Below are 65,307 nucleotides of genomic sequence, written 5' to 3' on the forward strand. Positions count from 1 at the left end.
GGGTTGAGTTAATGGACAAGAGTACATCAGCTATTTCCCCCATTAAATAAAATGTGTGTCTTGTCCATTAACCCTGACCATTATTTCCCTGTATATTATGTTAATGTAGCTCATTTTGTAATTTGTTAACTAGATCAGGTCACGTCAGCAATTGTTGATGCACTGATTGGTGGAAATGTCCATCAGTTACCTGAGTCACAACTCAAGCTAAACTCTACAAGCAGTAGTTTAGAATCCATACATAGAAAAAGGTTCTCCCTATAATGGGAGAAGGTGATTTTTATGAATACAAAGTGTGTTAATTTCAGTTTTGTATGTTTAACTTTTATTAAATAAAGTGTTTAAAATCTGCTGGATACATTTGGTGTAGTGGAGTTATTCATGGGTGGAGGATAAGGGTAAATCATTGGGACAGGGGTGAGTACAGCAGGATATGCTGGACAGACTGTAATATTCAAAAGTGGCTCTGAAGTACAACACACTCACTGCAAGATGAAGTAGGTGTTGCATAATTCCTCATCTTCACTGGTAGCAGGGGGCTTAAATTTTCTTTTGCATAGAAAACATCTCAAGAATAAAATAATCTGTTTTTTAGAAAGGGAATTTGTAGTACAGCTTGCAGCTACAGCGACACATCCCAGCAGTGATGTTAACTAGATGACAGTCGTGCCACACTGACAGTTCAGTGCTGGGGAAGGTCACCTGTCATCTTTCACAGGTGGCTGTGATACAGTGTCCCTTTCACTCATCCAAAAGGAGCATCTTGAAGTCACAACTGACACATGCTAAAGCAGGCAGAACTGGAGTTTTCAGGAAGCCTATTCTGAACCCCACCTGTTCTTTTAATAGAAAAGAAAAACATGCACTATAGCTGCTTATCTTTAATGTAATAAATACAATCAATAGACCATCCCAGAGCTGTTTATTTGTTCACTAGTCCTGGAGAGCAATAGAGTGAGTCATCAGAACACAAAGGGTGTGTGAGCCTCCCCTGCAGGGGACAGTGCAGCCCAAGGACTTTACCTGAGAGGACTGCAATTCAATAGTGGAGATGTTATGACACAAAACCCAGAGCAGACTTGTGTGCTTCTCCCTGAGGTTCTGCTCACCTGCAGCAGCTGTGGCAGGGTCTTGGGAAACAACTCTCTTGCAACAGTTACGTGAAGAGTGAGGTTATGGAAAACATTCCTGAGCCAGGCCCAAGAGAAGGATTGCTGACTGGCAGCTGGTGCTGTTCTCTGTGTTGCAATTTGTCCAATCTTTATCTGGGCTCTAAAAACCTTCACTTAGATGGTAAAATAAGGAGGGACATTTGCATTGGGATAATGGTGCCACTTACCCAAACCAGCTCTAGTCTTGAACTGAAGGCTCTGCTACCCCAAAGCATTGTTCACTATTGTAATGCAATTCCCTTTCTAACTGAACTCACCCAGCAATGACTCCTTGGTCTGTAGAGATGTGCAAAGCCTTCCCACAGTGGGTCTGACTGGAAAAGTCTTGCTCTCACCTAGACTGAAAGGTGCTGTTACTTCCCAAAGAGATATTATCCATGAAGAATATGAGTGATGCTGCATTTTACACCTTACCAGTCTGACTGACCTGCTGAAACTGGTATTTCCTGGGGTGATGGATACTATTTTGTAAAGTTATCCACCACTCTGGGATAGGAAAGAGGTTTTGTATTTTCCCATCAAGCCTTCCAGGAGGAGATCCAAAACAATTGTTTTGAGAAATATTTTTGAAAGGGGATTAAATGAAAAGAATTTCCTAATCTTAGCTGAATGGAGCATTAGCAAGAGCACTGGTAGCCCAAGTCATGGCCTAGGCCTGTGTACATTTTGACTAGCAACCACAATATTGAAACCACCATAAAATTTTAATTTCCGTCATGGCTTCCTTCTGCTTTGCTGCAACATTAATGCTGCAAAATTAATCCTTGCTGAAGCTGTATCCTTGCTGTATTAAAATAAAGCTTCATCTCATATCTGCAGCACAGCAGTCTGCAAGCCAAGATGTTGGATGACTTGCTAAAGGCCAAACTACCCAGCTCAGCCCACCAATTCTCCAGGCCTCACTGAGGTACTACAAACCAAGCAGCTGATTTTTTCCAATGTGATAAAAATAAATTGCTACCCACAGCTTTTACAGCATGGTTAACGTTGAAGATCTTCCCCAAAAGAAATGACATTTTACACCTTTGACCTGCATCAGCCAGGCCAGCAGCACTGTGTGACTCAACTGTTCAGCTGTACGAGCCCACAGGTCGAAGGACACATCCACCCTTCTCAGAGGCTGCTCAGCAATCCCCAATCCTTGACATTTTTGAAGGGATCTCAACAGATACATGTTGTGAGACAATTTTAGTTGTAGCAGCACCTCAAACAGAACCCCTCCATCGAAGGTGTTGAGTACAACAGCCACAGTATCAACACCCACAGAGTCCCTGCTCCTGCCTCTGCCTCACAACTAAATGGATCAGTCCTCTTTGCAGGAGAAAATGAGCAGAGAAGCAGAGGCCAGTGCTGGTGTATTATTCCCAGTTAAACAACCTGCCATTCAGTAAAAGGAAAACATTTTCTTTGCAGACACCACTCTCCTGTATTCATCCTCCCAAAGGTCACTCAGATTTGTTGGCACATTTCAAGAAGATGACAGCACATCAGTGTTTTCTAGGTATTTTGCACAGACTGGGGAACAGAGGGGCAGAAGGACACACTCCTCTTCCCTGAGGGTCCCACAGGACAATTCAGAGATTGCATTGCTGATGCAGAGGATTTTCAGTCACTATCAAGTCACGGAATTTCTCACTCCCTGGACAATGTGTCCATGGGAGAAAGCTCCAGGAAAAAACATAGGACTTCATTCTGCTTTTACATGATTTTTCATTATTATCACCTATCTAACCTCAGAACAAAGTCCTGTTTTTTACCATTCTCTTCCAGGAAGTGACCCTGATTTCTCTCTCCACTGATTCATGTTTGGTGTCAGAAAAAATGCCACAGGAAAAGCTTTTGATCCAGGTGGGGAGGAAACAGAGCGACTATGTCCAGTTAGAGCACCCAATGGATTCCACTTCCACTGAAGCCAAATATTTCATCCATTCCAACAGGGCAACACAACAAACAGGGAACAGCAATTACAAGAGAACAAAGCAGAAATGCAGGAGACTGGAGCTCACAAGCAGATGGTAGCAAACAAGCAAACAAACAGACAAAAGGAAAACACAATCACAAACCCCAGAAAATGATAAGTCTGTCTAGTTAACCTCCTTTCTATTGACCTACAGATTTCTTGAGACAGACAGATGTGAGACCACCTTCGTCACTGACATGCTGCTAATGGAACGGACATTAAAATGACCTTCAAGTGACAACTCAGCACAGGATAACCGTGACAAATGCAGCCAGATAGTCATCTCCACCTTGTCTGCAGACACGAGATGACATTCCATAATACACTTGTGTCAAAAGAAGGAAAATGCTGGATGGTCTTTTTAATGGGTTTGTCTGTAGCAAAGAGACCCACCAGGGATCTGATTTACAGAGGGAGGATTTGACAGAATGAGCTTATGAGGGAGCTGTGCATGAGTGTGCATGTGTGCCTGCTGCATGGGAAGGCTGCCTCAGGAAAGCACATCCAATTCTGCTTTTACAGAAAAGTCACCACATTCTCGTAAAATTACACCAACTTCTCTAAAAATTGGTCACTTTGAACACTGCAGCGTAAGAGACCAGACCAGCAAAGGGAGATTTGAGGAGGATGGCAGCTGTGTGAGGTGAGAAAAAGCAGAGTCCACAAAGCAGAAATAAAGCAGAGCAGGACAACTTTGAAAGGCCAGATAAAGGCTTCCATTATGAAAACTCTAGCTGAAATCGTCTAGGATCTGCTGCAAAGAACCCACCAGCACCAGAGTAACCAACCCCAAGTCTCTGGAGTTATGAGAACGGCTCTTACTTTTGTTTTCTTCCTGCACCTCCCCCTGGCTGGACCATTGCTGCTGGCTGAGCAGTCAGGCAGGTGGCTGGTGATGGAAATTCATCCCCTGTGACATTTTTCCCATTTACTTGCACTTGAGATCAGGACCCCTTTGAGACCACACCACTAGAAAAGGTCGGAGATACCAAGCTACCCCAGAGCATACAAACAAACATTTCAAATGCATTTATTCCAACCATAGACATGTCTCTGTTTTATACCAACTAGGAGAACGTGGCCATTCTCCATCCCCTGAACTTCAGTGCTTCTCACCTGTGGTATTGCTTTCCCAAGTGGGCATTTAGCACAAACAGGAATAACAGGAAAGAGAAGATACTGGGACAGCTACAGAAAAGGGCTCATAAATAAATAAATCCCACTGGTGTCCAACTGCTCAGCACCAGCACTGCCTGTGGTCCACACTTCCAAGGAGAATAATAATGAATAAATAAATAAGGCCATGCTAGAAATGAAGTTTCCTACTTTTCAGCACTCTACAGACTGTTCCAAGCCTCATGTCATCCAGAGATCATACAGACCCCAAACATAAATCCAAGCAGCATTTCTTCTTTCAAAGCCCTTGGGCTCCATTTGTAACCTAGAGCTTAATTCACTCTGTGGCAGATTCTTGCTCCTCCCAGAAAGAAGAACAGATGGACTGAGACACTGGATTACATGCACACAAGTGAAAATACATTTAACAACTGCAATCAGATGCAAACTTAGTAAGCAAATTAATTAAAAAAAAAAAAACTAGACTGAAGAGAAATCATTCATTGCAGCCATGGAAAGATTATTTCTCTACTCAAGCACGTGTGTTGTGTCTCTTACAGGGAATGACACATTTTGGAGAGTGGGGGAAAACATCAGAGTATTTAAACACAGGCAACTTATCACAGTGCAAAAGTCTACATGAGACTCACTCAGGATGTCACCATGGGCCCAAAGGGCACAAGAAGAACAGCAGTTGGCTGAAGTGACAGGAATGACCAGGATGGAAGAACACAACTCATTTCAGATACAGAAATGTTTAATGGCGTTAAAGTGCTACTTTAATGGGGACCATATGCTAACATTTAAACACAATTCCACTGCACTGCTAAATATGGTTGTCTTTAATTTTTCACTTTATTTTACCTTTTTTTACCCAACCCTATCTAAAACAATAAAATAAAATCTAAAGGACTGAAATTAACAACCCATTCAAATCAGCAATAAGTTATGAATTTTATAAAGCATTTTTTTCCTCTTTTTTTTTCTTAGTAATGAGGGATAATTAAATTACTTAAGGATATACAAAGTTTCAAACAATGCCATAGGTGAAGACTCTATTAAGGTTTTTAAAACTTGGAAAACAAAATAATCCTGGCCATTAAAAAGACAAAAATAAAAAAAGCAAAGCCCTCAAAGTGCAGGTTAGAATGCTTGTCTTGGAGAAAATTAGAAAACATTTGCTATAACAGCTCTTAACAGCACCTGCACAGAGAAGATGGCAAGGCCCTTGGGAACAGGACGTGCAGTCAAAACGTTACATTAACATGAGAGACGTGCTGAGCTTAACTAGGTTAACTACTGGACTGGAACTTCAAAAGTCAGCAAAGGGAATGATTCTAAAAAGAAAACTGAAGAAACCCCCAACAAACCTGGTCTCTTCCAGCTTAGCACAGCCTTCATTCATTGTGTGCATGGCAAAAAAAGGATCTTTGCATTTCATTGGGTCAAGTGCTTCATCAAAACAGAGATCTTTTCATGGCATAAATTCATATAAAAGACATCTAAGGTTTCATATGGACAAGCTCTAAAAAGATGCATCAGACTTGGGGTGTTTTCCCTCCCAACACATTTACAAATGTTTTATCAAAAAATCGCTTCAAATAAAAAGGTCATAGTGGCTCAGTATCTGGGCATGACTGTCTGCTGTGTCAGCTCTCAGTGCTGGTTTCGTTCTGCCCTCAGCTGGCCGTGTGCCTGCAAGGGGCACACATCTACCAGGGACCTGCTGGCGCTGGCACAGCCCCGGGCGCGACAGCCCACCCTGTGCTGGTAGGTTACAGGTGTGTACCTCTCGCTTCAGCCACGCTTCAGAGGTACTCACTCTTTAAATGATGTCCAACAGAAAGCTGAGTTGAATGGTGTTCTCTCCCCTGAACATCGCTGCCCTTCTCCCTCTGGGCACAGAATGAGACCTTAATCATTATTGTCACTGTTATTCCTAGGCTATGTAAGCCTTCTTAGATTTCCTAGTACATTATGACAGCATTAGATTGTGATAAACTGTAGGATACAGTCCTTTTAGGACCACAAAAGCTCTTCAGAAGGGCCTAAATTAGCTTGTTCAACCTGAATGCAGTGTAAGAAATTTTGACATTTCTCAGATTTCATGACAGAAATACAGGGATGAGTCTCTAGTATCCTCTTTCAAACAATTTCAAATAAATTCAAAACAAAGTGTTTCATCATTAAGGTCTAGATCCAGGTCCCACAGAAACAAACAGATTTCAGTGACTGCAAAGGGACTAGTGTTTGGCCTAACTTTTTGCCAGCAGAAATTGGGATTGGTAACATGACCAAATGAACAAATGTGGGTTTCTGGGGAGGCTTCCTTTTCCCAAAAAGCTTTATATACAGGTCTCTCCAGGCCTAGCTGTCAACATGTCAATTCTGAAAGAGGATACTGGCATCTAGGACCCAGTTTGATCACCCCAGTGAAATCATTCACCCTGCACTGTTGTCTCACTTGGTTCTAGGAAGCAAACGAAAGCTTGACACTGGCGCTGGAGTAACCCTCATCACTCCCAATACTCTGCAAGCTGCTGTGATCATCAATGTCACTGATGCTGGTTGTGCTGATATTGTCCACTTCTCCATGGGAGAACTCTGTGCTTTCAACGTCCACTTCAATCTCTTCTAGAAAGGGAAATGAGAGAAAAGCACACGGGTTAGCACTACACACCCAACTGCCCCCTTCATCCCACAGAGCTCCTGGGACTGCCCCAACACACGGAATGAAGTGGCCATCTGGCAGGAAGACTTTAAGTGTTCCCTCTGGAATGGAGTGGGTTGTGGTCATGATTTATAAAAGGACTAATACCAGCTTGGAGTTCTTTGTAGGGATTTGGCAAAGGGGTTTCACTCCTCCACATGCCAGCCACACCGTCAGCATGGCTGAGCCACCCCACACACTGAGCTTGTCCTACTCCCTCTTTCTTTGGATCTTTAATATCCCAGTGTTAGAAAAAAAGAAGAAACAGATAAATTTGAGTGCAAGAAAGAAAATGGAGCATGAAGTCAAACATGCTAGTTGCTTGACACTATATTGCCAAAGCCAGGACCACACACAATTACAATGCATTGCCATGGGAATCTGGGTTAGTCTCACACATGCTCAGTGGATTTTGGAACAGACATCTTGTTTTTAAGAAAGACTTAAAAAGCAAAGGTCTAATTAACCAGGTATCTTGATTCCCATATTGTTCAGGAATTTTCCAAAGAATTTTTATTTTAAACTACAGACTTACTCCCAAACTATGAAGCATCTTTTCATCTGTCAGTAAATACCAAATCATCTATTGTGCTTAATGTTCTCTCCACTACAGGGATATTTTTAAAAAGGAAGTTATCTTACGTCAGTTAGCCATTCAGGTATCTCTAGCCAGTTTTGACTGAGGAGATGACTCTATGGGAAGTTTGGTAGGGGAGGATGGGGGTAGGTGTGTGAAACATAGGTTCCAGTCTCATTAATAATATCTTCTTACATTTTCCTCTTTGTGTTGCCAAGAAATTCAGCAGATCAAAAATCACAATGAGCATCATAACTTTACCATCACTTTCAATGCCACAGAAATCAGATCAAATTGACAGCAACAACAATTCTCCCATGCAGAAATACTAAACTATCCATATGTATGTGTGTGTATGTGCCTGTGTGTGAGCAGAATCAGCAACCTAAACGTCAAAGGCCAGGAGAAGGGGAAGCTGAGAGATAAATGGATGAATCCCATTCCCTCACTTCAGAGTCCTGACCATTCCATGCTGGTTCAGCAAACCCACCTCGCTCCGAGTCCGAGTGATCCGAGGAAATGGTAGATCCAATGCTGTCCATTCGTATTCGCTCTATCTCCTGAGGACCCTGTAGTTGTTCCAGTCTTCTCTTGAGGAATCTTTGTTCTCGTTCCAGGTTCTCAAGCTGGTGTTGGCTTCTCCTCTCAGCCTCTTCAAGTTTCTGACATGATCAAATATAACTCAATAATTAGTTTTATCCTTTTCTCCTTCCCTCTCACCTCCATTGCCCTGCCACTTGCCTTGCTTACACCTTCCCAGTCCCAGAAGGATTCAAGCTGCAAGTGCCCTGAACCAAGCTGCCTCGCAGTCTCCAAGCACAATGCCTTCTTCCCACGTCTTTCCAGCTCTCAGGTCCTGATAAATCATACCCATTAGTATAAAGAGTCTCTGAGGACAGAGCCTCTCCAGGGGAAACGCTGTGAATTGCAGCAGTTTGTGGGTCATTCCACCCGGGCTCTGACACCTGCATTACCTCCTCTGCCCACGCAGGGGCCTCACACCCCCGAGCCAAGCCACTCCAGGGCTTGTTACAAGCTGCTCCAACATAAAAACGTGCCCTGGGAGCTCTGTGCTCCTTACTGCCTGGTTTAGAAGGATTTCTCAGAAACAGTTTTCTATTCAGTGAGTGATTTACATAACCTACTACAGATTTCTTTGATCACAGCTGGGAAATCTACCAGGGCACTGTTCTTTGTTTCCTACAACAAGTACATTGCATAAGGAGGAGTCATTTCAGGCTAACTCTCTCCCTTTGGCAGCACTTTTCCTCTCTCATCACCAATCTGCCCTCTCTATATCCTGACCTGCAACGAAGTATTTCAGACTCTCCCAGATACTGACAATGCTGCATTTTCTTTTAAGTCTCACTTTGCCAAAAGTGGAGCTAGAAGAGCACTGGGCTAGCTGGAAGGCTCACACAAGGAGCTCCAGCGAGCCAAACCTGTCTCACACTCTTGTGGCTTGTGCTAATGCTTCGGCAGAGGAAACTTAGAAAAGAGCTGCATTTCCCATCAAAATGCAGTCACTCAACAGCAGGTATGTCTTTCTTTAAAGAGATGCAGCTGTCAACAAATAATCACAATACAGAACAAGATCCTTGCTCTTCAAATCTATAATTTTTGTAGTTATGGAGTTTATGATGGACTCTTACAACAATGTGGCTTGTGGCAATGACAAATGGCTAACCAATGGGGCAAGGCTTGCTTGCTCTTTTTATTCATTTATTTATTAACAGTGTCACGTTTCCTTCAACAGAGTTAACTCTGGGCAGCAAGGATAAGTAACTGCACTGCACTTCCCAAGAGGCCAGGCTGAAGGGAGCAGGGGAAGGCAGCTCTTACCTTGATATGTGCTTTGGCTTTGTTGAGCAGCCCAAGCGTGGTGTGCCGGGTGCAGTCTGGTCCGAGCGGTATCAGAACTTTTAAGCGTTCTAGACACAGGCGGAGGTGAGCTCGGCTGCAAGGGGAGAACAGGAGGATTACAGCTATGCTTTCTGCAAGGAAATGTCATTTCTTTCACTTCTGCCCCCCACGAGGCAGTTTTCAGGTTTCCCTGTTTCCATGCATCACAAGGTTCCCCCAGGTACCAGCACAGACTGCTGCTAAACTATTTACACTTCAAACATCAGCTGCTCACCAATACTTGCATTATTGCTAACCTTTGACAGACACTGTTTATTTTCTTGCCATCTGAACTGATAATCTGACTCATCTGGATGAACTTTGTGCAGGGGCAAAGGCACATAGGAAAATGGTACAAGTATCATGGATTTCCACTCTCTCTGAGCTATTTGTTGTCTGTTTTGCTGAGAAGAACTTTCATGAAAGCAGTTTTGAATGACTCCTACCCCCTGCATGCTTGTTCATTGCTAGCTCAGGGACATTTGCTATGAACTGACCTGGACACCTTTTTATATGAAATTAAGATCATCAATGAAAAAAATGGCCAATTCAGAACACTGAAACAATCCCTGGTGGCAATTAAAGGACTGAGAGGGATAATAGCTCCTAAGAACTGCACTCTTACTCCTTCCTGGGCCCAGGTCTGAAATGCTGCTAGGGGTGCAAGGTCTGTGGGAATGAGAGAACCCAAGACCTTCCCCCAGGCAGACTTCTGACCTTGGCTCACATCTACAAAGACAGGCTCCAGCACAACAGCACTGCTGGTGATATGATCCATTTTCTGCAGAATGGCAACATGTTCTGGGATAAATAGTTCAGGAAGCAGTGGCAACACACATCGTCCTCAGGCTGCAGAGGAAAACTGTTCCCACTGTCTCTCCTCGGGATCACGTATGCAGGGATGAACAGCAGATTTATGGAAAACTATCGAGTGTGGGTTGCCTTTTTCCCCTCCCTCTCTCTTTCCCAGACATTAATGATTTATGTTCAAAGTTGTCATCCCAATCAATAACACAATGACATCAGCTCTACCATTCACATGCAAGAAACACCAGTGCAAAAGGCTCTTGAAAGCCTATCCCAGCCCCTGCTCATGCACAAAGAAACTGAATCTAGGCTGATCCATCTCATTGAAGAGGAAGAAAAAAAAAAAGAAAAAAAAAGAGCATGGACAGTTCATTTCCATTTGTTTTTCAAATGCACTATTGCACCCAGTTTGAAAGGGGTGGGGGAGAGGAGTCTGTAATCAGGCAATTATGTCAGTGACAAGCAAGGATGATTAAGGGTGGAAGGGTCAGGGGTTTTGCTGATGAACTGTCAGCACAGGGGAGTGTTCACTGGTCATGCTGTAGCTGTGAGATCCTCACAGTTTCTACCATAAATCTCTTTACTAAGGGTTCATCATTCTGTCTCAATAACAGTCACAGGGCTGCAGATGACCAGCAAGAGCCTTGAAGAAAACGTGTTTTCCATTAAACATTAACAAATACAGGGGTGGGGAAAGGGAAATCATAATCCAAAAATCAAACTGAAAGAACAGTAATCACATCAATCTCATCTCTTACTTCTCAGCTTGCTCTAGGGCAAACCCCATTATCATTAAACCCATATGGTAGACATGGTTTTGTATTTCTTGTTTTTTGCCTGGAAGTCAGTTTTCAACACAGAGCTTGGTCAGGAGTGTGCACCCACTACAGGTGTTTGCCCTGTGTCCCATGATGACTGAAAGGGTAAGCAATGATAAAGTATTGCTGGTTCACACTGGCACTACAGTTCATGTCATCCCTTGGGAGACTGGACACTGACTTCTTGCACAGAAATGAAGAGTAGCAGGATCTTGTGGGGTTTGAACATTCTGGGGTTTGAAACCTATTTCTAGATATGCCACAGAACTCCTGAATGGCCACACAGTCAAGTCACTGAGTCAGCTGTCAGAGCACGGGCATCAAGCTGCAGCACAGAGCAGCATGTGTCTCCTCACAGAACAAGTACAAGCTCCAGCCACACACTTCACCTATGGATCAGCCCAAGTTAAAAGCACAGCCTGAGCAGAGCTCAGATCTGAGGGCTCTACCTAACAACAATCTGCTACACAGCATCTGCTGCAGGTAGGTACCATAGACTGGGAGGCAGCTCCCAGCCCATGGTGAAAATCAAATTATTTGTGTAACAGGGAAAAAAAATTTGGGGAATCAACATCTAACCAGTCCAGTCCTGAATGCAGAGAGAAATGGACAACACATCTCTAGCCTGAACTTTGGGTTGATTCTCAGCACTGTGTTTTACCAGGAACGGGGAAGGTGCTGCACCAGGAACTGCAATTCCTGGAACCAGAGATCAGCTTCAGACAGGAGCAAGCACTGGCTGGGTTGCTGAGACAGCAATCAAAAGGGTGGCACTCATCTGCCACGTCAAAAGCTGGGTTATGTGCAGGCTGAACAAGATGAACCCTGCTAAACACCAGAAAGCTACAGGCAAAGGGCAAGCCATGTAATAAAACCCCAGACACTTGAAAACCTTCCTGCTGTGCCCCAGGACAACAGTGGAGTGAAGGTTACTGCTCGTCCCAGGCTCATGCAGAACACTTTCGGAGAAGCCACTCCTGACCATGGCTCTGCTGGCTGCTGGCCAAAGGCTGTGGCCTGCAGCAGGGGTGATGGCCTGGGCTAGCACACCAGGCATCAGGAGGGGCCACCTGCCTGGGACATGAGTGTGGTATGAACTGATAAGCTCACAATGGCACATAGCATGGCTCAGGCTGCAAACACACTGCAGGGGAAGCTGGTGTTGGCTGAGCTAAGGCAGGTTTGGAAGAGGTTTGATCAAAGCCATCATTTCTGTGCTGTTGATGGTTTTCCCCCTGTTTTTGCACTCCAAACTGAGCCACACTGGGATAGGAAGGAGTAACCAAGCCTGTAAACTGTCCTGGCATGTGAGCACATTGCTTTCCTTCAGAGAGATCAAACTGAATAACTTCCCCAGCTGTTCCCCCTCTGCAGCGTTCAATACCTTCCTTACCTTTTTATTTTTAAAATCTCAGTCACAGTCCTTGACCTCTCTTAACTTCCAACAGCCCCAGCGGACCATGATGAGTTATTAAACCACAGAGCACACACTACAGGTCTGACACATTGATGGGTGCATCAGAAATAAAACTCTAGAGCCCTGGGAGGAGATGGAGTCACTGCTCACTGGACTGGATGTGGCACAGAGGGCTATGGTCTACCTGACAAAGTGGTGATTGGTCAAAGGTTGAACTCAGTGGTCTTGAAAGTCTTTTCCAACCTAAATGATTTTGTGATTCTTTGAAAGCCATCACAGAAGACTTAGCTAAAAGGCCATTTCAGAGAGAAAGCAATCACAAAGCCATTAATCTTTCTTACCAAGCCCTGGAGCTGCCTCTGGGCAGCTGTAATTCTCCAGGTCAGGCCATGATGTGAGTGTCTTTTCCCTTTGTTTACCTGGACTCTGTTGCAACGTGGCTTTGACAATGCTGCAGGCTCTTGTTTTCAATGAAAATACCAGCATTGTGCAGCCTCCAGACAGAGCCAGACGGCTTTCCATGTAAACCACTGGATTATGCCAATATTTGACGCATCTGCCAATATCTAGAAAAACAAGTCTAAAAGCCCATATTGTTATATAACAGAGAAACAAGGCAGGCTTGGTGCAAAGGGCTGCTGCCTCTTGCTCTCTTGGTCCTGAGGAAGACAGAGGATGACAAAAGGAGAATTCCAGTTTCAGCAGAGACCAAAGCTTTTGCATGCTAGCTGCAGGGGAGATGGGAGAAGCTGGAGCCCTTCCTCCTGCTAAACTGGGAGAAAATCAGGCTCTTGTAGCAGCATCCTGAGCACATGGTAGGTACTTGATGTGTTGAAGGAGAAATCTGTGAAGGATTTGAAAGAAGGGGGCTCTCCACTTTCCCAAGGGATCAGCCTGGTCCCCTCTTCTGCTCAGCCTGATGAAAGGGAAAACTGTTTGAGATTCCCACGTTGGGGGGCATCGGGATGGTGAAAAAAGGAGCAAAACACTTCAGAGGTTTCAGAAACTCAGAGCCAAACACAAGCCCTGTCCTAAAGAGCTGAGGATCACCCTTTATCTTGTTTCACCTGGGCACTCTGGCTGGACAGAGCCCCTCTGTTGCTTGTGCTTCCTCCCCTGTGTGGGGTCAGGAAGACACTAGAAGCAAGCTCCTCTGGGAGGAGGAGGGTAAGCAGGGCAAGGATGCCCTCTGTTTTCTGCCAGGAGCTGCAATGGGCCAGGAGACTGAAGCAAGGAAGGATGAGAAAGCCCAGCAGCCCCATAGCCCTGCCCAGCAGATCCACAAGCTGGCAAGTAGATGGCTGCATGTGGAGGAAGGGAGTGCTGGCCCTTGAAATGGCAGCCCCAGTGCTGCTCTCTGGGCACCTGCTCTTCTCCCTGCTTTCCCTTTGTGCCTGTGCAAGAGCTTCTGACTGTATTTGGATTATCTGGCTGTATCTGGATTATCTATTTCTACCCCCCAGCTCCCCTCCAAGCTCCTCTGTCCTGAGCCTGTATCAGAGGGGAGCCTGGCTCCTGCTCTGTGCATTCCCCCCCCCTTGCACTTGGCTCTGCCTGGCTGCAGAGGGCTGTAATTTCACAGCCTGCTCTCCTCTCCAGCTCCCAATGACATCACCCACTCTGATTATATAAAGCACAGGGAGGAAGCCTTTATTTATGCGTGCTTTTTGCTCACAGCTTCAGCTGTCTCAGTGTACAACACACATGCAAATCCCACTGCAGGAACTGGGCTTTCTATTGCCTGAATCAAAACTGCACTGCAGAAAAAGGTGTGGGTGCATAAAAAAGTCTCTGTTTCATTTCCCCATGCCTCTGAATATATTTTTGAGGAGTTTGGGTAGGAATCAACCTAGCACAACACTATGCACCATAGCAAGCTGGGCACAAAGCCACCAGCTTCCTCCCTGCCTGGGAAGTCCCTGGAGAGCTGAGGGACCTGTGCTGGCAGCTCCAAGCCTTGTGTCTGCTGGTAACTAAGTGGTTACACAGGGGCTGGAAAATCACCCTCCCTAACAATACCTGATGGGGTCCCTACAAGGGTCAGCCACTGGCAGCTTCCCTGGCTGGGCTCTGGTGGGCTCAAGCAGGTGACCCCACCACCTGCTCCATCCTCCTCTGGCCGATGCTGCAGACACGAGCCACCCCCGAATGCTAACACTGCCAGAGACAGCAGCCTCTTGGCCAGAAGTGGTTTGGGATCTGTGCAAAGTTCTTGCCAACTTCCACCATGGGCAGGAACGATGGGAACTGAGAAAAGAAACTTTCTCTGCTGAGGAGTCAGGCAAACTCATGCACACTCAGCTCTGGAGCAGCAGGTTTACCAGGCTCAGCACTATCTCCCATCAGACACTGCTGAGAGACTTTGCTGAATCAAGGCCTCAACATCTGCAAAACACACACACACACAGACACACAGACACACAGACACAAACTCTCTCCCCATCTTTAAAAGATCAAGCATCCCTCCCAGCAGGAAATGACCAACTCGCCTCCAGCAGCAGTTCAAAATGCTGAATTCTTAATTTTGTATGTTGAAGGAAGGGAGCATCTGAGGGAAAAGAAAAGCATTTCCCAGATATTTTTGTACTTATGCCTCCAGGTCTATAGGGCTTGAATTCAACAGTGGATTTAAGCATGTGCTCAACATTAGGAATATGCTCAAGTTCCACTGAGGCTAAGTCAGACACTTGATCTCTGTGAGATGTTAAGACAGTAGAACCAAACCAAAAGAACCAGAAAAAGGAGGATCCTAACATGGAAAAGGACATTATCATATGTCTCCTCTTCCCTCTAAGCCTTTTCAAAGTCGAATCTAATTTAACCCTGAAATTAGAAACCACCAACTTTGTTTGGATTTCAGAGCCTAACAGATTGACTAAAAAATTCAGGCGGGATCACTGGTTAAAGAAAGCAATTCCTGGAGAAACACATGTGACCCCACATCAATAATTCACTGTACGAGAATGATTTTGAGATAAAAGTAATGAGAAGCACATGTAAAAACCACAGGGCAGGGAAAATACGGTTTCCTTCTAAGAGCAATTCACAGGTCAAAGGCTGCTTATCTCCAAGAGCCATCATACGACTTGATGTTTTTTCCTTACTCTTGTCCCTGACCCCCAGCCCAGCCCTCTCAGTGAGGTATCCACTCCCTGCTTTACTGAGCACTTGTTTCCAGCGAGGAAAGAGGCTTTTCCAAGCCCCTGGAGGAGGCAGGAGCCCCTGCTGTCGCTGCTGCAGCATGTTATGCAACTGCTGCCAGCCCTCTGGCCAGGCAAGAACGCTGCAATAAACACACTCACAGCCGCTCACCCTGCTTCCACAGGGCACACACATGTTTCTGAGGGAAATCTGACTCACAGATACACAGCTAAAAGTTAATATTCTCCACCTGAGCTGTGAAATCACTCACAACAAGCCGTGCTTTTGGATTTTAAATTAGGTCTCTCCTCATGATTGTTTTCATGCGTTTGCTCCCAGCTGGAAGAGGATGTTTGCTTGTCTGACCCTGTTTCCAGTCAGTTTCTACCGATGGCACGTGGGAGTATTTGTATTCCAAATGCTAATAAAATGTGCCATGAAAATTAATTGAAAAAATTTAAATTTTTAGATATAAAGATTTACCATTCAAAATAAAGAAAGAAATGAAAATTTAAGACCGACAATAAAAAGACCTGACAACATACTATACATAGGAATTTAAAGGAACAAGAAAGCTCTACAAGCAACATTTTCAGCCTCATCCTTAACCATGCCAGGTCTGTCTGCAAAAGTTAGAGATGAACATGCACTCAACTATATTCTCAAATCAGGGGCAAGGAAAAACAAACTCAAATGATGAGATCTATGACCTAACAACAGTAAGAACAATAACAGAAGTAATAAAAAAACCCCAACCCCAACCCCAAGGCAGTGCAGTTTTTCAAAGTCACACAAATCAGTGCACCTCTGCCTGGTGACAAGCCATGTACCAGGCAGATAAGGGGTGGCACAGTGCATAAGAAGAGTCATGAGTCAAGCCCATAAGTGGAAACAAAATACAAACAACAATGTATTGATGTACTCCACAACTGCAGCGTTCTGTCCAAAGGCCACCTCAGTGACAAAACCCAAACCAAGTACCCTGGGAAAGGGAACATCCTACCAAGCAACTGAAATACTCAGGAAAAAAAATGGCCAGTTTTGGGGCACACAAACCCTTCTTCCCATCTGCAACAGAAGCTGCAAGCCTCAAGGTAAGCATAAAGCAGAGGGTTTTACCTGGAAACCCACTGCCCACACTCTCCACTGCACACTTGAAAGCCTCCATGCTACAAACCCTGTCTGTCCCTGAGCCCTGTGTGGCCTTGCACTGCAGTGTGAGCATATGGCCAAGTGCACCTTACACACAATTACCCCCAACTCTTCTAGATGGGAAGACTCATCACTGATGTCAACTTTGGAAGAGCTTCAGGTTCTTGGCAAACAGAAGCTGCAAGACCAACAAACATTTTGCCAAGTGATGTGTTACCACCACTGGTCCATTCCAACACTCCAGCTACTGCAGTATGGATAATGACATGCTCTCTCCACCTCTCACTGCATCACACAGCTGTCAGAATCTCTGCATTTCCTGGGAGCCTTCTAGGGATGAAACTGAATATTGTTGAGAGGGCTCTCGTAATTATATTATGATTTTGAAGGCAAATTAATTACTTCAAGGCTTTGAAAAAAGGATGGAGGGAGGGGACATCAGGCAGCCTCCAATCATTTGGTGAAATATGGGAGATCTGGCTGAAAGATTTGGATTCCCTGAAGTACAGGTGTCTCCTGGGCTGCAGTATGGAGTGCTAACTGACATCTTTAGCAGTATCTCCCAGTGGCTGATCAGTCTGCTCATATTGTGCAGATGCTAAGTGCAAATCACACTGTTCATTGGGTGCAGGGGTTGGCCCACATATGCTTTGAGTTAGGTGGACGTGTGAGAGAGCATCCACCTCTCAGGATTCAAAGCTACAGCACTGCAGATACAGCTGTGAACAAGACACTTCTGAAAACTTTGGAGTCCCACCTTCATCTCAGAGAGCACTTCAGGGAGCAGGACTGCTCTCATCTCACACTGAGTCTCTATTGCCTTCCTTTTCACTCTGTTCTCTGACAGCACTGGTTGCTCTGCTCTGCTATCACCAGCTGCCATCCTGCAGCCTGCCCAGGCTTTGTTTCTGTCCTCTTCTCTGACCCTCTCCTCGACTGGAAATTCTTTGGAACAAGTATACAGTTGCCAAATACAGACATTGAAACAGATTCCCTTGACTGCACTCAAAATTCCTAAATCAAATAGATCCCAAATAATTATACTAAAGAACACTATGATTCTGAAGCTGAAGTGATATATCCAGGACTATTTTTATTCACAGCATAACTTCTGGGCCTTTGAGGCCTATTCATTGCCCATCTTGAGGTTTTCTTCTTTGAATTATAGGGCTAGAAGACAGAAGCTTAATTTAAATGAATAAAACAATTTCTAAAAAAAGATACTACCTATAATCTCATAACTTCCAAAACTAGAAAAGGTAATGTCAAAAAACTTTTGAATACTGATCCTCATGGTAATAAAAATCATGGCATTTTTGGAAGGTGCCTCCTCCAGAATGAACTCACAGTCGCTCGGTAACATGACTGCTCATCCTTCCATAACCCCTTTGATCTTCTGAGGCACTGATGAGACAGGACTGCTTCAACTCAGTGGAAAAAGATCAAATGCAATAACCTGGGCTTCACAATGAGAAGGTGACGAGAGCAGCATAGGTGGCCATCTGCCCAGCACAGGAATGGAATCAATCAATGCCTGGCATTTTCTCTCACCCCTTCATTTTCATACAGATCTAACATTGACATCAGTGCCCATCCACCACTTTCTCTTCCCTACTTCCAGCTCCTCTATGCCATTCCTTGCAAGAACTTTGGACAGTTATTAAGAGACGTCAAAGAGCAACAGATGCTTTGGAGTAGATTTCCCCCTGAATTTATATATTGAGGATCTCCTTTTATCGATCTTGGACATCAGCCAGAAAGTATTTTAATCCCTGGTGAATATAATTAACTATATTTAACTGTAACACAAAAGACAATGTTACCAGCTAAACCCCTTTTAGGTTGAGCTGTGCTCACAACAACATGCTAAACCCAACAGCCACTGCAGATCACAAATGCTCTACATCATGTTCTCCTTCTGACTTAAAATCACAGCCCAGGAGCCACTGGTGTGGCCACACGCAGGTACCCCCTGCACAAGATCATTTACCAACAACTTTTCAATGTGCTGCCAAGCATGCAGGTATTGCAATTTCCTGCCCTGGCCATAAGATATGGTTACAATCATGCATTTGACTATCAGGGAACATGCAAAGTAAGCCATAAACATCAACACGCAACCCAGGCTGGTTAATTATAAAGCCCAGTCTAATAAAAACTCCATGTTTGTTAAAAGGTGGTTAAAAAAAACTTTGCTCTTTAAATAGCCATTGGTGTCCTGTGCCCTGGTTCTCACTAATACCATTGTAATTATCCTTCTAGGGATGCACAGCATGCTCAAAGCTGCCAAGTCAGTGCAGTGTCCTCCTGCATGCTGCCAACATGCCTGCAAAGCAGCTGTGCCATTCATCAGAAACCTGCCTCCTTGCAGAGGAGCCACTAACCTGCTTTACTGCAACCTACGCATTTTCAGCTTTACTGCTAGAACTAGGTCACCAGCAAAGATAGCCACGATTTTCCAAACTCTCCAGCTATTCCTGCTTATTCTGTTTGGAGGTTCCCTGGCTAAGCACCATGCCTTTGAAATGAAGAGGCATTTTGGGCTCCTGCAAGGCTTCTGCAGTCAGACACTGAGAAGCAGGGATGCTCTCACTCCATAATTCTCAATTGCCTCTAAAACTGCCAGGCAATGGGAAAGTTGTCCAGCTCAGATCTACTGCCACCAGGTCCTTCCTGCCTCACCAGAAGAAATCAAAAGATGGTGCACACCAGAAAACATGAGTTAGCAAGGGGCTGCAGAGACCCTTGAAGACCCATGCCTGCACCTGAGCCTGGCAGACCCCAGGGTAGCAGTCAGCCTCCCAGCAGGCAGCTGGAGAGTAACCAGGGACTGGTCTCCTTCCTACAGCAGAAAAGCCACCCCTGGTCCACAGGGTGTCATAGCAGTAAAAGCACACACAGTACCTCAAAGCCTCTGTTTCTTTGCAATACTGCTGAAAGAGACCTTGGACTTTGGTGCCTTCCAAATATAGTCAGGTTTCAAACTTGTACTTTCATTAACCAGCTGAAAGAAGCAAGCATTTCCTTTGTAAGACAGACATTTGTACTTTAGCAAAGGAGTAAAGGATGCTATTAACTTGTTATTTGGGAAAAAGTATTTCCTGTTCTTAAAATCATGAGTGGGAAATTTGTCAGTATCAAGAATAGATTCTGATCTGGTACTAGAAGCTATTTTTGTCACTAACATAATTTTAAAAGTACATGGATAAGTTACAGTTACTAAAAATTTTTTCATCACATACATCTATTTTCTGAAGCTTACCTCATGGAAGAAAATTCCTAATGAAAATATATTCTAAGAATGTGACCATTTGACATACTTGTTTACACAAAATCTTTTATGCCAGAAGGAAAGCATGTGCTCTTCATCTAATATCTCTTCACACTGTCAGAAATATTTAAGGAGTCATCAAATATCTACTGTATCTTTCAGGTATAGAGGGCATACATCTGGAACAAGGGAAGCAGTGCATGTAATTTCACCTTGTAAAATTATTTAAAATTTAACCTCGAACTTCCCAGGGAAAATGAATTACCAGCCAAGGTCATTCTTAGAAGTATGTCTGGAAAGAAAGCAGTAGGAAGGAGAACTTAAGAGATCCTAGCAGTACTTTTCCTACTGGATATGGATTTTTGCACAGAAAAACCAGCAATACTGTATTTCAAGAGGCTAGGAGTTAGCTAACATTAAGTGACAAATAGTTTTAACTCAAGATACTTACCCATGTTACTCAGGAGAGAGCCTGAACAGAGCACAGCTCCCAGCACACTGACAGCAGGTGAGCCATGTCCTGATCTCACACATACAGAGGTACCAGGAATGAAAGGAGGCACCAGTGAGTGTGAAAACACACCATGCCTCTGTTTAGCTAATGTGATGTGCTAATACAAACTCTTTCTAAATACAGTTCTTGCAAAGAGGAGCTGAGTTTATTGCCTAGAAAATTAAAATAATATCAACTTCAGAGGGAAAGAACACCACAAACCACCTGCCTTGCCCTTTCCCTTTAACTTGCACCTTCCTTGTATTTTCTTTCTCTCCTGTAGGAGTGTGTCAAGGCCAAGAGATGTAAGACAGCTCAAACAAACCTCAAACAAGGAAAAAGCATGGAGCTAGCTACTTGGAAACGACTTTCCTGAGCTGGAAGCAAGACAAAATGTATCTCTAACACATGCAAATTGCTCCATTTGCTTCAGCTCAACTACTAGTGCTTTCAATAGGGCTCAAAAATCATAATATAAAGTACAGGATTGCTCTACCTAGTGAACTTTTGATCAGCTGGAAAAGACCATTATGACCCCTGCTTAGGTCTTCAATGCCACAAATGGATACAAATTCGATTCCCCCAAACCAAGAACAGCTGTAGTTGAGTAAACTAACAACTGCAGGAGGATTAGCTGCCTTAGGCTTGCTGACCCTGTATTTTCCCAGCAGGAAAAGGGTTAGGACCCCAGCTGGAACAAACCAGACACTGAAAGGTTCATGGCTTGTTTTGGAAAGAAAAATTATTTAAAAAGACAAAGAAAGAGAGGATCTGGAACATTTACTCCTCTAGTTTGGTTTCCATTTGCTCTGCTGTCAGAGCAATATTAAGAAAATAACCACATGACCTTAAAGAAATACCTGTAGCAGCACCACGTGATAATCCCAGTCACACCATCCTTCCTTGCTCTTCTGTCACATTCAGGGCCTCATGAACTTAGGCAAGATTCACTACTGCTTCACCATCAGAGATTTTATTTTCTGTGTCGCATCCCATCTTGGGATGACTCCTTGTTGGTTTCAAAAAACACTACTATTAAAAATCATAGCTAAAAAACAACAAAAAAAGATCATTTTCTCCAAACACAATTCACCTAGAGAGAGCCTGTGGTGGGTTTCCTCAGCATGAGAGCCAAACTGCAAACCAGAAGGATGAACTTTTTGACTTTACTAGTGCTGTGCTAGCCAGGAGCTGGTAGAGCTTGGAAAAACTTTCAGGAAGGGTGAAGTAGCAAACTGAAGATGACATTTTCACAAGCAGGAAAGGGTTATGCAGCAGGCAAAACCTTTAAATGAGCATCAGACCTGTTCACAGACAGCTTGCATGACCCCAGGTAAATCCTCCAGGAACTGAAGTATGCACCACTCATCCACAAAATGGAGCTAATCCTAATTCCTTCATGGAGACTGCACAGCTATAGCAACTCTTGGTTTTCAGGTGCTCATGTAGCTCAGCAATGACAATGGTGTGGGAAGAGCCAAGAGACAGGATTCTCTGGGAAGTTAATTCATCCTTTCTCTGGTGGTTAATAAGGCTCAGAGTACAATATGGTCACATTTCCCAAAATGGATCACTAACTCCTCACTACTCCATACATGCAGCAAAAATCTGAGGTCTTTTCTTACCTCTGTCCCAAGAAATTCTCAAGATGGAATTTCAAAGTTTAGTCATAATCAGGAAGACAAGATGAAGGGTGTATTGTTGACATAGCAATCAAGCAGTCATAAAACTTTTTGCTTCTTTAAAACCTTCAGTTTCTGATGTCCTACTGTTAATCCCATTATGTTTTAGACCCCATAAAAATATACACCACAGTAGCTCAGATATCACACTATTTTAAAAAAACAAACACCTACATAGGATGCTTCCTCTTCTTTCTGTTTTTTTAAATACAAAGGTTACACTGGCTTATTGGTTTTATGTGGGGGATAGGAAACACTTAACTCTGGGTGCTGGGATGCCCAGCGTACCACCAGAATTGCAGGGAAGATTACAAGTGCTGGCACGATTAATCATATTTTTCACTTTAAATAATATAACAATAAAAAAAACCAAACAGGCTTCTTTGAAATTAAAAATTTAAAAAAATCCTTTAAGAACTTCATGCAATTTGTTTTCCCTGGACGGCTGAGGGAAATCACAAGCCAGTGCTGTCTGCACAGACCTGGGAGCCAGCCTGGAGGGCTTATGGGAGTCCCCTTGCTTGTGTACCACAGCTTTCCACTCTGCTGCTGAACACTTCCAGTGTGTCCAACACACAGAACAAACCCCTTCCCATTCTGCTCTTTCCCTACCACATGTATTCTTTGCAGAGATCACCACAACACACAACTCAAAGAAACTCCAAAACGACACTCATGACTCCAGAGAGCCTTCACATGTTTTCCTGAAGTATGTGACACTAGATATAAGATTTCGCTTCTCCTCTCCTTTTGCAATCCCCTCCCTGAAATGTATCCCCATATGTGCTTTTTTCTGTGAACACCAAGCCTGTAAGCTGCTTTTCCAAGCCACGAAAAGTTTAAAAGAGGTCACACCATGGAGAACAGGCTCTGCACATTTCCTAAGAGGGTCATACAACACAGAATATCCATGGGAGATAAAGTGTTCCCATCCAGCTTCCCACTTTTTTTGGCATTGAAGTTGCTCTTCGGGTTAGGTGAAGTAGGAAATGCATGCATTGGAAAAAGAAAAGATCAATGTTTTTTGTTCCCCACATTTGCCTATCTCAGCCAGAACTCCTCAGTATACTTCGGGGGTCTAACAGAGTGATTCTTGCTATGAAAGCCGACTGCTATATTCAGCATTTGGGACTCTTCACACTCATAGAGGCACTCAGCTTTGGACACCTTTTTTTCTTCCTTTGAAAAATGCTGAAATAATTTTCTTCTTAGTTGGACGTTAGACAAAACTTTCTGGCATTAACCACGGTTAATCAGGGCAATAGGCTGCACTGTTTCCCTACACAATCCTGCTGTCAAGTGCTTTTAAGGCCATGCTAGATTGGCATGTGCCAGAAAAGCTTTAGATGGAGCCCATCCTGCCATGGGATGAGGGGACCAAAGGAGCGCTGCAGGCCCCTCTCAGCCCCATTCCTGACAGAAAACTTTAGAAACTGCAGAAATCTGAATAACACAGCTTCCTGCTCTCCTTTAGGTGCAGGGCCTGAGCCAGCTGCAGGGGCAGAATGCTGAGTCTCCAGAAACCACTCTGAGGTTTGACCCGGGTGACAGAGTAGAAGATCTGCTCCAGAGTGGCAGCTGCAGCTGGCAAAGGGCATTAATGCCATGTGTGTGGGAGCAGGCGGGCAAAGGAAAAGGGAGGATCTTGAGGCATCTGCAAGGCACTGTTTCCATTAGCAGAGTGAGACAGCTCCCTGCCGTGCACATTGGCAAGGAAAGAGCAGGAGCAAAGCAAACAACAGGAGGGATTGCAGGGAAGAGGAACCCCCCACCCCAACTGCTGAAACAGGCTGCACCCCAGCAAGCCTCAGTTACACAGCTGCAAACTTGGAAAAGGGCAGACAGCTCTGAGGAGCGCCAGGATCTACTCTATGAGAAACACTGGAAACAAACACAGATCAAAGGGAAACACCAAGCTGTATACACAGCTGGGGCTGTCTTCCCCTGTTAAAAAGAGAAGGGCACGTAGGTTTTAACTGCAAGCTCTTTGTGCGTGCTTGCACGTAACCGTGCATCTGGGCAAACGCGCGTACTCGCCCCACGCTTGGCCTCCTGACATGACCAGAGTGTGGCTAATGAATGGTATTTTCCAAGCTGTGTGGAAGATTCCCACACAGCTGGGCAAAACCTGACTGGGCAACCCAAGCTCAACTCACCCCAGGGAACAAGGCCAAATAGGTGGAAATAAATGACACAGGAGATACAAAGCAAGCTCTGTTTTAGCCTCTGATTTCTACAATAAACCTGCTGCACTGCCCCTCCTTTTAAAATGACTCATTTGAACAATTTCATTGAGTTTCCAGAAGGAGTAGAACAATTCCCATCTAAGAGCTGGGCTTTTACCATGTAGAATTAGAAAGAATTACCCAACTGTTCAGCAGGTTGTGTTTTCAAGTAGCACTGTAAATTCTCTCCTGAGAGGAAGATGTGGAGGACACATTGCCCAGAACTTTCTGGGAGAGCCAAAGCAATCCCTCCTGCACAACCCAGCTCTGACAGAAAGAGGAGAGGAACACATTGCAGTAGCACATGGAAATTCTGGCAGCTTCCTGTGGTCAGGTCTTGGAACACTCTGGCTGACCAGGCTCTTCTTCAAGGCTAGTGACAGCCACAATGGGCTCCTCAGGGCTGATCTCACCTCTGAACCTTCCTGTTCTGTTCCTTTTCTTTCCTGGGATACTCACAGGGAGATCTTCCCGTAGATAAATAAGTAGCAAAATCAAGTCTGGCATCAACTACCTTTCCACATATCCCTCCTGATGGTTGTATGGCTTTGCCAGCCTTCACCCACGTGGAAGGGTCCTTGCCCTTTTACTCAAACACACCCACTTAACCACAAGAAGAGCAGAGTCTATCAAATGCCCGCCTTTTGTTTTTGCATTATTCACTGTCCTGGACAGTAAGGAACCTTGGCACTGCTCCCCAAATGACTGTGCACAACTACAGCACTGTAGAGACAACCAGAAAGGAGCAAGAACTGCCCAAGTGAAGGAGCAAGTATTCACCCATTAAGAGAGCCATTAAGAGCTGTGCTTCTAAATGATTCAGATGCTTTTAGATATTCCACCCTGGCTCAGCAACCAGACAACTCAGACAGAGCAGCCTGCACTTGACTTTGTAAGCATGACTAAATTTTGTGCAGCTGTTTACTACCTACCATGATAAAAACCACACCCTTAGCATAGGAACTATCAGTCTGCACCATGTGTGAACCCACTGATACCTTGCACAGAGTCTGCTTCTATAAAAGCAATGCTGCATTTCAAACTCATGCCCTGTTTCCACTGGTGGCTTCATGAATAAGCTTTTCTGTACAATCCTTCTTTCCCTCAGTCCCTCCTGTGCAGAAACCCTTGTACAGACAGTTACAAGATCACTCTGTAACTGCTACATTCCCTTTCCTGCCTCACCTTTTGTGAGCTGAACATGCTCATTTGCAAAATCTCCCATTCACAGCAATCTGTTCTTCATCCTGAGCCTTGTAAGTACTCAACTCCCAGGCAGAAAGAAAAGAAGCATCCATGCTTTGCAAAAGCTTTACATTTTTCCCTAAATAAGTTATGTTGCTTTACGAATGTACTCTCAAAGGTAAAGAATTAACAGGCAAGAGGGACAGAAAAATCTTATTACACAGCTAATGGGAAGTGATGCTCAGGCAGCAGTCTACCCATAAAGTATAGCTCAAAAGACAGAACCTAGGCTCCTTTAATGGAACACTGGGCTGAAAAATCTGACTCATGCAGGGCTTCCTCTGCATTCCTCCAGACTCAGACAAACCCAAAATCTTTATCTGAGATTCAGCCTGCATCTAATAGACTCAAGTCTGTTTCACTTCTGAAAAACAGGATACTTCAATTTTGCACAGGCACTGTAAGAACAGCCACAAAGAGCACTAGGCAGAGAGGATCTAAATTTCCACACAAATTCAAACTCCCAAGGACAGAAGGAACACTGGTGAATCACACCACCTACTGCCATGTTCTGCCATGGCCCTGACGTAGCCCTGTCCATGTCATCCACTTGCTTTATGTGACGAGAATTCCTGACCCTTGGTTGCACATTGTCTATTTAATTGTTTTATGGTTTTCTTATGCACTGCTTGGGAGGAAATCTGTGAGATCAGTTTGCCCACAGTTATACAAACTACTCAGGGTGACCAGCACCATTTGCAGTCAGGTAAGAACCACAGCAATTGCTGATGCCCTTCTCTCCTTCCCCAGACAAGGTTGTGAACACCTGTCACACACTTGCATTTACCATCACAGCACCCAAAACTAGGAGTTAGACCATACTGCTGCCTCCCAAAGCAGCAGATGTGCCTACACTTTGTGTCTGTCTTCTCTTTCCTTAGGGGAGAAGGTGTTCTGCAGTACCTCCTGCCAAACACTGAGAGGGACACAAGGTGTGAGCATGAAGTTTTGAAGGAATGTGGGATAGGGGAAACTTGCGTGAAGGAGAGAAAAGGCAAGCAACAAGCTGGAGAAGTGGATCAATGAAGCAAAGGATTGGGTCAATGCAAACTTGTCCCTGCTCCTTTTCTTCATCCAGGCACCAGCTCTATGCATGTTTCTGCTTCTCACCTGGCAGAGGTCACACTAGGAGACACCTGGGGGCATCCCACTCTTCCCATCTTCCCTTGGAATATAAGGTTAGAGGTTATCAAAGCTATCATACTTTGGCAAAAGTGGGCAACATACAAGAAAAGAGAACAAGAGCATGTTTCCTTCATTTCCTATCCCACTTCTTTTGGTTATTACAAGTCTGCAAGGGCTACATTATTACATGTACCAGATGTAGATCAACACATACAACTCCAACTCCTGCCCCAAGAGTACAAGGTCCTGAAATTTGTCGTTAACAGGTGATCTATCTCAAAATTATATTCCTATTACCTCATCTTCCCTACAGCAGAAATCCCCAGCTGGCTTTTAGCTAGCAATGCTTTCAGGCCCACAAGCAATATTAGTCACTTGAACAAGAAAAGTTGTTGCATCAGAATTGCTGGTTCTCAGCACCTCAAAGAGCACCCTGGAAAAAAACAAAAGCAAACCTGCAAAGCCTCCAGAGATCCATTTAGGAGATGATAAGTACAGAGCCATGACACAACTGAAAATGGAGCCAGGAAAGCTGAATGCCTGACTTCCTACCTGGGGCCAGAGGTCCAAGCTCACTGATTACAGAGGGCATTTGCCCAGTCTTTAAATTTTTTTGAGGACAACCATAAATACACAGAACTGGAGAGGGCTCAGCCTGAGAGAAAACTACAGCAATGCACCCAAGTAGAAATCTGAGGATGTAAGTTTGGGAAGAGATTCAGGAACCACAGCTGGCAATGATGCACTCCAAATCAGCCTGGTGAGCTCTGATTTGGTGCAGAGACCTGACTGCAGAGAATGTTTCTTTCGAGGATGGGGGTTTCCTCTCAAGTCTCCCTTCTGGGAGGCAGGATGATGAGAGGATTCTCAGCATCAGACCATTATGACATAGCCAAGGAGATTGTGCTGACAGCTCTTTCTACACCATGGGAGAAAAATACGTCAGAAAGTGCCCCAAACATGTCTTAGTTAAGAAGGGCTTTGTGATAAATATCTGTTTCTGAAAAATGGCTTAACAGTGATTTTATTGTGCAACATTTTTCTTTGTGACAGTTTATCCAAAATAGTAGTATTGTTCTTTTTCCTCTTTTTCTTCAACAGCTATTGGATTCCTAAGGGAGGTGCAGAGATCTGGGAGCAGAAGGATGATAGGCATGCATACATTCTTCACTGCATCACTTTGAATAAAAAAATAAATCATATTGAAACTTGAAATTCCTCTATGAGCAGTACTAAAGAACTTGCAATAAAATGTGGATCATTTTGTTTCCTCCAAATCTTGGCATGGAGACTAACTGTCCCTTTGCAGCAGCAGCACTCAGAGTTCAGAATGTTCAGCAACCTAGCCAATGTGAAACAAAGCCTTTGCAGACTTTCAGCTGTAACTGAATCAAAATGCTGCTTCTGCCCAAGGAGGCACTTTGCATGAGCAAACGTGGTGGTCAGCCCTACCCAGCGTTACATCAGGGACTGGCGAGTTCTCAGAGCAATGGAAAGAAAACAGCAAAAGGCAGACTGACACTAAACAACACTGGCTGAGCCTGAACAAATCCAGAAAGAACAGCTCTCTGACAGCCTTACTCCAAAAACCACCAGCTTCACCCTATCCAGGTTAAGCAAAAACAGGAACAGCACTGTAATAAGTTATCCAGATCTCCTAAAACAGAAACATGCTGCAACTCTGTTGAAAATTGTTAGTCCCAGCTGAAAACAGCATCTGTCATCCAAACAACAGAGCTGAAGACAGCTAACTACCTCCAGCTCTTGTTCCACACTGGCCTTGGAGACAGGAGAGCTTAGCTCAGTTCCCACAAGGAGCAAGCTGGATCAGTGCATGCTCTGACCTTTGGATGTGTCAAAGAAAGATGCACGCTCAGCTGTGCTGGACACGGTTTGACTGCTGCAAGCAACATCACAGATTCCAAGTTTTATTAATGAGGAAAACAATACGTACTGTCAACGTTTGCTACATGAAGTTAGCATGAAAACAAAGGCCACTCCAAAGAACAAATTAAATTTACTGGATTAGTTTCTTGTTCCAGCTCTCCTGATAAATAGCATTGAACTCAACACCACATTGATTAGTTGGTTCAAGACAAACACTGATCAGATTGCCTTGGCAAGTATATATAGGACTACAAAAGTATGATCATCCTTGTCTATTCAGAGTAGCAAGGATTCACCATACTTCCATTTTCCTTCTCTCTATCTTTCTCTTGCCTGCCCTATTTAAAAGTCCTACCTTAACTGCTTTTCCTAAGACGCACTCAAAGCTCTTGCTCTAAAGAAACAGAACCAAACGGTGCAAATGCTGCAGAGCCTCAGAAGGCCCCCATGTTTCAGTGCAACCTGACCCAGGTCATGGTTCTCTCCTAGAAATTCAGCAGGGTTTTTTCTTTATCTTATCCTCTACCTCAGATAGGCACCCGAGCACAACAGCCAGCTCTGGGTGAGAAACCGCCTTGGAGAACCGCTTTGCAATAAACAGTCTCTCACGTCAGAGAAAGAATGGGTGAGGAACCACTGAAGATGGGGGATTCTGGTAAGAGTCAGGCTAAAAACCACAGTACTTGATCCTTGCTATGTGTTTGTCTTCTTTGCTTCTGATCCTCTCAAAAGATATCACAGAGAAAGGATGTTACGCCACTTCACTGTGTGCTTTTACACGAAACAAACTTTTAGCAACTTGGTTTAGAAGCTTGTCTCCTTTAGGCTTTTTCCTTTTTCTTTCTAAATGATGTACCTTTGCAGAGTCACAAATTCTGCAAGATCTTCAGAGAATTCTATTTTCAGTGATCTCTAGGTCACTACCTCCTTGGATCTATCTTCTGTTTGAACTGAATTATTGTTACCATAAGAAAAATACGCTCTCATAACACATTCTCTACCCAATTACTCAGCTTTGTTTTCCTTCCTTCTGCTGCATTACAAAGCAATCATCATCAAAACCTAATAAAGCAATGTATGATATACAGAAAAATGGTGATGGTTTTTTTGGTTACCATTTTTTAGTTTTTAAATCAGATCAATAGCATCACAAAACTCTTTACTGTTCCGCCAGGAGACATAACTTTTTTGACAGACACCACCACAGTGTTGGTCTACCAGAACTGCCACTTCACAGAGCAGCAGGAAGTCACCTCAGAGCTGTGTGTCTTCCCATAATACCACACTGACCACATCCTCCTAACACTGGCATGTGTCTAAAATGTTCACAGACAACAGCTAACACCGCTATCTGTGTAACACACAACATTCACCTTTAGCCTGAATTTCATTTGTTATCCTTTTTTGAGAAAATGTTACACTTGCAAAGTTCATCTCTCAGTCACACGCTTTATCTTGTTTTCTTTCAGCAAACGATGAAGTGTTGCTTACACATCAGGTTTTTTGGTAGGCGTGTTAAAGGACTAAAAAGTATCATTTTAGTTATGTATTGCAGCAAATGAAAAGAATGCTGGTTTCTTGTTTAAATGCAAGCTCTGACTCATCCTGAGCAGAGATAAAACTGAAACACATACCCATTAAATAAAATTTTTCAGTGTGAGGATTAATGACAGATAATAAGTATAAATTAATGTTAATCTTTTACAACAAACAAATAAATGTCAGTGCAATCTTTTCAAATTAAAAAAAAAAAATTAAAGCCAGAAGAAGAGTCATTTATATATTACAGTTAATGTTTGGTACCAAATCAAACAGCTCCTCAGCAGAACCAGTGGAGTGTTCTGGAGTGAAATATTTTCAAGCAGTAGACATTAAAAAATTGCTTTAACATTTTAAAATACATTTTTAGGGGATTTTCTACATTAAAGGGGTACACATTAAAACATCATCAGCTCTGCAATACTGAGTCCAAGTTAAATCACATATTCAAAAAGGAGAAGAGCATTTTGTTTTACTAATATTCTCTCGCTACTGCTTGAAACAAACTCTGCGTAATTGTTGAATGGGTTAAACCAAAATTTAACTGAACATAAGAAGACTGCTGTTCACAGACAAGAAGGAAAAAAACAGAGTCAGAGACCTAATAGTGGACAATTTTGAAAATTATAGTGTATGTCAATAATAGAGATAACAGTGAGATTCAGAAGGAATAATCTCAAATAATAGGGAAAATGAGCACCTGTCAGCCACAAAGCCATTAGTATCAAGGCTTTTATATCTGCAACAGTTAAGTCTGGAGACACTGACAAACTTAAAAACACACGAAATAAAACATGGAGCTGGGGAACACAGGAAGCAATTCCCCTCACTCAGAAAACACTGCTATAGAGTTTGAAAATAAATGCTTCCAGTATGAAACTTGCTGCCCAAATCACTGGTAATAAACACTGCAAACACAGCAAAGGCACCACAGCATCTAGCTGGGTTTGCAGATGTGAGCAGCTGATCAAGCCATAGCATCTGCATCAAGGGACAGACAATCCCAAAGCAGGAACATCAGACTCCTGACCAAAGTTCCCAGATACAGGAGTTTGCTGTACAGAGCAAATGTGATCAAACATGTGCCCTTCCCACAAGGATGAAAACCAAAGGCTTGTAAAACCATGTCTGAGACAGACCTGGAATACAGTGCCCCGGAATGGGAAGCCCTGGAGGAAAGACCTTGCTGAGAAGGCTGATGGTTAGGAATCTTCAGCCTGGAGCAGGTGGGGACTAAGGAGAATAACAGACAAAAGGAGAGGAAGAGAGATATTACACCAACTGAGAATGGAAGGACAAATTCTGCAGCAATCAAACACCTTGTCAATATTCAGGAAAAGGTGGCATAAAGGGAAGCTCAAGTAATAACACTCCTCTCACGAGTAATGCTTCTCGTGACACTTCAACAGTCAATCCTTTTCCCACCTCAGATAATATTACAATAATTATAATATTATGTCCTCAGTTAAAGACAGGGAATCAGGCAGAAACTTCCTCAACTCATAGAGACAACAGGTACCAGCACATGCCAACCCCATCAGTGCACAGGAGTCCTTAGCTGGACACACTCTAAGATCTCACCCACACAGAATTTGAAGTTTCACCACCTGTCCTCAGGCTAGAAGAAGATGATCACATACCCATGCAAACTTGGCCAATGTGATAGGACCAGGCTGGCACAGGGAAAGATGGAGACAGCTCTGCTCCAAAGCTGTACTGAGTGCAAGCAGCATTTGCAGTAACAATTAGATATGCAAATAAGCACATCGAAGATTAGTGACGGTCTCTCCATGACTGTTGTCATGGAGAAAAAAGCACCTTCAGTTCTGGGTCAGACCCAAGGACTGCATTTTCTTTCCCTCACTGGTAAATAGAACCAGAGAGAGCACTGGAAAACCCAGCAGCCAACACTCCTCAACACATCTCAACCTGGGACTGGAGAGGCTGAAGCTCAGGGAGCAACATAACCAAAAAAAACCAGAAACAAAACAACCCTTCCTGCATCAACCCAGACAGACAAGACCATGGCAACTCTGTAGATACTCAATACCAGGAGGCAGAAGCACAGGCTGGAAAAAAACACCCACACCACGCAAAGGCCAAGCTGCTTCCCAGCATTGCTGCGGCTAGGGGGAGGCAGATGTGGGGAAAACTGAGGGCAACACAATTCATGAGGTACTCAGCTCCAACTCCCTTGAAGCCACACGGGAAAATCTTGTCTGAATGAAAATACACACTTGGCTCAAAGCCTCTGTGTGTCTTGGGCCATCCTCACAGTCCTCCCATCCCTTGTTAAATGACGGCTGCTAAGAGAGAAGAGGAGGCAACCAACCTATTTAGACTCAGCTTTCCTTCCCACCCTGGGGGTTTCTTCATTGGAGCAGCTGGCTGGAGCACCGCCTTTGTTACAGCAGCCACAAAAAACACAGACACTCACTCTCAGCCCCCCTAAAATCCCACAAAAGAGCCAAGATAAGTTTATAATGGAAACCCTGACACAACCTTAACTACAGCGTCCTGAATGGAAGGTGATAATCTGATCTGTGTGTGAACTAGCACCCCTTGTCTCAATGGTATTTATCTTACTTTAACTCCTGTTACAAAAGGGTTGAGTCATATAGCAGAGCCAGCCAAGTAACAAAACTGCAGGGCTTGCTGAAACGCCAGAATCAAGGATAAACAGGCATAATCCTAGAACAGGTTAGAAGAGCCTCCACAGGAGTGCTGGTAGCCAGACCTCTGAGCCTCTGGACAATGGTATTTTCTTCTGTGCTACAAAGACTATCACAGCCCAGTGCAGGGGTGGGGGGAGACGGTGCAGAGCCCAGGGCTCTGCCCTTTGGTTCATGGTAACACATAGTACCCAGCGCCCAAGAAACCTGATCCCGTAGCAACCTCATGTATGGAAAGTGCCCCAATCAGATTTCACTGTGTCAGGAGAAGAACAGTATTTACTCTGCATACAGATTAGTCACAAAACTGGGTCACTTCTTGCCTTTTCAGAGAAAGAGAAAAAAAACCCCAACCAAAAACAAAGCTGCTTTTTCAGATCTTTTTGTGTCTTCCCCCCAACTTTTAAAACTACATGATGCAGTGTGGTCACTCACAGCTGTCTAAGCTGATCAAACAGCACCTGCATGGGTAAGGTCAAGGCACATTACACTCACCAGGCCCACATTTTTTTAGAATTCAACTCATTAGCTACTTACCGGTTCTTTTCTAGCTCATTGTGCGTAGACCTGGAAGAAAAAAAAAAAAAAAAAATTTGGATTAGCCACCTCTGACCTCTGAGCACCAAAGTTCAACTGCTGCAAGCTGTACACATCCCCATTGGCACATCACAGTGCAAAGCCAACCAGCTACATACATTAAGATCTATAATCTCAATTTGCTTGCTGTCAAGAAGTTCCTTCCCTCCAGTGCAAAAGCTGGTACCCTTACTGGTAAAGAAAATGTTCCCTAGAGAACATTTGAATTAAATGCAAACAAAATCTCAGAGAGGCAATGATTAGAACAAGGGACCAGGGTCTGTCACTTCCAGACTCTTTCTGGCACTGCCACCAACTCAGTACAGGACTGAAGTTGTTTCTTTGTGCTTTAGTTTTTCATTCACCCTATAAAAATATCAGTATCATCTGCTAACACAAGAGCTCATGGAGCATTAATCTGTGCATCAAATACACAGGAACCTTCCTTCCAGCAGAACTGGCTCTGTAGGGACAGCCCCTGGAGCCCTTCAGCCATCACATGCCAGATTTAGCTAATTTAGCAGAAGCAGACATGGCTAGCATTTGGGCACAAAATGGGATGGCCAGTTCTGCCATGTTTGCAAACATCACTGGCACTGTGTAGCACATTTAGGATGCCTGGAAATCCCCTGGGGATGGGAACAGTACTGCCACAACACCAGCATGCAGTGAAGTGACACTGTGACACTCGACAAAGGAGGGGGCTTTGTCTTTATACCTGCCCACCACACCAAGCACATTGCCAGTATTCCTTAATTTAGAGCTTTGCAGCTTGAAAATGAAACCAACTAGAAACGAAGGGGAAACAGGTAAGTTCATTCTTCTTGCCTCTGTGATGACAGAATGAGTGGCAAAAAAACCCCTGTTTAAATCCATTCAGGATTTCTAATCTAGCCCAGGTAAGGTTGTTGAGGATTATTCATAAGGATAGCCATTTGTCCAACATTTCTCTTTAACGGAAGGTCACCTTAAAATAAGAGTAAAAAGAATCCAAGAGCTTAATAAAAAGGATCTATTTTCTCTAATTTGGCATCACATTTCTTCCGGAGCTCTGAGAAGATTATCCTCTATCCCCCATCTGGAGAATCCCACAGAGAATTCTACAATTAGGGAACTGAATGGAGGATGTGCTCCAAGGGAAACCCTGTCATAATTAAATGCTTCTCCAAAAAAAGGAAGGAGGAGTGCCTAACAGGTGTTAGAACCTCATTGAAAATGATGAATAAACTGTGGATGTCTGCAAAAACAAGGTAGCTGTCTAAAAACAGTAGCTGACACAAAACAGTCTTAGTTGACCATGGCTGTGAGCAGAGGAAAAACAAAATGTTACCATATACCTGTGCAAGCCACCCTGCTCAGGTGGACACCCTAAAGGCAAAGCACTTTATAGTCAAACTTCATGTTGAGAAAATTCCTGAATTCCCTCCCAAATGTAATGTGTGCCTTCATTTTGGTTCCCAGGAATCAGAAACATGAACATACTATTTAGTCCAGAAAAATCTCCCAAATCAAACCCACATGCCCCCACCCTATCCCCCCCATTCTGAGTCTAAACCAGCAAAATCCATTTATCCAGGCAACTTAGACTCAAATGAATCCATCAGGATCAAGCTGAGGCCCTTTAGAACCACTGCCCATATGTAGTTTGAAACATGCTCATTGTTCCTTTTTACTGTATGTTCCTGCAGGAGACTGTGCACTCTTCTTGGCTATGACATTAGCAGTTATAAGGCCAAAGATATGCAATGGCTTGAATTCCTATATTATATCGAGCCAATTATCAAGGCCAGCACTGAAAGAACAAAGTTTGGCCCACTGCTGTGAACAAAATTAAAACAGCAGGTTCTCCTTACTCCTCTCACACAGGAGACTCTTTATTACCTATCTGCCTTCTGATGAACAAGACAACTGAGAGAGGTCACAGGCTTTTCACCAAGTCAGGAAGTATTCACTGTGACTTTTAACCATGTCTGTGGCAAGGAAAAAAAAGCAACACCCCCAACACCTTCCCACTGAAGCTAAATGCAAATGAAAGAATCTCAGCAGCATTGGATGAATCCTACAGGGAGGCTTCTTCTCTTACCTGCCTGTGTTTTGCTTAGTCTCACTGGGGCCCATCTGGAAAAGTCTTAATTTTTTATTTCACCCAAATTTAGGAAAAAAGTTCAGCACTGGTCCCCATTATCACCATTCACTAACTCCTATTTTCTGTGACAGTTTCCTTTTGCTTGGACAACACTAAAGGGAAAAAACCCTCTCTCTTCTGTTCATTAATCATTGCAATTTTCTATAGCTCCTATTCTGAAGATTAGTTTATGCCCCTCATCTAAGATTTATTTGGAGTTAAACAAGGACAGTGCTGTCAGTAAAATGGAAAACAAGTGGAGGAACTGCTACTGATACAGCTCAGAAAAAAAAAAAGTGCATTAAAGAGGTACAGAAACAAATGTAACTGGAGTAAGTGAGCTGGTCTTATCATCAACTGAGAACTCTGAGACTATCAGCAGACTGAAATCAAGGCCTCATCCTTGTGCATCAGCACCAGCTCTTTGATGGGTACAGGATGAGCAGCACAGCTGAAAACTATCACCAAAACTCGGGGAGCACTGGTGGTACAGCAGCAAGTAACCAGTGTGCTCAGAGTGACACCGCTGTGCTGCTGACACCGCCACAGCCTGTGCCACCCAGGGAAACAGGGACACTGCTGCTCAGCATGGACCACAAACCAGGGGAATTCACATCCCTGCTGTCAGGCGGGCAAGGGCAAGCAGAGCCTGCAAAGCTGAAATCAGAGCCAGGTGGGTATGGACATATTCAGAGGGGAAAACAAAAGACCAAGCACATGTACTGGCACTGCTCAAAACGTCAGCTGCGATTTAGAAGGAGCTCAAGCACAAACCGTCTGCAGGTCCTCATTCAAAAGTCAGGTTTCTATAGCAGTCAGTTCTTTAACAATTTAAAACACCCAAACTGATAACTACTCCTAAAAACTGAATAAAAGTTATTAAGGAGGAGGATCCTGCTCACTGCATTTTGAAAACAGCTTGGAAAAAGGTCAAGAATGAGTTTCAGAAGCTTAAGATAAAGGAGCCAAGCAAACAACAACAAAAATAGCAGAGCAGTCCCTGTCAAGATTTTAAGCAACAAAAAGTTATAAGAGGACAAACTCAAGTTATCCCAATTTACTCCAGACATGTGAAACTGCATAAAAAATAGGAAAAAAGAGGGAAGCAGCAATTGTCAGTCATTCTAACGTAAGGTCAAATGCAACGATCTTTTTGCGCCAGTTACAGTGATACTGCCTGCAACCTTGCTATCCAACACAGTAACAAAGGGTTGCTGAAACATTAACCTACACTAAAGTCCCCTAGCAAATCAGAATCTGCATGTAATTTGCCACTTTACCCCATTTTCTTTATTTAAATAAAATTTCTTCTACCATGGCAGAGGCAGCCAAACTTTGCCTGAGCACAGTTAAGGCAACACAACTAACAGCATCAGAAAGGAACAAGCTCTAAAGAGCACTGAATTCATTTGTCATTGGGGTTTTTACTGTAATTAAAATCACAAAGCTACCATCTGACATTAAACACAGCTGACCTTTCTGGTCTACACATTTATTATTGATAAATGGGCCAATACATGCATTTGCAGAACATCTGCATTTTAGTTTGGATTCTCAGTGAGGTAACTATTTTCTATTGAGGAAAACACAGCCCTTGAGAGCCCTTGTCCTATGCAATACACAGATGGCATTTAGACCCAACAGTCCTGTCATTTCTCTTGAACCTGGTCATCTTCCTGCCTGTATTTGGCATCAGCTCCTGGCTCCAGAGGAGTGCAGGACTCCAAGAGCTCCATCTGCACCACAACAAATACACTGTTGTCTCGAAGGTGCTGCTGGCCATAACTAAGGGGCCTCTTCCAGTATGTCCTTAAGGCCTCCTCACATCTAGTGCTTCTCCTCCAAATTCACTCACCCCACTCAGCTTTGTCAAGAGTTTAATAATGAAAAAAATATCCCACCAGCTTGTGAAAATTAGGGTACAGTTACCTGAATCATGTTTAGCAAAACAAGAACATTGATAGTTCTGCAGACCAGGCCAACTGCTTTCTGTCTTACTTCACTCAGGTTCAGCTACTTCTGCTTATGCATCACCACACCATACACAAGCTCATTCTTCTTAATTTTACAAACTGGCTCTGCTGACACCCATTCACTGGGCCACTAAATCCCCCTGCAGGAAACACTTTCTTCCATTCCCCAAGCCAAGAACAACCAACCCTTCTGAAACGAGTGAACTAAATTACTGCCCTCTTTTATGCAAGTTATTCCTCAAAAATGACAAAATCATGGAAAAGAAGGGTGGTCAACAGCTTTCTTACATCTTACATCCATCTGTGTCCACAAAACACAACTTACTGGCTGAAGAAGCCCAGTGTTCTGCCAAGGTTCCAAGTGGATCAACACCACAGTAGCCCATGAAGCCAGTGCAGAAGCCAGCCTGGAAGACCACAACCAACCTTCACCAGCAGCAGCACATGAGACTTCCAGCCCAATGGCAAGAGAAATGAAGGCTGCACAAGAGCCAACTCTTCCTGCCCAGACAGAGATGCTCAAGGGCTCTTTCTAAGGGAGCTGTAAACCCACCTCTGGGAGGCCCTCAGAGAGCTGCAGGGGAGCCTTGGGAACAGCAACTCATGGTATTAACACTGCCATGAGCTCCTACAGTGAGGAGGAGCAAGATGCCGCTGAACAGAAGATGGCACAGCCAGAACAGGAGTCCTTCTGCTGCCATCCTTATGCCCTTTGCAAGTAGCAGCCTCGAGTCTAACAAGAGCATCACCTCAGCCTTGCATATCAGCAAATCTAACAGAATGTTTCCTTCCAAGCAATACCAGAGACAAAAGTTATCTTAAGCCATTACTACCTCATGATCCCCCTACACTGTCTGGTCTTGAGGTCCAGAGTAAATTCTTCTCCACAAGGAGTTGAGGTGAGGGGATAGAACAGACTGTTTCACCTTCTCACTGACGTCAATGGAGATGCACCAGATTAACCTGGCCCCAAACTCTGGCTAGCTTTTCTGTCGCTCTTAGATGGACACGGTATCAGATTCCTCCTAAGGCTCTGATCAAAGCTGTTTTCCCAGGACCAAGCCAGACCCTTTCCAAAGTTCACATTCTCCGTCTCCAGCAGAGAAGGGAACGCAGCCGTACTGGCATCTGTTCATGTTTGTTCATCTTTGGAAAAGGAGAAATGGCCCCACAGTCTGGTTTCAGCTCAAAGACAGGAAGAGAGCTCTTCCACATGGTTCACAACTGCAGAAAGTCACCTACCCCTGGGCTTCTACACAGTATTGGGGAAGTCTCCTGCAAGACTCAGTCAAAACAACTTTTAAAAGTATACTGTATACTTCCTTTCAAGAAGTAAATATATTCAGAGTCACAGCCTCTCTCAGTTTGGTACCTGCTTCCCATAACCATTATTTCTGTTTCTAACATTTCAAAATTAAGTCTTCCATAATACTTTTTATGCAGGGAGACAACACCAACACACAGAAATTATAAATAATTTTCCCAAGGTCACACAAGAAACCTGTGGCAGAGCAGAGGGTAATTTGGGTTCCCTGAACCCCAGGATAAGGTAGCTGTTCTCAGGCATCCCAGAGACAGTTAACATGAACACTCACACCATCTGATTCTTGGGACAAATACCCACAAAAAATCATGTAACCTTTTGAAGTGTAGGGGGGAAAGTGGGGAAAAGGCCCACAACCAACAACTACCCAAACTTAAATCAGCCTTGATGTCTCGCCCACTGTCTGCCAAGTGGGCTAACCTGCCTCTCAAACACCACTGTACAAAGTGCCAGAGAACAATCTAAAATGGGAGCCAATAACAAGGCAGTATTAATTTACTGATAAAACTCAACCAGACATAACCCTCAGCTGGGGAAACAACCTTGTTCTGCTGGTGCATATTCAGCTTTTTTAGCACAGGGCAGAAAAGAGCAGGAAGATAGCTCCTCCTTGCTGAGCACCACGAGTTTATCCCAGTTCCAGAGCTGAGCTCCCCCAAACCAGACTAACATCCTAATAAACAGCACAAGGTGGCACTCTGCAGGGAAAGGTTTTCCAAGCCAGGTGACATAACAGCAGGAATTTTGTTTGCATTCAGTGCTGCAGTCTGGGGCCAGTAAAGAAGTCCCCAGCTGGTTTCTCTCCCCACTGTGCAGGCTGGGAGCAAGTGTGCTGGTGTGGGCTTTTTCCTGCACCACCTGAGACCCTACATGCCCACCCTAGCCCCAAATGCTAGGGGAAAACTGTCCTCATGCAAGGGCCCTGCACAGCCAAGAGGAACTGGGTTTGCTGAACAAGCAGCTATTCAATATTTTGTTTTCTCTTCATTGTTCAATGTGTGGCCTCAAGCCAAGCCCTGCTCTGAATACAGAACTGGTGCTTTCCTTACAGGCTTTTTGACAGGCTCACCGAGAGCAGTGGCTGGGCATTTCACAAGCACATTTATTGTCATGCCTCCTCACCTTCCAAACTGGAAGCTAAGAAACAGAGAGATCAGAATTTCATCTTCATGTGCCTCTGAGCACTTCCATGAAGACCCTCAAGGTTTTCTGGGCCACTTCACATATTCTAAGCACAAGTCCTGCTGATGCCCCCTCTGGCTGTGCACCACAGTCCAGATCCCAGGTTCATATCTTGGAAAAAAACAGTGTGAGGAATAGACAGTTTGGGGTCTCCCACAACAAGCTGGCCTGAAAGGGGCTGCTGACAGCAGTCAAAAGTGCAGGAAGTTCTCCAAAGTGGTTCATTGCTCCATTTGTCTGCCTTCTAACTTCTGCCACAAGTGAGCCAAAGTCCTACAGAAACCACTTCCTTCTCTTCCCAGCCCACAGTCAGCCACATCAGAAGGGGCTGGTACACACAGATCAGAGGCAAGGGCTGATGTATGTTCACTGGGTGAAGTACCTTAGCCATTTCAGTAGAGAAACCCTAGTCCATCCCCCTTGGACATGCAGTAGATGACAGCTACAATTTAAAATCTGTACAATTCAGGTAGATTCTTAAATGTCAGGGAAAAGAAGATTTTTGCCTTCACCAAGGCAAGATTCCTGTCTGTGATCCATGACGCAAAGGAGTTTGAGCTTCTCATAAACAGATTCTTGCCCTTTTTTTTTTATACATTCACAAAAATTTGCATTTCATGACCTGGTGAAGAAAAATGTCACCATGGCACTTCCAAGCTCTCCCTTGAACAAGGAAGAGCATGAGAAAGAATGAGGACAGAAAAATACAAACACTTCTCGACGTGGTCCCTGTCCTGCTGACTTCCAGCAGGATATGCTGCTACACGGTCAGCAACTTGGCCCCTTCCAAGGCCACATCAGAACCAGTATCCCAGTTTCTGGTACCTGCATTGCAGTGGTTCAGAGGGAAAGAATAAAGACACAGGAGGCAATTTTCAAATCTACCTAGAAAGCTTAGGAGCTTAAGTCTCATTTTCTTTCAAACAGTTACAAGCTCCAAAACAACTACACTGCTTCCAGAAAACAGGATTAGAAAAGTGTGTGCGTTACCCCAATGTACAGATGGTGGGAGCCATATAATGTGCAGATGGTAGGACCCATGTAGGTCACCTGACGTGCCCAGATCGTGCAGCCTTTCGGCAGCAGACTCAGGAAATGGTCCAAGGGCCCAGCATGCCAGGCCCTTGCCCTACACCATGCTTCTTCCCACACATAACATTACCCTTTTGAGGAAGATGGTCATTTCCAGAAATAGCCTAGGCAGTGTCCTCTGCAGTGCAGCAGTCTGCTTGGGGAACATGTACTTCTCTGCAAACACGCATCTTCTGCCCTCAAGAAACTGCCTTCAGATGCACTGGGGAAAATGAGGCTTTTTGAGTAAACACCACCTGACTGAACTGCACTTTGTTTGAAAAGAAACTGATGGCATTTGTATGGCTGTGGGCCAGGCCAGACTTCCTTCACTTCTATTTAGGCTTGTTAGTTATCTCTCATGTTACAAATATACTGCTGCAATACTGTGCCTGGAGATAAAGGCAGAGGGAAATATACTTTAAAACAGGAAAGTACATTAATAGTACTCTCAGCTACATGTTGTACTAGGGAAACTGAGGCACAAAGACCCCACAGGCTGTAAGAAAATCAGGAAGAGAACCCAGATGTCCTTATGCCTGGGACTGTACAAGGACACACTCACCCAGCATTTGGGAGATCCACGGAAAAGAAAGGCTGAGAAAAATGGAAGAGCTTTGATTTCTTCTGTTCTTGCAGTTCTGGCTCACAAGCAGCACCAACTAACATGAAGGCTGAAAGGTGGCTACCTCCCACAGCTCCCAGATGGCCAGGTTGCTTGAGAAGCAGTTCATGAACTGCTGCACTTTGTAACCTCACTGTTAAAAGGCAAACCAGAACCAGTGCCATGTTACTTTATCATGTCTATATGCTGCTTTAGTGCTGCCCAGGCACCTGGGCAATGACCACTGGAGTAGCAGTTCCAACAGCAATCCCAGTGTCATCTGTCCTTTCCCACAACTTCTCCCTTCTTGATGGTCTAACAGATGGTAGGAGATAAATGAGAAGCTTTCAGAAAATAATCGACTATTTTATGGAGAGGAACTTTGATCAAAACTGAGGCAAAAGAATTGCTCTCAGTCCATATGCCTGTTTGTCACAGAGCAAGCAGCAAAGCATTAACAAGTAATTAAGATAATATTGGAAATCATCTAAGGCTACTTCTAACTGGATTCATAAAGCAACAGAACTGAAGTGAAATCACTTTCATATCAGAGAATGAAAGAACTGAAAGTACAGTAGGGAACACATAAAAGAGAGATGGGAATATATCCAGCAAGATGGAAAAAGCAGGCCTGTTCTCTCTGAGCTGATCAACAAGGCAGTGTCTCATAGAGAAGAGATCCAGGCAAAGGCCAGCCAAGTGCACAGCCCCAGAGACCCACAGCCTCTGATCAAGAGAGCCCAAAATAAGTCAACAAAAACAAATCCTATCTTTGTTGGTTCAAAGAAGGTAGGGAGTAAGAGCCAACACTCTCAGGAGGAGAACAAATAACAGCCAGTCTTTGAATTTGGGCAGAAGTTTGTCAGGAGGGATCAGGAGATGATGAACAGCAGGAACTCCAACAAGCAAGACAATTAACTCAGCAGCAGGACATTGACCAGTCTGTTTGGGTCAGAAATAGAAATGGATTTGAAAGCTCAACCAGAAACAAGAAAGGAAAAAGTCAGTCTTACCTACAAACAGGGGAGCAGATGGAAACAACACTACAGGTGACAACCAATTCTGACTGCTGAGCACAGCACCAGGTCAGGTTAAACAAAAGCATGAAGGATAAATCCCTGCATGTGTTGTGGATGAAGCATTACACAGAAAAGACATAAAAAGGGTACAAATAGTGCTGAGATGGGAAAAAAACAAAACAACTGACAAAGAAGGAATGCCACTTAAACCAGAGAATTGCCTGTGCACTGAGCAAAATGGAAAGAAAATAAGAGAATTGTGGGAACAGTTGACCAGATTTGGCCCAAACATCCTCCCCACCATCCTAGGACACCAAATTTCTCTAGGGGCTGGGTCTAACAAGCTTCACATTTCAAAAGACCCTGAGAACATAAGAACCAAAATGTGAAGCTTCCTGTCATCACACCAGCACCGTGATCAGTGATGCAAATCAGCCCCCAGCAGCTGCAGCACAGCTCTAACTGGGCAGTGCTGCAACACAAACAGCATGAGCCCTGACTAACTCCCACTGTTGCAAAACAGCACACTCCTGTAGAGGATTTCCTCAAATCTGGGAGGACAAAGGGATCATGAGCCTTCAGCCACACACAGTGGCACTTCACAGCACAGGTGCTGCAGCAGAGAATTATAGCTCCATTGCAGATAACATCAACAACTGGGCCTACTTCTAGTTTACATAAAAGGCTTCTTTTCACAACTTGGATAGTCTAAAGAGAACACAAATTACATTCTACAACTACTGAAAGTACAAATTGAGCCTGGAATTGTGGGTTTCTGCACAGACTCCCTGTCGCCCCAATATCCCTATACACAGCTATATTGCTAATGCACAAAGGAAAACAGGAACTGCAGCTCTGCAGGATCTTCTTCCTTGGTGGGTTATAAAATAAACAGGGTGACAAAGAGGAACAGAGTGGGTTCCCCAATGGAAATTGCTACATCAGCTCTTGCACTTTTGGAGGCCTCATTCCTCACCAGAGAGTGGGGTTTATGCTTCTCATGCCATTTGCTGGGCTCACTCCACTTTCTGTGTTTTCCCTGGTAACCCACCAGTTGTACTGGAAAGCCAGGCACCACTGAGAAGACATTGTATACAAAACCTCACCTACATGGGGTACTTTTTTGTTTTCCAAATCATGGCAGGATCTCACAATGTAGTGCTGGCAGGTTCAGAAACTCCAGCATCACTAGGAGCTGCTTACCTAGACTTGCAGATTGCATTGGGGCAAATGACATCAAATGGGCAGAGAGGATCTGCTGAGGCTGAACAGAGTTACGTGGGTACAGTCCTACCTGCCAGTCTTCTCTGAGCACCTATATGCCTGTACAAACCTACAAAGACACTGGGATTTGAATAAGGGGTGATCTGCTTCTTGTGCATGGACCACCAATCCAGTTTCCCAGCCCAATACTTCTCAAAAAGAAGTCATGCACATACCTCACTATATTCAATACTGCTGGCCAGTCTCCCTCAATGTCTCTAAGAGAAAAGCAATCCTTAACAGCTCAGCTTTGTTCAGCTTCCCTTTCTTGAAAAATTAACCAGCATATCCAGGTATACCCTCTACTGGGATGCAAGACCCTGTCTCCAAGTACTTCCAGACAAAGTTTTAACAGCAAGATGAAGATTCCTAATCACACTGCTTGTACATTATCAAAATGAAGCATAACTCAAAACAAGGCACAGCAGATCTCACACATTCTCCGTTTTACACCTGTGGATTTGTACTCCATGAAGCAAAGGCAGGTCCTGAGCCATGAATAGAGCTTCACTACAAGGCACTACAAGGCTTGAGGCAGAAAGCAGCCTCTATCCCCCCATATTACACAAGGGCCAGATTCTAACCCACCTACACACAGCGAGCCAAAACTCAACTCCCACTAGCTGTGGAGTGAGGTGTGATCCAGCGCTAGAGGATTAAAAAAACCCCAAAAAACTCACAAGCAAATAAACAAAGTATCATCCAGAAACAAATATCAACTGATAGAGCCTAGGAAGCAGGAAAGCTGGGGACAAAAAGTCTCAGAGACCAGGTCTCTGGGACATTAAGACAAGGGTAGAGGCTTTGTGCAGAAACACAGATCAACACAGATCAAGAAAAAAATAGATCGAGAGCTGGCACAGTGATTTGCTCTTTCAGGAATTCCTTAAACGAGACAGGCAAACTACTCAGCCACCTGCACACCCTCTCTCCCAATAAAATCATAATTGCAGCACTGTCCTAACTCCAGAGGCTCTAGGAAAGCCTGAAAATTGCCAGGTACTCAGTCAGCAGCACAATGTGGGGGGCTGAGGGCGGAAACCTCTTTTGATGGGAAAGATATAATATATTAAAAGTGTGCAATGTTCACCAACCCCCTTACTCCTCCCCTGCACAGTGAGGTACAGCTGCACAGCGCTGCTGCTGTGGTAAATCAACCTTCTTGCGCACCAGACATCCAAGGCTGACTTGCAGATTCACCTGCAGCCACATCCTTTGAGCTTCTGCACCCATGTTTGTGAAGCTGTGCACACGAAGCCATCACCTAAGGCACATAGAGTACCTAATGCACACCTACACACCCACCCCTCAGTCCTTGCTCTGGGACATGTGAGCAAACCAAGCTTAAAGCCAAGAATACCTGAGGGGTTCAGCACTACAGTCATCACATCAACCCTCAAGAGAGTTTCAAAGGATATGAGAGCAAAGGCCTACAGAGAAGATTCAGCACAAAATCAAGTGATGGGATTTAGAAGCAGAAAAAAGTTTCTTATGGGTAGACAAGAGCGCAGTGACAGAGAAAATGAGGAGCTGCACCAGTAGAACAGCCAGAAGGGCAAAGAAACCCTGACACCCAGATTTCCAAGATAACATGTCCAAAATGCCTTACCATGCTCATCACACAGCTGCTGACTCCGAGTTCTGCAAGAAACCTGCTACCAGGCTGAAAGGCCCTTGGGAAGCAGCCCCAGACACAGGGAGAACAATGGGAAGAAGAAAATGAAAGGAAAAAGAAACTGGACAGAGATCAAACCTTTCCCCATGGAACTGAGCAATAGATTTTTTGAGAGTCCTTAACAACATGGGCCTCCTGGGAGAGCTAAGGGCTCCCAGTGCTGCTGGGAGGATGTTTGGTATTTCTCCAGGATTAGACCAAAGAACAGGCTTTCTACATGCTTGAGAGCCTAAATAAAAACAAAACACAAATTATAACCTAATATCGTAACTTAATTTCAGATTTCGTTATAAATCTTAACTTCATTAAATTGATGGTATTATTGGGGGAAAAAATAATTTAGCAACCCTACTGTTTATTTTATTTCCTGCTGACACAATGATTTAAACTGATGAAAAGTCTTCTCAATTATTTTCCAAAATGCATAAGTATCAAGCCACGTTAATCCTAACTATAATGAACCTTTCAAATAACTGGGTCTATTAGAATTGCACATGTAGGGTCCATGAGAGCAGTTTCCAGTGACACTGAATGCAAGTTAATGTACTCACAGAACTGCACACCCAGCATAGGCCACTTTTCTAGCAACTTTTTAGAACTCAGGTTCTGCCCCAGAAACATCTTCTGAAGAAAGTAATATTAAATAAGTGATACTACATGCTGTAACAAGCCTCTGATCCAAAAACCAGAAGATACTTTCGTGAAGAGCAAATTTAAGGAGGCAATATTCAATTCACATGTAACACATGTTGGCTAACTTGGGTTTTTAATTTGCTTGGGGTTTTGCTTTTATCTATGTGTTAAGTAGGATTTGTTGAAAAAAGTTTCCCTTGTCTATTATAAACACCAGGTAACAATGACTGTGATTCTCCATTTATTTTCTGCAGGTGGATAATTTTCCATATCAAAATACCCCCGACTAAAGCAAAGCTGCATTTTTAAACACATTTATGTTTTAAATCAAACTCACTAGGTCTTTCAAATACCTACACAAACCACTGCACATTCATGTAGATAATGATTGCAGAGGGAAGCCCTCTGCAGCAATCTCCATGCAGTTGGTTGCACAATGGAGACAAGCAAAGGAAAAGACAACCTGAGCCAAAACATCCTTCTTTAAAATTGCATCACATGAATTAGAAATCATGAAGCAATGTTTTCCCTCTTATCTGCACACTGCTATTTGGGGTAGAAAAGAATTATTTTGCTGAGACTGTGAGACCACCATAGTTCTGTATGAATAAGATTTGATCCACCATTGCCACCCAGAACTGGGCTGTTTGCTCTTCAGAACTTTCTGGGTGTTTGTGCAATGACAGCACAGAGCTTTTTGGGAGGAAACAGCTGTCATGTCTGGGCTGCTGAAGGAAAATACTTGGATTTAAACTATGAATCAAACAAGCAACTAGGCTTCATAAATACCCTGCACCACAAAATCATGGATAATTTGGTTCAATGAAGACCATCAACAATGTACACATGCCAATTGGTAAAAGTGTATAAATAATAAAAAAAGGAAAACATCATTGCTTTCCCAAGGTTGCAGGGAGACATTTTTACAGGAGGCTGTTAAATTACAAGATCTGCACGAGATCTAAATGCATAATTCCTCTATAATAATGAAACATTTTGAGACAAAAGCAATCTAAGAAAATCTCTTGTCCACATACGAAATGTAAGTTTTGTTCCTCATCAAGGACTTGATATTTAATTCAAAACCCATTCCATCTCCACCAGACAGAACTTACTGAATTGCCCCTTTGATTTTAACAGGAAGAGATGATACAGAGCCTTCCTTAAACAAGGCTGATGCTATACTCAGCATCACACAAAAGACACTGCAGTGAATTTGGAGGCACCCTAAACTTCACAGTTGTCACTTCCCGGCACTTCAGCCATCTGGAAGGCCTGCCATCTCCTACAGCAAGTGCAAGCTGCTACGACTTGTGCTAAAAGAAACTTCCATTTCCAACTGCACATGTAAGGTCTGAGCTCCCCAAAAGAGCCACTCTGGTCCCTGCGTGGAGCAGACCTGACACCGGTCACTGCCTGAGGCTGAAAAAACCGCGGCAGGCAGTGCTCTGGGTAACAACACTCTCACTCAATTTTGTCTCAGTATTCCTTGTATAAAGAAGGTTTAAGTAAGACTAGAAAGTATCTTTTCTGCTTCTCTGTTCCTTTCCCCCGACATGAACACATCCAGCCTGTCAGGATCGAGGGCCCAGCGGGCTGGTGTCAGCACCAGAGCTGCCCCAGGAGAGCTGTGCCTGGGGCTCTGTGCTGGCAGGGCCTGCTGAACACCCTGGCCCCAGGGACTGGGAGTGCTCTGCATCCCTCTGCAGCCTACAGGCTGCTGGATTCAGTGCTAAGGAGTTCCTGAGGGGGATGTGCTTCCAGCCCTCCTCTGGAGAAGGGCAGGTTGCCATGACAAAGGCCTTTGAGACAAAGAGGTGTGGGATGGAAAAATAGTATGTGGGAAACCTAGAGGGAAAAATACCGACCTCAATTCAGCATTTTACATCATTTTCCAACACAAAGTCACAGGACTGGGGGCTTTGCTTCATGATAAACAGTAGAGAGCTGTAACTGCCCTCAAATTAGGAGAGGCTGGATGAAGTAGGGAAGCAAACACAAATATTCAGCATACAAAGAGCTCAAGATATGTTGATCCTGATGAAGGAAACTTCTCCACAGAAAGATGTCCTAACATTGCTCCAAACAACCTTTATTATCAAATGCTGCTGAAGCAGAATCACTGCAAGCAAAGGCACCTTTCCCTTAGGCCTTTACAGGTCCTTCCCAATGGCCTTAAGAAAGCCTTAATCACCTGAGCCACCTGCCACCATTTTATGGATTGCACAGGCCTTGCTGCAGTAAAAGCAAGCTTGCAAATGCCTTTTCAAAGGCATACTTTATGTTTCTAAAGTTCTCTATCCCAGAGGTCTCAACAAGGTCTGAACAAATCCACAGAAGGCAGCAAACAAAAATAAAAAGAACAGGAATGAGAAGGAAGAGGCAGATGCAAGCACAGCACAGCACCAGGCAATAGGCTTAATCCTGTTGTCTCTTCTAGATTTAAGAAACCAAGAAACATGGCATTGTATAATAAGATAAGTGTCAAAACCATGGAGTTCTACAATTACCAAGCTATCAAAAGCTGGGAAATCCCACTGCCCTGAAAGGCAGACTGAAACACAGCTTTGTTTCTTCTGAACTGAATTTCTAACATGTCGTACATTACAGTCAGTCATCTCCCTCTCTCCCATTTGTTGTAGGGGATCCATTTCAAAACATTTCTTTGCCTCAAATCATGCCTGTCATTACAATCCCAAAGCACCTAGGCTGCACATGCACTATCCCTTAAAAGCAGTGATTTCTGGGGTGGAAAGACATCAGCTGTATATAATGGGAATAGCTATTGCCTACCTCCTCCCTAAACCTTATGAACAGATCTCCCTATTCCCCTTCCCTCTGCAGCATCTGAGACTTGGCATGGTGTCAGCTGGCAGTGCCACTTCAGATCCAGCTCCCCTGTGTCCCCTCTGCTTCCAGGGCCATGGATCCAGAATGGATGCTGCACTTGTGTGCCCCAGCTCTGAATCCCTCTAGCTGTTCAGACTCTTCCCATTTTCCCAACAGAGTAAGTTTCTCTCCACAGCCTCCAACTTTCTTCTGCAGCTTCAATGCCCCCGAGCCAGCCCTGCCCCTGTGCTGCCCTGCCCACACTGTACCTGGTGGCAATACTGGCAATGCTGCCACTGCCGCTGTATTTCCGCGCCCGGCTCAGCCTCCGCGTGGGCTTTGGGTCTTGTAGTCCAGGGCTTGGAACTGAGGGGAAGGTCGAGGCATAGCCATGTTCGCACTCTGCAAGAGAATCAACAGGCAAGGCATTAAAAACAATACAAAAAAACTCCAAAACAACAACAACAAAAAATAACCAAAAAAATGAAAGAACGAATAAAAGAAAAGAATGTGAAAATAAAAAATAAAGAAGAAAAAAAATTTAAAAAAAAAATAAAGAAGTCAGCAGGCAGGCCTCACCACTAACGCACTGGCCTAGCTGGGGAGGCCCTTAACCACAACAGCTCAGGGAAATGACTGAGGATATATTCACAGGGAAGTGGACTGCGAGTTGGAGAAAAGGGAGGAAGGGAAGTATAAAATCTCTGCCAACCCTGGAGGAAGGACACCACCACTCAAACACTGAAAACATAAAAAAACCCCACAACAGTCCAGAGAGTGCCTCATCTCTCTCCTCCTGCCCAACCTATCCGAACCAGGCAAACCAAAATGTATTTCACTGAGCCACTGACGTCTCTGCTGAGCCAGAGCCACCCACCACCATCCTCCTGCCCAGTGGAAAACTTTCACACCAATCCCCCCTTTTCCTCCCAGAAACCACATCCACGTCAATCTCCCCCACTCCGCAAAAACCTTCCACCCCATCCACCACCTCCAGGAGGACTCATCAGCCATATCCTCCCTCCAAGCCCTCGCTGTTGGGATTTGCCACCATCCCTCCAGCAAACGCTCGCTCTGATCCCTTCTCCGGGGTCACGCTCGCCCCTCGGTGGGGTCTGACCCCAGACCCGTTCGCCTTAGAGGGCACCCACGCTCCCCCATTACCTCTGTCCCTTCGCTCCAGGTACTCGGCCGCCTCCAGCAGCCGCTGGATGTTGATCATCTGGACCTGCTCCATGGCCGGGGGGCTCCGCAGCCCCGGGCCGCCCTCCGCCCCCACGCTCCCGGCTGCCCCGCTGGACACGGGGGCGGCTGCGGTGGGATCGCCGTCTCTGCCCAGTGCCCGGGCCTCGTCACACCGTCCCGGGGGCGGCTCTCCTGGCAGGGCGAGGGGCGGCAGGGCAACACGCGAGGAAATGCCGGAGGAAGGAGCCGCTCCGGGATGCTCCCGCCGGGGAGCGCGGGGCGCTTATGGCTGCCCCAGCCCCGTGCCCAGCGCCGGCCGAGCGCGGCCAGCCCGGAGCCACCCGCGCCGGGCCCTGCCGGGATCCCAGCCCCGGCCCCTCGGCCCGGCAGCCCCGCGGCGGGACCGGCCCCTCCGGCCGCCGCCCCGCCCGCCGCCTCGCAGCACTTTGTTTACCTCTGCTCCGGGCGGGCGGGGCGGAGCGCAGCGGGGCCGGCTGGGAAATGCAGTCCCCGGGAGCGCCGAGCCGCCGCCGGAGCGGCCACACACGTGCGACCCTCCCGGGGCAATGGCTGCGTGTCCCCACCCGAGGTGATGGCTCCGCGCCACACCGACCCCGAGGTGGTGGCGGTGGCCAGGTCACAGAATCACAGAGCGGTGGGAGGGACCGCGGTGGGTCAACCTGGCTGCTCAAGCACAGAGCAGTGCGCAGGATTGCATCCACATGCTCTGGAATACCTCCAGTGAGAGACTCCACAGCCTCTCCTCTCTGGGCCAGATGCACCAGGGCTCAGGTACTTGCACAGTTCCTCATGCTCAGGTGGGACTTCTGTGTATCAGTTCCTGCCCGTTGCCGCTTGTCACATTGCTGGGCATCACCGAAAAGAGCCTGGTCCAACCTCTGACACCTCCCTTCACACAGACGGACATTGAGAAGATCCCCTCTCAGTCATCTCTTCTCGAGGCTGAACAGGCCCAGCTCCCTCAGCCTTTGCTCCCGAGACTCTCCGGTCCCTGATCAGCGCTGGAGCCCTCCCCTGCACCTGCTCCAGGAGCTCCGTGTGTCTCCTGAACTGAGGAGCCCAGAACTGGACACAGCACTCCAGGTGAAGGCTCCATGCCCACCCCCATGGAACGGACAGGGCTGTGGCAAGGATAAAGCAGAGAGGCTACAAAAGACAAAGCCCCAGCTGGAAACTTTCCACATCTCACCTTAGGAGATGTAACTAAAATAAATGTGCCCGGAATTCCCAGCTGGAGTGACTGATACATTGTTTTTCATGGGAGGCTGAGGAGCAAGACCCATTTTTCAATGTGCACAGATGATTTAAGAGCACAGACAAAAGGTACCATAGACAGCAAACTCACTGTACTTGAAGTAGCACATTAACAAGGCACAACACTGACCACCTCAACATTTTAACAAATGCTGTCACACACTTTTCAGTATGATCACTCTTTCTTTAAATTTTAATAATGTATTTACATCTTGATTTTCATACAGGTACAAACCCTTGGATCACTTTTATCACCCTGAATTTTACCAACATTAGCTGGAATGGAGCTTAAAAACCCGGTAACATAGAATTGTATGATACCAGTCTCTAAAATATTTGACTTACTCAAAAAGGATGCACTCAGAGAACATTCATAGTAAATATCTGAATCTCCAACTGATTCTGACGTAGAAACCCTCCAAAGACTGTTTTCTAGTTCTGACTGGGGTTATTTTCTGAACTTTTAGGCCATGACTGGTTACCTTTGCAATCACTCCTCCATCACAATGGGAGACAGAAAAGTACCTTGAAAAAAATCCAAAAAAGCAGAGATTCTCAATCAATGGCTTATGTCTGGTAGCAAGGGCTTTAACCAGAGCACAAGGTATCAGGAGACTTGTGATGGAGTTGCAAGAGTTGGCAGCACTCAACTAGAGAAGGCCTGAAAAAAGTGGATTCAAGGTAGCTAACTTTTCTCGACACATGATTTGCTGATTCACCATTTCTGAGGTTTCCTCAGAAAACTGCAGGCTTGCAGCTGATGGAGGTAAAAATAATACCACTATTCAGTTCTTACACAGACCTGTTCATCTCTGAATCTCTAGGGGTTGATTTGTTTTGTTTCTCTTAAGGTGGGATAGCTGAAAAATAAGGGAAGCTGGGACACCTCCAGGGACATCCCTTCCTCATTCTGGGAAAGCCAGTCCCAGCCCTTGCTCAGACAGGACAGTCTCCACTCACACACCTACACCCAGCCAGACCACAGCACGTGTAAACACTGCCTTTTGTCTGGGGGACAACTCAGGGAACAAAGTATTCTCTCTCCCCACCTCATATTTCTACACTGGAAACTGCCCATAGAGGAGACTGCTAAAAGCATATGGAAAATTCCAAATTTGAGCAGTCTCGAGGACTCATAAGATTTTGGATTAGGGAAAAGGACACAGGGGCAGAGACTTCTGCACAACAGTGAGGTTAACACAAGAGCATTTCTGGGCTCTAACTGTGCTTCCTGTAACCTACTTCCAAAACCAGAGAGCCATTTGCCTCTCAGGATTAGCAATACTAAACATCAAAACACCCAAACCCCGCAGCTCCAACCCCCCAACTCATGATGAAGCCCCAAAATCACTGCAAAAGTGCCCTTGTGAGCATCCACTGCCACTGGCTTTTCTGATGGCATACTGGGAGATATGTGGTGCCACTCTAGGGATTAAATAGGGAAAGCCATGGCAGGAAAATGAAGGGGTAGGATAGGAGCATATCCGAGTGTCAGCCTCATGAAATACAAGATACAAAACAAGAGAGGATGAAGGAGGGTGACCCTGATACACATGAATAAAATCAGCCCTGGAATGAAGTAACAGCAGGACCAGTTTTGTGTGAAATGATGTAGGATAAGCACTTGCATTTACACTTCAGCTCAGCTTCCAAGTCTTTGTTTCTGAAGTAAACAATGTACAATTAGAAAAAAAAAATCTGTGTGAAACAAAGACAAATTTGGGAATAAACTGTGGGACATTTTCCCAAAGAAGGAGCCCTAGAGAAGAGGCAAATGAACTGTGGAGCCAACAGCAGATCTGTAAAGTCTTGCAGTTGCCATCCCAAGTGCTGGTGTGGGCAGGTCAGCCTGCAAAATGCCAGAGTGTGACAGAAACAAAAGTGGGTGGAAAGTAAATAGCACGAAGATGCCCAATGCCATTCAACTGCTAACCAAAAAGCCCCCAAAGTCAGACTTTAAATGTGGTTGAACAATCCACAGGCAACACTGGGGAGGGGCTAAGGGAAGAGTATTTTAGGGGAGAATGAGATCATTTAATTTAGTGGCTCCGAATGATCTGTAAGTACAGTTTTCTGATTATAAGTGCTTGCTGCTTGGCATCCCTTCTGGCAGCTGTGATTCACTTTCATTGTGTGTTCTGCTGCTTCGCCCTTTAGAAAGGGGCTTTTTACATTTTATTAAATGGCACTTCGGCAACCCTCCATTTCCAGCCTTAATAATGGATTTGTTAATCTCCCTGATAGCCTTTCCCTCCTCCTTAGCAATAATTTAAATATCCAAGAAGAAATCTGCAGTGCAGAAATCAATTAATATTTACATCTGAAATGCTGCTGTACTATTTTCATCAAGTACAACAGATGTGATCTGTTTTTTATCAACATCACCATCACTTGCGTTAAACTAGCAACTTCCATCAGGGAAATTTTCTAAGAGCTTTCTGAAAGTAATGTTTTAAGCTTCTCAAACCCAAAATTACTTTAGCTATTTTCTTTCCACTCAGCAGGAAGGGAAACTGAGGTGTAAGCAGCATAATTGCTCACATGAAGACACACCCTAAGTCAGAGGTGGAACAGGAACACGTCTCACAAATCAAGATGCCCAGCCCTCTGCTTTGAACACAAACCTTAGAAATAACACAATGCTTTGCAACGTGGAAGTTATTTTCAATAAGGGCAATCCCTTTGGCTAAGCTGCCCTGTTTTTCATTCTGTGTTTGGCTATTGCTAAAATCTTCCTGTCCCCAGCCATTTTCATTTTCTGGAAGGAACATCAAGATGGCAATAGTCATAAGCGTTTCCTTTGCCCATCTTCACACCAACCCTCCAAACTCTTAAAATTGTTTTCAAATCCTTGAAATCTAACACTTGCACAATCAAAGCATGAACAGAGATCCCCAGTAGGAGCCATTTTCTGACACTCTCAAAACAGTGCAAGGATTCAGTGATTCCCCAGATTTCTGAGAAGAGCAGATCTATACCACTCCTGTTTCTCTGTGAGGGAACAACATCTGAACAGCATGTCAGCACACACTGTAACAAACAGGTCTCTATTCCTGTAGTCATGACTGTAATAGCTCAGTATTGCAAGACTTGCAGCAGCAGGCTGGAGAACAACCCAAGTCCCACCTGCTCAACTCCCTTCAAGGCTTGCAATACCTTCAGTAAGGTACCTACATGTGCCTGTAGGACATGGCCTCATTTCTCATCTGGGAGCTTGATTCTTTCGCAAGGTATCAGATAATCCATTTCAGCACTCCCACTGGTATTTGGAACCCATCCACCACTGAGGACAGACGTTTCTCAGAACCAAACCTCTGGGATATCCAAGAGTTTGAACAGGAATAAAGTGCACACTCTGATTCAAAGAGTAAGCTCTGCCAAACAATAAGGTAAAAACCACAGATCTACTGGGTCTTTGGGTCCCTTGCTCCTTCTCTCCAGGAGATGTGCTCTGTTTTCAGACCTGTGCTGTGCCCAAATTTATATTGAGTCTGTGACTTTGTGACTTTGATTAAGTCACTTAACTGATCCAGCTGCAAAATAAAGAGGAATTCCCATAAGAAAAAATATAGTCCTTCAGCTAAATAATGAGAAGGTGGGGTTCTTTAGCCAGCAGCAGAAGGTGCTTCTCTGCTGAACAAGGGATGTGGTTGGTTCTCAGTGGTGCTTCTGGCACAGTTCCATGGTTTTACCTCTGCCCTATCATTTCTCCTGCTGTGGCTTCCTTCTGAATTCTATGCTGAGGTCCAAACAGCATGAGTCAAAATCCCCCAACCTGGAAGTGGCTAACGCATGAATCACTGTGGCCAGGTCATGAACCAGGAGGAATGAAAGGGGTTTACTGTGAGTTGGATGAAAAATATATAAATAAAGGGGTCCCACACGGCTCTACAGATCACATCACCATAAGACCCAAGACCATCTACACTGACCTTGAGCACGTGTTCAGCTCTCATTGATACAACGGGAGCTCCGCACAAAGACCAAAGGCAGTCTCAGCTTCTTCTGCCCTCTGCTAATTTCAAGTTTCTGACATTTCTTTGGTTTGTCAAAAAAAGATCCTAAAGAGCACATAAACAATGGAAGGAGCCACATGATGAAGATAGTGTTAACTCATCCCCAAGGTTCAGTTGTCCTCTCCCTCGGAGAGAATTATTCAGGAGCAAAGGACAAATCTACAATCACCCATTTGTTATTCCTGGTCAGAAGATCAATAAACATAGCCAGCACTTGAAGAAGATCTAGCTGTCTCCTGAGAGGGGCCAAGGTCCCCTGTCCCATGCATGCACACCTCTATCAGACTTGTGAACTTGTCACCCCTGTTACAGAGACTTGATTGCCTTCATGCTTTTGGAAGAGGATATGGCAACACAGGTGTGTATCTGTAGTGAGATCAGAATGTATTACACACCATGCCTATTACAGATAAGTCATCGTATCCGAAGGATTCATCACATGTTTGTGCAACTCCTACTGACAAAAACGTGAGTCCACACACACAACGGGGATGCCTGACACATACTAAACCTCAGCTGAGCTTACTCCTTTAAAAACATCTTCCAAATTCCAGCATTTCAGCTGCTACAGATTTTCAGCCATGTGTACTCACGAAGTGGCATTTGCAGAGGTTACAGATAATATCAATAAAGCTGCCCTCAGCACAACTTTCATTTCTGAAAACAGCCACTGTAACTTCCTTCATGTGACGTTTCTATTCCTAGGATACCAAGCTTAAATTTCTAGAAACAGGTCATTTGGAAACCTGTACATGTCAGTTAGCAAGGTGTGTTGGGATTGGGTTTTGTGGTCTCACCATGAGAACTGCAGCAAGAAGGCAGGCAGCACTGCTATTCACTCCCAGAGGCTCAACTGGAAAATAATTCAGTTATATTTCAGTAGCTAAAATACCCCAGGTTACCCAAGGAGTCTGATAAGAGGATTCTAACCTTCCCTGTCACTTTACTGTAACACAGGTAATACTTTTTCTAATATTTTAAAATATAGGTGAATACTATAAGAGGGGTGCTGGGAGGCCACTCCTGCACACTCTCTCCCCCTGCCATAGCCCTGACAGCACATCCTACCCTGTTCCACAGCTCTCTACCTTGTGGTTCTGTTTCCACACCACCCAGCCAACCCATGGCCCCTCTGCTATTATTCATGACTACAACGATAGGATGTGGGACCTACAAATGCAAATCATAGTCATCTCCATATTTCTGCCTCAGTTTCAGGCAGGTAGGAAACTCCTGCCTTATCTGAAAGTCCTGCCCTAGACACGGAAGGCTCCGCTGTCTGCCTTACACCACTGACCTGCAGACAAGGGTGTGTTTTGGAGGTTGAAAACATCCTTGTAGTTTCTCCTCTATCACCAGAAGGTGTGAGATGCACATCTGGGATATCCAAGCATTTGGATCCACAAGAGAAGAGGTTGTGTCCACCTCTCAGGGGGCCCCTCTACCAAACAACATCTGCTCCTGCTGAGGACAGTGTTTTGAGAAGGTGAATAACCTGGCACTGCCACCAAAGTCTTGGAAGAATGAATGAGGACATTGAGTGTGGTTTATCAGAAATTGTAAAACTATGAGGAAAACCACTGGAGCTCTCAGAGCCTTAATAGCCCTTCCTTAAATTCCTTCCTTTGGCTACTGAAGCCCCCATACCACTGTGATGCTGATCCCAACCACCATCTTGGTGCTTTACCCAGCTCTGTCCCTGTCACCCATCCTGGCCAGGAAGAGACAAACATCTACCTGTCACCTCTATTTTTTTAAGACTCTGTTTCCTTGGGGCAGGGCACTGTCACTCCCCTGCATGTACAGCACCTGGCACAACAGGGCTGTGACTCAGCCACCTTCCTGATGGGAGTAACACCGAAATAGCTCATTACAGCCCTGCGTAACACCGTGGTCAAATGACCTGGGCATCCTGCAGGAAGCAGGCAAGCACCAAGTCTGACTGCAACCGAGGCTGGCAGCCTCCATCACCAAACTTTTTTGAGCTGGGCTCCCCTATTATTGCTAATTGTGAGTTCAGAGACTGTAATGAGGAGTGACCAGCCATTAGCAACATCTCTGCCATGCTGCCAGCACTGAGGAATGACCCCTGCCCTGGCAGACGAAAGGGCACAGCATTCTCTTGGTGCAATAACCTGAGCTCTGCATGCAAATCCCTTCCCAGAAACGAGATGTATATGCATTAGGATATAACCCTCCCGCTTCTGCAGCTGTTCCTTAGTTTAGATAGGGCCAGTAATGCTCAGAGATTGTTTTCCAATCCCAGCAGCATTTTTCTTTGTTTGGGAGCAACACGTAAAAGCTGCCTGGTTTATGACGGTCACGTTCTGAACAGCACGTTCACCAGCTGAACCTTTGGTTAAATGGGACTTTTCACCCTAAAATGTCCTGATTGCACATTAAAATATTGAAAGGTTTTGCAGAATTGCCTAATAAAAGTGATGATTTTCAACATTATGACCTCAACAATTACTAGTGAAAGCTTCACTGAAAACAAGTGCTCAGGAATGGAGTTGTTTAGATGCAAACACCTCTTTTAAAAATCTAGCAATAAAAAATCCTGTATCCTGCTGTCCTACTCATTTTCCAAACAAGGAACTGTATAAAATGATGCATTTTTAAATGGAGCATATAAAAGATCAGATACTATCCATCTCAAAGGCAAGGAAAATTCTATCTCCCCCCACCTCGAAAAAAACACATTATTTTGACAGTTCCCCTTCACAGCAAAAGCGCTTATTGACAAAAAAACAAATCTAAACCAGCAGTCTCACACTTAGTTTCCAGACCAGGGGTGCTGCTGTTTTCATATGCAAACCCAATTCTTGCTGGTATCTCCTGTCATTTTCCTGCTTGCAGCTGCTGCTCGCGGTGCAGCTCAGCTCCTCAGACGCTTGGCTTTGCAGATTCATTACGAAACAACAATTAGCACAGGAAAAAAAAATATCCCACCCCAAAATTAATTCAACTTTCAAAAACAGAAAAGCAGCCTGGATTTGTTCTGGGTAAGCAAAGAGCAAGGGCTTTTGGCTGCAGATTTAGCGGCAGAGCAGCTCCTCCGCAGTGGGATCCCTTTCCCGGGAAGCCTGCGTGCACGCAGCTTTTCCCGCAGAACAAGGGCACCCTATATCGTCACCTGCACCTATAGCTGCCATAGGGGATGAGCGGCGAGGAGAGGGTGATGGTGCGATGGAGACGCGTGGCGAGGGACTCGCTGATCCCTTTGTAAAGTTAAACGGAAAACAAAACGCGGCACATGTTCCGCGGAGGAAAAAAGGGGGGAAAAAACACCAAGCATAAAACCGAGGATGGCAGAGATATTGAGGGAAAAAAAAAAAAAAAGTAGAAAATTTGTAAAAAATAAAAATAAAGGCTAAAACAAAGAGTAACAGAGAAAGACTAAGAAAACAAGGGCAGAGCGGGGGTGGCGGAGCGGAGCCCGGGCTCCCGGCGAGGTTCGCATGTGACACCCCCGGGCTGGCAGAGCCCCCGGGCCGAGCCCCCCGGGCCGAGCCCCCCCGGCCGAGCCCCCCCGCCCGCTCGGCAACGCGTGACGTCACACGGGGGACCCCGGCGCCGCGCATTGGCGGAGCGGGGCGCGCGGCCCCGCCCCCGCGCGGCGGCGGCCAATCAGCGCGGCGCGCTGGCTCCATGTGCGAACCATGTGTCCGCCCGCGGGGCGGGGCGCGCCGGGCGCTGCGCCGCTGGAGCGCGCTCCGCCACTGCGCGGGGTCCGCGGCCGCGCTCCGCCGCGGGCCACGGCCGCCCCTTTGTTCCCAAAGCGCTTCTGCCTCGCGGTGCCGCCGTCGCTCGCAGCTCGCGTGCCCGCTCGGGAGACCGCTCCGCGGGGCAAAGCCGCGGGCTACGCGCACCCTCCGCGCCCGCGGAGCAGGAGGCTAGCGGCGCGGCTGGCCACCGCCCCGCACCGGACGCTCGCCCTGCCCTGCACTGCACTGCTCTGCCCTGCCCTCTCCTCTCCTCCCCGCCGGCTACCTGGCGAGCGCTGCCACTTGCCTACGTGACTCTGCCCATGCCCCGGCGGGGGGAGCGGGGACGTGTCATCGCCTCCTCCCCCGCCGCTCCGGCTCCGCCACCGGCTCTGGCTCCGCGCGGGGCCAGCCGCCCCCCCGGCCCCTCTCGGTGCCCCTCCGAGCCCGCTCTCCCCGAGAACCGGAGATGTGCCCACCCCCCCGCGCCGTCCCGCTCCGCTCTCCATCCCAAACTTTCCCCCCGGGCTCGGTGTCCCCAGTGGCGGCGGGGGTCGCACGCACGCCTCTGCCGCGGGGGGTGCAGGCCGGCCCCGGCGCCCTTTGTCACTGCGTCGCCGGCCCCTGCAGCCTGCCGAAAGTTTGGGTTATTTTCCTTACTCCCCTTGACCGCCCCGCGGTCACGCACACGCGCGGCCACAGCCGCCAGCCCGCACTTACTTTTATTCTCCTTCTCGATCCGCTCCAGGTAGCTGGCGGCCTCCAGCAGCACCTGCACGTTGTAGAGGAAGGTGTCCATGCCCGCCGCGGGGCTCGTGTTGCAGATGTCCCCGAGGGGGCACCGGGCCCCGCCGGCCGCCCCTGCGCTCCGTGGCTCGCTCCGCGGCTCCCTCCGCGGCCGGCCGCGCTTCCCCATGCCCCGCCGCCTCCCCGTGCGGCGCTGCGTCTGTCCGTCCGTCCGTCTGCCGGCGAGCCCGGCGGCCGCCGCGGTCCCAGCGCTGCCGCCCGCCCCGCCGCTGTGTCGCCCCACGGGCCGCCGCCGTCCCGCCCCCCCCGCACCCCGGCGGGGCGGCCCGGCCCGGCCGCGCCTGCGGAGTGCGAGCGCCGGCGGCTGCGCGGGGGGGGCGGCGGCGGGGCAGAGCCGGGCTTGTCCCGGGGCGGGGGACAGCGGCGCTCAGCAGCCCCGGGATGTGTTACAGCTCCGCAGCGGGGAACGACCCCTTGGAAAGGGGCACCGGGGGAGGTGGCACCGCGCCCCCGGGGATGCTGGCACTGGCGGTGCCGGTGTAGCGGCGGGGGCTCAGTTGCACCCGCCCCCCGGACACAGAAGCACAGCCAGGTCTGTCCTGCCCCTTGTCACCCCATGTCACCTCCCGCCGCTGCCCGAGGGTCCGTCCCTGATCAGGGACCCAGCGTGACAGGCGGGCTGGGGAGCCCATGCTGCTCCCAGCCCTGGGGGCGATGGGGCCAGCGCTGCAGGCACAGCCCCGAACTCCACAGGGACCCCTCGGCATGAAGCACCAGCGGTTTAATGTCAAATGACTCCTTCTCTATCGAGCAGTGCCCCTCAGAAAACTCTCTCTGGGCTCAGACTCTAAAAGCAATTCATAAATTATTTTTTTCCTAAGTAAATCGAAGGCGGAGAGCAGGCAAGGGATGCACCAGTCTCCCTCGCTCCCTCCATATCCGTCCCTGCAGAGCTGCGGTCAGGACAAGCACACTACAGCTTGTTTTTCCCTTGTTTTGCAGTCGGGGAAGTGAGAAAGGGCAGATGCGCCCAGAGGAGAGGGCAGGACCTGACCCAGACTGAGAAGGGCAACGATTTGCACTTCCAGGAGTCATTTGCGATCTCGGTCCATGAATTTTGAGAGGGTAGGCGGAGTGCACTCTACCAGCACCAGGCTGGCAGCAAGTGACCTCCAACACCCTCCTGGCTCCCCTTCCATCGTGACAGCAACACCTGAAACACGGTGCTAGGTTTGCAGCACAAACCCCCGCTCCTGCCCGGCCGGTCGGGTCGGTCTGGTTCCACGGAGGAGCCCTGTGGGAGCGGCTGGGGAGAAGCATCGCACCAGAGATGCGCTGGGGCGTGGGGACTGCTCACACCTGGCTGCCGTGGGGCTCCGTGGGGCTCACCGGCCTCCCAGGGAGCGGAACTGGCTGGAGAGCAGGGAAGAGAGGTCGTGGTGGCGTTCAGGAGTGTTAGTAAGTGTTAATTGGTACCTGGAGCATCACGGGGACCTGAATCACCCGAGAGAGGACGGTGCCCCAGACTGCAGTGCATGTAAGAAATCCCGCTGCTCCCGAGTGCTGGGGGCCAGCGGGCTATTTTTGGGAAGCGTGGCTGCAAGATTTCATCGGTCACATGCCCATCCCACTGCACATGCCGGGGCTGGGCCAGCTCCCCGTGCAGTGCGGCTCAACACAGCCTCTCCCGTGGCCATATGGCACCTCCTCCGTGCCGCCAGCACCACATGGCTGCTGCCACATCAACAATGCCACGACTTGTCCCATCACTGCATTTGGCAGCCCAGAACGGGCTCATTCAGGGGGGAGGGCACCAAGCATCATCTAGATTTAGTTGTGGCCTGAAAAACAGTGGAGAAGAAGGCAGAGCTGGGAGCAGAGCAGGACAGAACGCTGCTGCCAGGCTCAGGTGTGCTCAGCACCCACTGGCCATCCCTAAGAGCAGGATTTCAGCTGGGAAAACAAGGCTGACCAAAGCAGAGGTGGAGGTGGGAGCCAAGCTGAGCCCTAGGGTACATCCAGGCAAGTGAAGGACTCAGAATGTACTTGGCTTTTATTAACTCCACTGACTAGCTGAGATAAGACACGATTCCTGCTTTACAAGAGTGCATGGGTGAACATTGACATTAAAACATCAGCCAGAAAGTCTCTGGATTTCTAATTGTGCAGGGATTGAGCTGGTGGTGTGACTGCTCTAACCAACTCCAGTTGCAGCCCCTGGAGACCTGGCCACAAGAAGCTGTCCAGCTTGGCTGGACACTGAGGGCACCTCTCTGCTGTCTCACATCAGGCAGAGGGCTTTCCACGACCTCACCTAAAAGTACAGGAGGTCATTGCTGAAAGCACACCACAGGCAGCCAGCATCAATTGCTTAAAAATTGGATCGTTTAAAAATCTCCAGCCCCTCTCCCAGAAGATGAGGATGTGTATGACCCTCCAGAGTCCATACTGTAGATCTTGTGCCTAATGTCAGCATCCTCTGTTACCTACTGCATTTCTTGGTCACCCTTGTGCATCTGCACAACACTCCTCTAGCAATTTTTTGAATGCTTTGTATGAATTGGTGCTGATTCAGCCATCAATAGCAGGTACCATTTTTCCCAGTGTGACACCCCACGTTTGAAGCCAGAATAATCATAATTTTGACCCTTTCCCTTCTAGCTAAGTTCCAGGATAATTTCTCCTTAAAGGCACCTCCACAGAGAAAAATATTCCTGAGGGAATGGTCCAAGGGCAGGCATTCCAAAGGATTTGGCTCAAGAGGAATGAAGGCTTTATGGCATGTGGGCTGTGGGGTAAAAAAAAAAAAATGGTGGGCAGTGGAAAGCACATAGAATCATAGAGGCCACACAGAAGGAGTGATAAGGGAAGAAGTTTTGCAGTATTGCCATCCCTGCACATCCAGCAGCCATGCTCCAACACCTTTATCTACTGCAGCCTTCTAAACACAGCCAGTTAGGGGCATGCTCTCTTTATTCCCCTTCTCTTGTACTTTATTCACCCTTTGAGCTCATCCTGAAGTCTCACTGTCAGTTCTTTCTCTGCAAGGCAACGGGGAAGCTGCTTCTTGGACAAAAGTGGAGGATCTGAGTGCAGCCCCACGGGCCCATGGAAATGGGAGCTGGGGTGAGATGGGGTGAGTCACTGGCACAGCTGCCCACGCCACCGGCACAGCCTCTGCTTCCAGGCACATGGCCAAGGCAGTGCTCACAACGTGGAGATCCCTGCACCTTTTATCAGCAGCTGCGGCTGCAGGCTGCCCTCAGCACAGCGTGGCACAGCCAGGGGAGTGTGGCTCAAGGGTGCAGAGGTTCAGTGCCCACAGTGACGTTGTCAAATCCACACCTGTGGCGAAAATATCCACTCTGTCATTTGGGGATTGGGTTAGATAAGAGGTAAGATTGCAGGAGTGCTTTATTTTGCACTGCTGCATGGCATAGCAAGGTATGGGTTTAGGTGCAAAGCTGCCAGGTGTTTGAGATGCCATGAGAAACCCCTGGGGTAGAGAGTGAGCATCCCTCCCCCTCTGCCATGGCCATCATCTCATGTGTGTGTGAGGTGCCCACGTTGGGCTGAACAGAGGAAAACAGAGCTACTGCTCTGAGCACAAATGCAAAGTCCCCTTTGGTGCGTGGATTTTGACCTTGTTCTGGTGGTATCACGCACAGCAGCTGTTTCCCCACATTGCAGGTGTTATCCATTCAGTTGGTTCCAGTGGCAGCACCAGTGTAAATCACCCCCTGGACAGACTTGGCAGGGTTCAGAGAGGGTTTTAAAGGGTGGGGGCCAAGACAACCCTGGATTTTGGTCTGCAAAAGCTCCTGGGAGCACCTGCTTTCTCTCCTTTCAGGCTAATCCCAGTGTAATCCTTTTATAAAATTTCACCTGCCTTTAAAAATCTGCTGCAGTCCTTTTTGAAGGACTAATTTTCCAAGTGATAGTTGTGCTGCCTGTCTGCCATGGGCAGGCATTTCTTGCTGCACAAGAGTGATATAAAGATATTGAAAAATACTGTTTATTTTTAATGGACACAGTTCTAGAGGTGATGATGGGCTAGAGCTGATCTGGAGCAGCAGTATGCTGGAGGGGGAGAAGACCTCTCATGGAACCTGATTGACTTCTAAAACCTTGATTTTGCTGTTGGACCCAGGAAGTTTTTAGTGTAACTGGCATCACTCCTTAGGTCAGCCAAGTTCCCCAGCCCAACGGCGAGTGCAGGTACTGCCCCTGTCCTTGCCCAACCATGATTTAATCGGGGTGCAGAAACCTGCCTGCATACAGACATACACAGAGGCCAGTGAAATCTCATATCTCTTCTTTCACTAGTCAATAATTAATACATGTAGCTCTCCCCTGGAGCACTGGCTCCAGGCTGTCCTGCCAGGCCCCCGGCTGCCACCTGCCATTGCTGCCTGTTGTCCCTTGTCCCAAGGCGTGACATGGGACTGTGATTTACAGCAGGCCACACATCCTTCTGTGGGGCTGGGAGCTGTTTGCAGCCAAGGGCTCCATGTCCTTAGGGATGCTGTCAGAGCCTGACTCTCACTTGGCCAGACCCAGAGTGGGTGGATGCATCAGCTCTCATATGAAGCCATCATTACAATGGCCTTTCACTTCCCCAATTGCTCTCTAAATTGAACAAGAGATCAGGATAACTCAGAGGTGCCCCAGGACAAAGGCCCTTGTCAGGGTTTTGAGTGCCTGCTCCAGCTGCTGTCATGCATAAGGTGGGTCCTCAGGCTCCTGAGCAATCCTGATCCTTTGCTGGGGCTCAGGAGGCACTGTGGTTTTGCCATGTGTGTCTCCAGCTGCCCACGCTGCCACATCACTTCTGCTATCTGTCCTTGATGCTCTCTTTTGGTGTGTGCCAGAAATAACCAAGCTACAAATAGTGGTGATGGTCCCTCTCTCTTGCTCCTGACTTGTCCAGCCATACTGCATCTCTCAGATCCATTTATGATGCTGTTATTCACAGTTTCATCCTGCTAGTACCTCTAAAGCTTCTACTTAATTTCCTTTGAAATCCCTCCTTACAATCCTGTTAGGATTGACCCTCCTTGAAATCCTATGTGGTGCCCCCTGATCTCCTGATCTCAGCATTCATCAGGCAAACCTGAGCTTTGATCTCTGCTTTTACAATAAGCTTTTTTTTTTTTTTTTTTACTTCCAACCTTCTAATTGCCCTCCCACTC

The 65,307-nt window shown here is 46.1% G+C and overlaps 2 protein-coding genes across 3 annotated transcripts in view; one reads left to right on the top strand and one right to left on the bottom strand.

The window, feature by feature from the left end:
- Positions 1-356, top strand: part of SMNDC1 (survival motor neuron domain containing 1) — a 9,761-nt gene extending 9,405 nt beyond the window's left edge. Inside the window, exon 6 of the mRNA XM_033065673.1 lies at positions 1-356. This exon is cut by the window's left edge and continues 1,341 nt beyond it. The gene's annotated coding sequence lies outside the window, so the exon portion shown is untranslated.
- A 4,631-nt stretch (positions 357-4,987) lies between these two features.
- MXI1 (MAX interactor 1, dimerization protein) lies at positions 4,988-60,377 on the bottom strand. Of its 2 annotated transcripts, none has more exons than XM_033065671.2 (6): positions 60,089-60,377; positions 49,455-49,587; positions 33,449-33,478; positions 9,378-9,492; positions 8,026-8,197; positions 4,988-6,882 (listed from the first exon to the last, which is right to left on the bottom strand). In XM_033065671.2, the coding sequence occupies exons 1-6, from the start codon at positions 60,282-60,284 to the stop codon at positions 6,719-6,721; spliced, it is 810 nt and encodes a 269-aa protein (XP_032921562.1). In that variant the 5' UTR covers positions 60,285-60,377; the 3' UTR covers positions 4,988-6,718. The 2 variants fall into 2 exon arrangements, with proteins under 2 accessions (XP_032921562.1, XP_032921563.1); XM_033065672.2 differs by lacking the exon at positions 60,089-60,377 and adding an exon at positions 50,350-50,693.
- Positions 60,378-65,307: the final 4,930 nt, after the last annotated feature.

This window comes from Catharus ustulatus, chromosome 8 (genome assembly GCF_009819885.2).
Source record: "Catharus ustulatus isolate bCatUst1 chromosome 8, bCatUst1.pri.v2, whole genome shotgun sequence".
Classification (NCBI taxonomy): Eukaryota; Metazoa; Chordata; class Aves; order Passeriformes; family Turdidae; genus Catharus; species Catharus ustulatus.

Bases quoted from the DNA above. Each gene is read 5' to 3' on its own strand.
- MXI1 (XM_033065671.2), bottom strand. From the start codon at position 60,284: ATGGGGAAGCGCGGCCGGCCGCGGAGGGAGCCGCGGAGCGAGCCACGG. The intron at 49,588-60,088 runs GTAAGTGCGGGC...ATTCTCTTGCAG, and splicing joins GATCGAGAAGGAGAATAAAA to AGTGCGAACATGGCTATGCC. The intron at 33,479-49,454 runs GTACAGTGTGGG...TTTTTCTTCCAG, and splicing joins ATTGCCAGTATTGCCACCAG to GTCTACGCACAATGAGCTAG.